Source organism: Oncorhynchus nerka, linkage group LG13 (genome assembly GCF_034236695.1).
Source record: "Oncorhynchus nerka isolate Pitt River linkage group LG13, Oner_Uvic_2.0, whole genome shotgun sequence".
Classification (NCBI taxonomy): Eukaryota; Metazoa; Chordata; class Actinopteri; order Salmoniformes; family Salmonidae; genus Oncorhynchus; species Oncorhynchus nerka.
Genome location: NC_088408.1, coordinates 82251708 through 82323796, shown reverse-complemented (window position 1 = coordinate 82323796; position 72089 = coordinate 82251708). Strand labels below are relative to the sequence as shown.

The following is a 72089-nucleotide window of genomic DNA, read 5'->3' as shown; positions in this document are numbered from 1 at the left end:
TATATTATATGGCTTTAAATGTTTATTAGCTGTTTAATATCCTGTTTAAAGTGTCTTTTATCAGTTTGCTGCATTTTAATCTCTTGTTTGAGTCACTTCTTCCCGTAATTACCAAAGCCTCCCCCTCCCTCTCTCTCCCCTCCTATTTGGACCTACTCAGATATCGCTGTGTTTAAACTGTGCCTCTTACTACAGACATTTTCAAAGATATGCAAAATACGTATCTCAACCGTAGTTTTGGTATAGCGTAATTTATTTATTTACATAGAATACTTATTCATTAACAGTCAGACATTCTACTGTTTTATCGAGGACATGGTTTTAGGGTTCAAAAGATAAAATAATGACTAAAAATGAATGTGTCCCCCCAAAAATTAAATCAATACCCTGACACCAATAGTGATTATGGTAGTATTTGTGATCCAAATATTAAAATGGAGGTATAACCCTAGCCTACATAATCACAAATGTTTATCATTCATTCTTGGAGCCAGGATGTGGGTTACCCTCATAGTAGGCATGTTTTGACTGGGATTGGGGAATCAGATTACCTCATATTTTGCTCAGCAGTCTGAGAGGCGTTAATCATCCCGTTAAATCGAGACAGTTTCATAGCCCCGTGTGTGAGTACCTGCCTATGACCCACATAACTCTACTGCTCCCTAAAATGTCTAATTTAACAAGCAGCAATCTCTTAAGTGGCACATTCCTAAACAGTATCACTGACCAAAACACTTGGACCACCAATACCACTTAAATCCTGTTTCTCCTTTTGTCTAGTAGTGGGTATAGCACAATTCAACTGGCATCCAAATATGTTAAAAGGCATCAATATCCGTCACAGTATGTTCCTGCTTTATGTAATCCTATATGATTGAACCTACACCATTTTATTTGCTATGCATGAGATTAAGGACATTTCATTAGGTTCAATCTTGCTAATACTTAGATATTGTAATAGTCAAATTGCTTTGTTTTTTAACTTAGCTCTTACATCGTCTTCAATTAAACTATCAAATGACTTTTTCTCAGTGCAAATTAGACTAATCAAAGCAAAGCCACAGTATTCACTCGATTTTGTCTCTTAAAAATGTTCATACATTTGTGGTTCATGAAGGGCTTGCTCATACCAAATGGGTTGGGGAAAGGATTGTGTTTATCCCTCCAAAACCACTTGAGATTTTCATTTATTTATTTAACATTTATTTAACTAGGCAAGTCAGTTAAAAACAAATTCTTATTTACAGTGACAGCCTAGGAACTGTGGGTTAACTGCCTTGTTCAGGGGCAGAACAACAGATTTTTACCTTGTCAGCTCAGGGATTTTATCTAGTGACCTTTCGCTTACTGGCCCAACACTCTAACCACTAGGCTACCTGCCACCCCATTACATGGTCCTAAATTGAAATCTCTCCTTTCCTCTGGCTACCTTTTCACATAACGCTGTTGGAACCATTGGAATGTTGTGCTTTCTGTGCTTAGAAGTATTCCATTCCATCTGATTTCACGCAATGATTACCAAACAATAAGAGGCCCAAGGAGCCAATGGTCAGACTAGTCCTGGGGCAGGGTCATCATCCGTGGCCTCAGCGGCAGGGCCCTGAGATATTTACAGCAGTTACAGTATGTTCGCTTTACATGTCAACATTTCCTCTGCTTTGTTTAACCTCCCTGAGGTTTTCTATTGTACTCTATTGTACCAAAAGGTGACGGGACCACCACTTTGAGACAATCATGAGACAATCAAGTCCAAAGGAACATGCTGACAGCAGTTCATGGTTGCTTAAATGGTACCCTATTCCCTATGTAGTGCATTACTTTTGACCATGGAACATTTTGGCTCTAGGAAATAAGGAATAGGGAATAGGGTGCCTTTTGGGACACATACCATATCATGCAGTAGTTCGTTGCAACATGAAGAGCAATTTCTCACTCAGGAATGTCATCACAGGGATGATTCCAGATTAGATTAAATTTTGTTTAATTGATACTGGCATTCCTCTAGTTCAGTGGTTCCCAAACTTTTTATAGTCCCGTACCCCTTCAAACATTCAACCTCCAGCTGCATACCCCATCTAGCACCAGGGTCAGCGCACTCTCAAATGTTGTTTTTTGCCATCGTTGTAAGCCTGTCACACACACACACTATACGATACATTTATTAAACATAAGAATGAGTGTGAGTTTTTGTCACAACCCGGCTAGTGGGAAGTGACAAAGAGCTCTCATAGCACCAGGGCACAAATAATAATATAATAATCAATGATTTTGCTCTTTATTTAACCATCTTACATATAAAACCATATTTGTTAATCGAAAATTGTGAATAACTCACCACAGGTTAATGAGAAGGGTATGCTTGAAAGGATGCACATAACTCTGCAATGTTGGGTTGGGTTGTATTGGAGAGTCTCAGTCTTAAATCATTTCCCACACACAGTCTGTGCCTGATTTTAGTTTTCATGCTAGTGAGGGCAGAGAATCCACTCTCACAGGTATGTGGTTGCAAAGGGCATCAGTGTCTTAATAGCACGATTTGCCAAGTCAGGATACGATGAGCGCTGCCCAATCCGGAAATCTGGCAGTGGCTTCTGATAAAAATTAAATTTTCACAGGACCGCTTGTTGCAATTTCGATGAGGCTCTCTTGTTCAGCTATCGGTAAGTGGACTGGAGGCAGGGCATGAAAGGGATAACGAATCCAGTTGTTTGTGTCATCCATTTCGGGAAAGTACCTGCGTAATTGCACATCCAACTCACTCAGGTTCTTCGCTATATCACATTTGACATTGTCCATAAGCTTGACTTCATTTGCACACAAAAAAATCATACAATGATGGAAAGACCTGTGTGTTGTCCTTGTTAATGCAGACAGAGAAGAGCTCCATCTTCTTAATCATAGCCTCAATATTGTCCCACACATTGAATATAGTTACAGAGAGTCCCTGTAATCCTAGATTCAGATCATTCAGGCAAGAAAAAATATCACCCAGATAGGCCAGTCATGTGAGAAACTCATCTTCATGCAAGCGGTCAGACAAGTGAAAATTATGGTCAGTAAAGAAAACTTTACGCTCGTCTTTCAATTAAAAAAAATGTGTCAATACTTTGCTCCTTGATAACAGAGCACTTCTGTATGTTGTAAAAGGGTTACATGGTCGCTTCCCATATCATTGCATAATACAGAAAATACACGAGAGTTCAGGAGCCTTGCTTGAACAAAGATAACCATTTTCACTGTAGTCTCCAAAACGTCTTTCAAGCTGGCAGGCATTCCCTTGGCAGCTAGAGCCTCTCGGGGGATGCTGCAGTGTACCCAAGTGGTATTGGGAGCAACTGCTTGCACACGCATTACCACTCCACTATGTCTCCCTGTCATGGCTTTTGTGCCATCAGTACAGATACCAACATGTCTTGACCACCAAAGTCCATTTGATGGCACAAAGCTGTCCAGTACTTTTAATATCTTCTGTTGTCTTGGTTTCCAGTGGTTTGCAGAAGAGGATGTCATCCTTAATTGACCCCACATAAACTTAACAGACATATACCTGGAGCTGTGCAAGGATCGCCAAGTCTGTTGACTCATCCAGCTGTAACGCATAGAATTTATTGGCTTGTATGCGAAGCAGCAATTGTTTCAAAACATCTCCTGCCATGTCACTGATGCGTCGTGAAACAGTGTTGTTTGATGAAGGCATTGTCTGTATATTGTTTTGGGCCTTTTCCCCCAGCATTGTCCCTGCCATATTTGCGGCAGCAGGAAGAATTAAGTCCTCCACAATAGTATGAGGCTTGCCTGTCCTAGACACTCAGTAGCTCACCATATAAGACGCTTCAAGCCCCTTCTTATTAATCGTACCTGTTGCTTTTATACATGACTTACTACTCGAAAGTTGTCTTAATTCTCGCTCAAAAAACTATTGTGGCTTATTTTTCAAATTGGCATGTTTGTTTCTAGATGCCTATGCAAGAGTGAAAGTTTCATTGAGTTGTGAGATAGTAATTTTGCACATATAACACACTGTGGCTGAGGAAAGGCACTACTCCCAATATAAATGAACCCCAAATTAATGTAGTTCTCATCATATTTGTGCCTACTCGATGGTCCAACATCCCTGTCTGTTGTTCGGAGCTTTCCCGGGTAAGGGGGCAGTAGCTCTTCGGCTGAATCAGATTCACAACTGTCAGGGTCCATTCTAGCTGGGCTAACAACAAATGTGGAATATCCGATGCTAGCATTTGATGTGCTTGTGGAAGCAGAACAACTTGTACGACCAGTAGAGCTGGTATGTGTCCCTATGGACGCGGGCCTTACTTTCTTTAACCATTTATCAATTTTCAAGCAAACGGAATGAGCAGCAGCTACGGTTGGCTACATACGGACCGTAAGTGGAATTCCCGCGAGAGTAACGGTTAATGTGATTGGATGTTAATTATTTGACTAGTCTACCTGTATTTGACATTGTGTTGTTATTTCGCTGAATACTAGATGGTTTAATTTTGTTTTTGGCAGTGAAATGAGGCTACTCAGGTGATACAAAAACTCATCCAAATGTATGGATGTTTTTTTTAAAAAAAAAAAATGTGAATCACATTTTTATTTGGCGAACCCACGACAGCATTGCTCGTACCCCTGGGGGTTTGTGAATATATGCTCTAGCTGATTGAGATTCTGTTACTGAGAATGAGAGTGTCCATTAAATAAATTATGTGAGTCTGATATTCACTGGTCGCTGTTTCAGGCATTCTGAGCTGGCTGCCAGCAATCTAGAGACTCATACTGTGGGTACTCTCTCATGGCCAAAAACCTCCTGGAAGACCACATGAAACATACATGGACAACATCTGCCGAGACCCTCGTCTCAGAACAGAGTACCTACCAGCTATCATGAACAACAGAGAGCTATGGCATGCCGTCATACGGCCATAAGCAAGTATGCAACGTCCTGCCAAATCACAGTTTTTAACTTTAGTGCCTGATAGGCAGCCCGTGTTGATACCCACAATTTTCAATTAGAAAATTCACAACTCACATATCTTTAACTATACTTGTCGGTGTGGGACTTTGGCTGTCAGAGGTTGAGGCTATATTATATATTACAGTATATTGGCTTATCTATACCAGAGTACAGCAAATAGTATGTCAAATAGTGAACCTGAGTGGAGGCCCATCCACCATGAGACATTTGTTGGAAAATGGAGACCAAAATGAATCAGCATGTGTGTCGTGTGTTCTGTCTATTGTACTGTATTGGATAGAGGAACTGCCAAATGGCTCTGTCTGTAAGGATTGTTTGCAGGGCTTAGATCTGTAAGAAGCCAGAGAACTTACCATGAATTCTGCATCAAAGACTTGACCTTGGATGGAGCCTGTCCATAAGCCGTATTATAGATGAACAGTACGAAGCCTGTGATCAAGCATTTGGAGATAGTAAGGCTTGGTATACTAAAACCGACCGTCATTTTTGTATTCCTTGTTCAACTCTAAAAAAGTCTGGGAGCAAAGGAGGAGGGAGTGTATAACCTCAGTTTGTTATTATGTTAGCTTCAGTTTTTGAGGTCAAACTTTTAGATGTATATTTTTTAATAGGCCTTCTATGCATGCTACCTATAGAACATCTATGCTGACTCATAGTTTGAAAGTGAGTTGGAAAGGAGAAGGACATCCTTGTTCGCACAGCTTACAATTGCATGCCACCCAATGAGTTACAGGCAAATCAAGAGAAAAGCCTAATTCATTTGTGTATGGTCATGGAAATCCCATGTACAATGACCCTGAGATTAGACTGTTTTAGGCTGTCTCCTAAACAAACCAAGGGAAAAGCCTGAATGTCTAGAGTTGGAGTGAAGGCATGGGTAGAAGAAGAGGGGGTGTATATTCAAGTGAAACCTGCCCACACAAAGACTCCCTGTTTCTGGGACCAGATATCCCCCACTTCTCCAAGCAAGATAAATAAATAAATACAAATGTAAAAAGAAACCACATACGCCCACTGAAAAGGTTCGCAAGAGAGAGAGTGACAGACAATTGAAAAGACAAATTGTTGCATTGTCTTTCATTGGGGGTTGCAGGAGAGTTGATGCGAAAAGGTAATTAAGAGGAGATGAGAACCAGGGGGGCTAAAGGTCAGACAATGTGTCTGACCCCAAGTTTTAGGCCATCCAGAGGAAAGACAGAGAGGGGCTGAATTGGACCAATGTCTGTCTTACCCCTTCACTATAGCTTAGCCTATACTGGTCGCCTGGTGACGCAAAATGTCTTAGTCTTTTTTTCCCTGAGGGCTCTCTTTCTCACTTTCAATACTCCTTTTTCTTTCAACACCCCTCCTTCAAAAACCCCACAGGCTTTTCTCTGACCGAGCTGAAAAACGCTGACGAGGTATTTGTCCTGCAGCCACTCACCCATGTTTGATTGAATTGCTTTTCCAGCCCTCGGTGCCATAGCACTCAGCAGCTGTGTCTTAAGGGACCGTGCTGCCTGCCTGAGGGAGAAGTACTGTTATTTTGACAGTCAGGCGAGGAGACAAGGTTGACCTGACCCATACTCAATTGGCTGGCTTTCCCATGGTGCTCAAAGGCTGGGAATGACTACCCTGGTCCTGTTGTCCCCATAGCTCAGCCAGTCAGTCAATGCTGCTTGCATGGTGGAAGCTTCTTGTGTTTGAGAGACACTGCAGAGTGAAATGGAACCAATGCTGTTCTTTAGTCATCTCGCTATAGCGCCCATGTTGAGCATTTTGACTGTGTGTGATCTTTTATGCGAGACATTACACAGATGCACACAAAGAACTTGTTGATAACATACAGTAGTTACAGGTACAATACGTATCAATGGATTCATCTTTGATCTAAGCAATTGACACAAAAACTTTAACTGTGAAGTTACAGTATATGAAATGTGATGGTTGCAATGAGCTGCAGTGGAACTTGCATGTCCAAGAAAGTGTTTCACACTTTCAACACTGTAACATGATTTCTATCAAGTATAGGGTGGGGAGTGGGGTAGGTAGAAACATCCAGTGGTGAGGATGACTAAACTCAAGCCAACATGCTTTCCTTGTTAACTGCAATGGGTTCCTAATGAAACCACATTGGGGTTGCTATGTAAGGGATTTTTCTTTTTTAAGTTGGAAGGATGAGACGTTCTCAATTTCCTTTGGTGTTACTTACCAGCGTGTGACAAAATGTCCAGTAAAAATCTGCTCTTGATTACTGTCTTAACTCTGCTCATATGTGATGTTGCTGTAGGACGATGAGGGGAATGATGCTGTTACCAAACTGGCCTATGACATCATTATTTGTTTCATGTCACCAATTACTGATCACAGTCTGCAGTCCTGATAGAGACACTCATTTTGAGAGGGGCCAATGTGCTATGTAGGGAATAGGGTGCCATTTGGGACGTACTCTTGAAGACATTGCTTTTTATAACACTGGAAATCAAATGTTTTCTAGAAAAAGCTACAGTACTATATATCACATATACTGTGTACAGTTTGGAGCGAATAGTACAACAATACTAACTCTACCCCCTACCAACAATGCAATCAGTACAGCCATTAATTAAAAGTCAGAAATCATTTGTAGTTTTCCATCAGTGAGAAAACATGATGAAACTCTTTCTCTCTTTGTGTGTGTGTGATTGTGCATGTGTGCGCGTTTGAGCATTAGCATATGCCCCAGCTGATCTTAAACAAACAGTGGAATCGGGGAAGATTAGCCAGATCGTGTTAGTAGGGTGCAGACGGCCTGGTCGACAGACCTGCAGGATTTAACTGCTGTTTTACTTTTCTCAAGTTGGCAGGGCAATTCACTGTGGCCAGTTTCCTCATCCTATGTGTAGGAAAACTAGTAAAGACACCATACAATCACTTAGTGGGGGAGGGGGGGGGTCAAATAGCCTGGGGCTGGGGGTGAGGGTTGGGGGTGGGCTGGGTTTGCTTATAATTTACAGGGCTGTAGTAGTATTAGCCTCATGGTGAAGGATGGGGTATAATCGATTGCATGAAAAATGACACTACATTTGTTTTAGGGGGAGAGTTGTGTTAGCCTTAAGCTGTCACAAAAGACCCATTCATGTGAATGTTTATGCATGTTAATGTTAACCAGAGTGCCCTGCAAGCACTGCTTTGTGTCAAACAGACAGGGTGCATGTGACAGAGAGGGGAGCCTAGAGACCAGAACTGTGGTCTAATGTCTTTGCAGAATGCACTGGGCCAAGGAGCCATGGCACATATCTCTCTGGCTCTGTCCACACTCACTCACATCATGATCATGCTCTGTGCATTTTACAAGTGTTCAGCTGCTTTCTATGAGCCTTTACACTCTTTGACAGTGAGTGAGCATTCCCTGAATTCTGATAAAACTACCTCAAACTCAAAACCTGTATATTTTTTATACTGAAGAAAATGTTGTAATCTGTATCATTAAAATAGTGAACTGATCCTGAATGCAACAAATTATTTACACTGAAATCAGTAGTAAGGAAAGGTACAGGAGCTAGGCAGTCACCCTCTAGTAAAAATGTCTCTCTTTTATTTATTGGCTGATTTCAACTTAAAGGAATGTAGCAAGATTCATATTAATAAAAAGGAAATAAATGACGCAAAGATAAATATCAGATGAAAATAAATACATCCAAATGTGACCATGAAGAGCAAAAGTAATTACGTATAGATGGATGTCAAAAGCTACAGTCACCCCCCAAACGACTACAACCACCACACTGTTCTCTGAAGCAGTTAATAAATCTGTAACTCATCACAACTAGCTGTCAGCCTGTAGAGAACTTGTAAAGAGACATTTCTCTGTCAGGAAATGTTAGTTGCTGTGTGTGAATGATAATATCCAGAACAGCATAATGTAGCCAGAGAAACAGTCTAATATTTTATGTCCGTGCTTTCTAAGTCAAGTCATTCATCATGCGATTTTGTATCATCGTTAATAGCATATTGATATTCAGCAGTTTGGTAGTCACCACATTTTGAGTCTGCTTACTGTTCGACAACAAACTTCATTTGTAATAAACACCCCACTGTTTAATATTATGTCTAACAAGAGAGCCATTTATTTCAAAAGTTTCAAGAAGGTACCTAAAACATCCAATGAAAAAGGTAGAAGAAGAATCCACTAAATGTTTGCCCAGCTAGCACATTTGGCTCTTTGGAAGTTGTGGGAAAGTATGTTTTTGTTTTCACATTGGTTGTGGGAACGAAGCCATGCATTTCCTGACCGGTAAAACCATTTTTTTAACATTCTGAGAACAGAAGTGAATATTTCGCCTGTTGTGTAAAATTGTATTTTTAGGTTGCAGGGAGGTTAAATGTTAAATGCTTAAATGTTTTCCTGGGAGGTTTAATTAACGCTCTGAGAACAGAAATTATAGGTTATGTGGAGGTTTTGGATAACTTCCTTTTCTTTAGCCGGAAGTTTCAGTAAGAGTTTTAATAACACTGCTAGCTTATTCTGCAAGCACAGATAAGACACATGGAAATGCATTTTCTTAGGTATTAATGATGCAAACACATCATTGGCATGGTCAAGACACCTGAACACACTTAACAAGATAGAGGATAGAGAGAGTTTTGTTATTGCTGACAACATAATGCATATGTTTTTAAATAACATTCTTATAACGTTTTATGAACGTTACTAACGTTTTCTTGTGGTTTTGAATGGAATGTTTTCTTCATGTTCTGAGAACAGAATTTAGAGCTTATTGATCTTAATGTGTACAATTATTTTTTTTACATTCCCAGAATATTGCCAAGAACTGACATAAAAGAGAACCTTACATTCTCTGAACATTCTGAGAACATTATATTAAAATATGACATTAAATAGAACCACATCTTGTGTGGAATGTTCTGTGAAAGTACTGGAATTCCCACAGACAAGTTGTTTCTTAATGTTCTCGGAACAATTTGAGATCATGACTTTACATAGAACTATAAAGAAACCGGTAAGAAACATCATGCTGAAGTACTGAAATTCTCACAATACAATGTTGTTTCTTAACGTTCTTGGAACAATTTGAAAACATTCCCAATGTCAAATCAGTTGGAAATTGTTCCTAGAAAATTACCAAAATGTTTATGAAATATAACCATGTTTGAACTTTTAGGAAACATTCTGTTAAAGTAATGAAATACCAAGAAAATCTAAATGTTTTATCAATTTCTTTAAATGGGTGAGAGTTTTACAAAGCCAAGCAACTATCCTGCACCATTTCTAGAAAGTTGTGGGAGGCTGTATGCAGTGGTGTAAAAACACTTTAATTAAAGTACTACTGTCACGACTTCTGCCGAAGTTGGTGCCTCTCCTTGTTCGGGTGGCATTCAGCGGTCGATGTCACCGGCTTTCTAGTCTCCACCGATCTACATTTATTTTTCCTTTTGTTTGGTCTTGATTGTACACACCTGGTTTCCATTACATTATAATTTATTCCCTATTTAACCCTCTGGTTCCATCATGGTTTTGTGCGTGTTTATTGTTGTCAAGTTGTCTCGTTTATGTGCTCTGGAATTTTGTTCTCCTTGATGGAAGCTTGTTTATTGAGTAAAGTTTCGATTATTACTCATCTCTGTGTCCTGCGCCTGACTCCGCCTTACCAACATCACCTGGACTATTGCCAGAAACACGCACCTCTAATGGAGTCAGCTGGTGCACACAGCCCTCCTCTACCTGTGGAGGAGCGCGTCCTGCAAACCATGGAACAATGGGAGAGAGGGGGTTTTACAGCAACCCCATCATCATCACCACAGCTCCCACAACAACCCACACCGCTGTCCACCCCTCCTTCACCTGGATCCAGTGGGATTCGGCTCGTGCTCCCAAGGGTATATGATGGAACGGCTGCCTGGTGCCAGGGGTTCCTACCCCAGCTGGAGCTCTACCTGGCAACCGTTCACCCGACTCCTTCGGGACGCGATAGTGTGAACACCCTCATCTCCTGTGTGACTGGTAAAGCACTTGAATAGGCCAATGCCATCTGGGGAAGGGAAGGACAGACGTTGGACAACTATGAGGATTTTACCCGCCGCTTCCGGGTGGTTTTCGATCATCCACCTCAAGGGAGAGTGGGGGAACGCTTGTATCATCTCAGACAGGGGATGAGGAGCGCACAAGAATTCACTCTGGACTTTCGAACTCTGGCCGCCGGTGTGGGATTGAATGAGCGGGCCCTGATTGACCACTACAGGTGTAGTCTACACGAGGACGTTCGTAGGGAGCTAGCCTGCAGGGACACCACCCTTACCTTTGACCAGCTGGTGGACCTCTCCATCCGGCTGGATAACACGTTGGCCTCCCGCGGACGTCCGGAACGGGGTCCGCCAGTTCCATCCCCCAGCACTTCTGATCCGATGCCAACGGAGCTAGGAGGGGCTGCTATGAGGGGGACCGGAGGGGCCATTCCCTGCATCACATGTGGCCGCAGAGGGCACACTGCTGGTCGGTGCTGGGGAGGTTCCACAGGGAGTCGAGGCAGCAGTCAGGGCACTGGTGGATCATCCCAGGTAAGTAGGCACCCGACTCACCCAGAGCTCCCTGTTGCGCACGTGTGTATGTATAACATTTCCGGAGTTTTCCCCGCATTCCCAGCATAAGGTGCTAGTAGATTCAGGCGCAGCTGGGAACTTTATTGACCGTTCATTTGCACTTAGATTAGGGATTCCTATTGTTCCTGTTGATGTGCCCTTCCCTGTACATGCCTTAGATAGTCGTCCTTTAGGGTCGGGGCTGATTAGGGAGATCACAGCTCCACTACGTATGATAACGCAGGAGGGTCATGAGGAGAGAATTAGTCTCTTTCTGATCGATTCTCCTGCTTTCCCTGTGATGCTGGGGCTTCCCTGGTTGGCCTATCATGACCCCACTATTTCGTGGGAACAGGGGGCTCTTAAAGGATGGTCACGTCAGTGCTCAGAGAGGTGTGTAGGTGTTTCCATAGGTGCAACCATGGTGGAGAGTCCAAACCAGGTCTCCACCATGCACATCTCCCCTGAATATGCCGATTTGGCTCTCGCCTTCTGTAAGAAGAAGGAGACTCAACTACCACCCCATCGACGGCCTTCCACTTCACCTGCCTCCTTGAGTTTCTTTTTTGTGAAGAAGAAGGATGGAGGTTTACGCCTGTGTATTGACTATCGAGGTATAAATCAGATCACGGTGAAGTACAGTTACCTCATAGCCAGTGTGACAGAGTCATTGCATGGGGTGCGCATCTTCACAAAATTGGATCTCAGGAGTGCTTACGGGTTGATGAATGCTCCATCAGTCTTCCAATCCTTTGTAGACGAGATCTTCAGGGACCTGCACGGGCTGGGTGTAGTGGTGTACAGTATATAGATGAGATTCTAATATACTCCGCTACACGCGCCCGAGCATGTGTCCCTGGTGCACAAGGTGCTTGGTCGACTGTTGGAGCATGACCTGTACATCAAGGCTGAGAAATGTCTGTTCTTCCAGGAGTCTGTCTCCTTCCTAGGGTACCGCCTGTCCGTGACAGGGGTGGAGATGGAAAATGACTGTATTTCAGCCGTGCATAATAGGACGACTCCAACTACGGTAAAGGAGGTGTAGCGGTTCTTAGGGTTTGCTAACTACTACCAGAGGTTTATCAGGGGCTTTGGTCAGGTAGAGGCTCCCATTACCTCCTTGCTAAAGGCGGGATCCTTGCTAAATGGGGGACCGGTGCGACTGCAGTGGTCAGCTGGGGCGGACAGGGCTTTTTGGCACCTGAAGGCTCTGTTTACCTCGGCTCCCGTGCTGGCTCATCCTGATCCCTCTTTGGCATTTATAGTAGAGGTGGACGTGTCCGAGGCTGGGATAGGAGCTGTGCTGTCTCAGCGCTCGGATACGCCACCAAAGCTCCGCCCTTGTGCTTTCTTTTCGAAGAAGCTCAGCCCGGCGGAGCGAAACTATGATGTGGGGGATCGGGAGCTGTTGGCTGTTGTCAAGGCTCTGAAGGCGTGGAGGCATCGGCTTGAGGGAGCTAAACACCCTTTCCTCATTTGGACTTACCACCGCAATCTGGAGTATATCCGGGCGGCGAGGAGACTGAACCCCACTCGCCAGGCAAGATGGGCCATGTTTTTCACCCATTTTGTTTTCACCCTTTCCTACAGACCGGGTTCCCAGAGCGCTAAGGCAGACGCACTATGGGAGGTGGACGCGGACATCGAGTGGGCGTTACGTACAGAGCCCACTCCCACCCAGTGTCTAGTGTCTAGTTGGGCGTCTGTACAATCCGTCTGATGTCCGTGATCGTTTGATCTCTTGGGCCCACAAGTCACCCACCTCTGGTAATCCTGGCATCGGTCGGACAGTGCGCTGTCTTAGTGGGAAGTACTGGTGGCCCAGTAGGGTTTATGTGAGGGTTTATGTTTCCTCCTGCTCGGTGTGCGCCCAGTGCAAGGCACCTAGACACCTGCCCAGAGGGAAATTACAACCCCTACCCATTCCACAACGGCTGTGGTCACACCTATCGGTGCATTTCGTGACGGATCATCCTCCGTCACAGGGAAACAACACCATCCTGGTCGTTGTGGATCGGTTTTCTAAGTCCTGCTGTCTCCTTCCTTTGCCCGGTCTCCCTACGGCTCTACATACTGCGGAGGCCCTGTTCACCCACGTCTTCCGGCACTACAGGGTGCCTGAGGATATAGTTTCTGATCGGGCCCCCAGTTCTTGTCTAGGGTCAGGAGGGCATTTATGGAACGCCTGGGGGTCTCGGTCAGCCTCACTTCAGGTTTTCACCCCGAGGGTAACGGGCAGGTGGATAGAGTTAACTAGGATGTGGGTAGGTTTCTGCTGTCCTATTGCCAGGACCGGCCGGGGAGTGGGCGGTTTTCATCCCCTGGGCAGAGATGGCCCAAAACTCCCTCCGCCACTCCTCCACTAACCTCCTTTTCAGTGTGAACTGGGTTATCAGCCTGTTCTGGCACCGTGGCATCAGAGCCAGATCGAAGCACCTGCAGTGGACGAATGGTTTTGGCGCTCAGAGTAAACATGGGAAGCTGCCCATGTGTGCGTGCAACGGGCCATCAGGTGGCAGAAGGCGAGCGCCGACCGCCACCGCAGTGAGGCCCCGGTGTAATGGCTCTCGACCCTAAACCTACCCCTTCGCCTGCCCTGCCGGAAGCTGGGTGCGCGGTTTGTGTGGCCATTTAAAGTCTTGAGGAGACTGAACGAGGTTTGTTATAGGTTACAGCTCCCCCTGATACCGTATTAACCCCTCGTTCCATGTGTCTCTTCTCAGCCCGGTTGTGGCTGGTCCGCTCCAGCAGTCTGAGGTGCGGGAGGTTCCTCCGCCCCCTCTGGACATAGAAGGGGCCCCGGCGTATACTGTGCGAGCCATCATGGACCAAATATTTTAAAACTTTAACTCAAGTAGTATTTTACTGGGTGACTTTCACTTTTACTTGAGTCATTTTCTATTAAGGTATCTTTACTTTTACTCAAGTATGAGAATTGAATACTTTTTCCACCAGTGACTGTATGCAAATAACCATAGGACAATCACGTTCTCACCAAGCTCTAAGAAACATATGGTTCTCAGAATGTTATGTGCTAGCTGGGATGTACCTTCATTGAAAGTCCAGGCTTGGGCAGTGTCCCAGAGACTTGCTCAGGGCCCTTCCACCTTGAGCGGCTAGCTGGGTGAAAGATTATGTTTTCTCACTTGAGTGGTATCTCAGGACAGCCAATGCTAACAGATTATACCAGTGTATAAGAAATAAAAGCAAAGACTTGTTGTTTTTTTCCTCTACACAAATCAATCTGTCATTTCTGTCTGAGGGATAATTAAAAAATTACACTTCATGTGGAGAGGGTTAGATAAGTAGTGTCTGGTATTGGCAACCCCTGATAGTATGCCGTGCATTGTGCTCAACTTAAATATATATCATATAAAATGCATGGTCTCAGTGATTTCACCATGAATCAGGATATTGTCACAAATAGCTCACATTTAGGCAAATCAAAAAGGTTCTTTATTATAAACCAAAACTATTAACTTTAAACAAAGAAAAAGGAATGAGGTGTGAAAGTATCATAATATAAGGTGTATGTAAAGTGCAAGGATGTGTGAATCTGTGTGTGTGAATGACTGAGTGAAAACTATGCAAAACTACAAAGGAACAAACAAAACAGGATCATACCTGGAGGAGCAGAGAGAGAGAGAGAGAGCAGAGTGATTAGTGAAGCCGTTTAAATACCCTGAGCCCAGGTGACTCCAATCACTAACGACCCTCCTCTGCCTGCAGGAGGAACCGCCCCTGCACTGCAGAGGAGGGGCCGTGATGATACAGTATATATACACCTGTTCTGAAAGGCCCCAGAGTCTGCAACACCACTAAGCAAGCGGCACCACCAAGCAAGCGGCACCATGAAGACCAAGGAACTCTCCAAACAGGTCAGGGACAAAGTTGTGGAGAAGTACAGATCAGGGTTGGGTTATAAAAAAAATATCAGAAACTTTGAACATCCCATGGAGCACCATTAAATCCATTCTAACAAAACTGAACGAATATGGAACCACAACAAACCTGGCAAGAGAGGGCCGCCCACCAAAACTCACAGACCAGGCAAGGAGGGCGTTATAATCAGAGAGGGAACAAAGAGACCAAAGATAACCCCTAAGGAGCTGCAAAGCTCCACAGCAGAGTATCTGTCCATAGGACCACTATAAGCTGCACACTCCGCAGAGCTGGACTTTACGGAAGAGTGGCAAGAAAAAAGCCATTGCTTAAATAAAAAAATAAGCAAGCACATTTGGTGTTCACCAAAAGGCATGTGGGAGACTCCCCATAAATATGGAAGAAGGTATTCTGGTCAGAAGAAACTAAAATTGAGCTTTTTGGCCATCTAGGAAAATGCTATGTCTGGCGCAAACCCAACACCTCTCATCACCCCGAGAACACCATGCCCACAGTGAAGCATGGTGGTGGCAGCATCATGCTGTGGGGATGTTTTTCATCGGCAGGGACTGGGAAACTGGTCAGAATTGAAGGAATGATGGATGGCACTAAATACGGGGCAATTCTTGAGGGAAACCTGTTTTAGTCTTCCAGAGATTTGAGACTGTATACATGAAGGTATACATGAAAATTATCAGCTTGAAAAACTCTGGAATGTCCAAGGGGGAGCGGAAAAGGAAAATGTTTTGAAACAGTAACCACAAGTGCTTTTTGTCAGGTAGCACCTAAAGGAAAACTCCACCCAAAACCAAATGCTAAAATGTGTCATAGAAAATTGATTATACCGGCTGTATTTTGAAAGATCTAGATTTTGAAAACTTGATTGCTGACATGCAAAATATTATAGGACTGTATCAACAATGGACTAATAAAACAAATACCAAAACCTAGTTTTGGGGTGGAATTTTCCCTTAACGCTGGGAGAGTGTAGCCCTCGCTCATGTCTTACTTTAGAGAGCCAAGTGTTGTCTCTGTCACAGTTGACAACCTTTGTGGGTTGTGCTCATGGGCATTGAGTAGAGTCTGAGATAGTTAAGCTAACGTTACTGCATAATACCTGCATTGTGGTTATTTGACTTATCATAAGACGGAGAACAACCTCTTGATAAGACTCTTTGCATGACATTAGAATAAACAAAGCTTAACAGCTGGAGGTCCATGCTGATGGTCCATTAATGTTAAAGTAAGGCTATTGTAGGAGTAATGATGAAGATCCTTATCAAATTATGCATATCTTCTTGCTAAGAAATAAAAACAATTTATTCTTACCGCAAACAGGATTGACACATAGGAAGCTGGCCCATTGTGAAAGGTCAATTAGGGGGTAAAATGCAGATTGGATCCCTATCTTTACAATGATAAACTGTAAAGATAAATAGAACCTTTACCTTGGTAGAAGTGAATGGAACTGAAACAGATCACAATCCTATCAAAATATGCATTTACATTTTTTTAAATGTCTGTTTGTGCAGAAGTAGAGGAATACTGAAAACCCCACGTTGCCATTGTATTTCCATTCTGCTGCTACTTAAAGGGTTTTGATCGCCAAATCAAAGCACATGTTTCTGTTATACCTTGAGGGAATTTCACAAGACAGTAAGGTAGCATGGCAGCGTGGCCTGTGATGGCTTGTCTGGATGCACTGCCCTGTCCATGACTAATGCAGGTGATTTGAGATTTTTGATTGGATACAAAAAAAGGCTGCTCCGGTTACTCAAGGTTACAGAAGCTTCTGTTCTCCTGAAGATTGGGGCCAAAATACCTCTCACATAACTCCAGGATTACTGCTCAGCAGGGGAGAGCACACTGCTTATCTGGCCCACATTGTGTAGAGAGTGCCTGGCCACAACATACAGTATCAGGGCTATCCCAGCTAGCACATTTGGTTCCTTGGAGGTTGTGGGAATGTACATATTTGGTTTCCCATTGGTTCTGGGAACGAAGCCATAAGTTTCCTGACCGCAAAAACTTTTCTTTACATTCTGAGAACATTTTGCGTGCTCAGGGAACTTAATTTTTTGGGGTTCTGAGAACATTTTACTATGGTTTCCCTGAAAGTTTACCTGGGAGGTTTTGATTATGTTCTCAGATTTTTTTTTTATCTAGACAAGTCAGTTAAGAACAAACTCTTGTTTACAATGACAGTGGGTTAACTGCCTTGTTCAGGGGCAGAACAACAGACTTTTACCTTGTCATTTCAGGGATTCAATATAGCAACCTTTCGGTTACTGGCCCAACACTCTAACCACGAGGCTACCTGCCACCCATGAAATGCAATGGTAAAAGGTCATTGGTTGCACCAAATCTTATTTAGGGGCTTCATAGCAAAGGGGGTGAATACATACGCACACACCACTTTTCTGTTTTTTTATTTAATCATTTTTTAAAACAAGTTATTTTTTTCATTTCACTTCACCAATTTGGACTATTTTGTGTATGTCCATTACATGATATCCAAATAAAAATCCATTTAAATTACAGGTCGTGATGCCACAAAATAGGAAAATCGCCAAGGGGGATGAATACTTTTGCATGGCACTGTACAGATTTCACATGACTGGGAATACAGATATGCATCTGTTGGTCATAGATACCTAGGGGTGTGGATCAGAAACCCAGTCAGTATCTGAAGTGACCACCATTTGCCTCATGCAGCGCATCAGGCTGTTGATTGTGGACTGTGGAATGCTGTCCCACTCCTTTTCGATAGCTGTGTGAAGTTGCTTGGTATTGGCGGGAACTGGAAATCGCTGTTGTACACATTGATTGGTGACATGTCTGGTGAGTATGCAGGCCATGGAAGAAATGGGACATTTTCAGCTTTAAAGAATTGTGTACAGATCTTTGCGACATGGGTGTGTGCATTATAATGCTGAAACATAAGGTGATGAAGGCAGATGAATGGCAAGACAATGGGCCTCGGGATCTCGTCACGTTATCTCTGTGCATTCAAATTGCCATCGATAAAATGTAATTGTGTTCATTGTCCATAGCTTATACCATAACACCACCACCAAGGGGCACTCTGTTCACAACGTTGACATCAGCAAACCGCTCGGCCCCCACAATAACATACACGTGGTCTGCGCTTGTGAGGTCGGTTGGATGTACTGCCAAATTCTCTAAAACAACGTTGGAAGTGGCTTATCGTAGAAAGTTAGCATTAAATTATTTGGCCACAGATATTGTGGACATTCCTGCAGTCAGCATGCCAATTGCAAGCTCCCTCAAACTTGAGACATCTGTGGCATTGTGTTTTGTAATGAAACTGCACATTTAGATTGCCCTTTTATTGTCCACAGCACAAGGTGCACCTGTGTAATGATCCTGCTGTTTAATCAGCTTCTTGATATGCACACCTGTCAAGTAGATGGATTATCTTGGCAAAGGAGAAATGATCCCTAACAGGGATGTAAACAAATTTGTGCTCAATATTTTAGAGAAATAATATTTTTGTGCGTATTAAACATTTCTGGTATCTTTTATTTCAGCTCAATAAACATATATTTTTGTTCAGTGTACAAACAACTTGTCACACTTACTAAGACGTTATGGCCTAGAGGAGATCTGGTGTTTAGCTAACACTAATGACTGATGTTTAGTAACATATATGTTAGCTCTGCTCTACCAAAATGGGGATACTATACATGAACATGTACTGTATGTGAGATTATGTAGTTAAACACTGTTGAATTGAGATGGATGATTGTTAAAGATATAATGGCAAACAAGTTTTTCTTGGGCCCTGAACGTTAATATTTAGTCTCTCTATTGTTAAAACATATGCAACCCCAATCTAAGTGCTCCTTTTGAAGTTCATACAACATGAATATGAATCAGTCTAGCTTTCTAGCTTAACAATGTGTTGCTAACAATGACTTCCACTGGAGAACTAGGACTATAGTATGTTGAATATCCTTTTCTTCTCTGCAAATGACTGTTGTGGTGTGCCGTAAGATTTTTTTCTCTCACAAACCTTGCAAGCCACTTCACAGATGTAATGTCTATTTCTATAATAAAAAAATATACATACAGTACCAGTCAAACGTTTGCACACACCTCCTCATTCTTTATTTGCACTAATTTCTAAAATGTAGAATAATAGGGATGATATTTAAACTATGAAATAACACATATGGAATCATGCAGTAACCAAAAACCAATTAAAATATATTTTATATTTGGCACGCTTTTCCTTGATGACAGCTTTGCACACTCTCAACCAGCTTCATGGGGTAGGAATGCATTTCACCTGGAATGCATTTCAAATAACAGGTGTGTCTTGTTAAAAGTTAATTTGTGGAATTTATTTCCTTCTTAAAGCGTTTGAGCCAATCAGTTGTGTTGTGACAAGGTAGGGGTGGTATACAGAAGATAGCCCTATTTGGTAAAAGACCAAGTCCACATTATGGAAATAATAGCTCAAATAAGCAAAGAGAAACAACAGTCCATCATTACTTTCAGACATGAAGGTCAGTCAATGTGAAAAATATCAAGAAGTTTCTTCAAGTGCAGTCGCAAAAACCATCAAGCGCTATGATGAAACTGGCTCACATGAGGACCGCCTCAGGAAAGGAAGACCCAGAGTTACCTCTGCTGCAAAGGATAAGTTGATTAGAGTTACCAGCCTCAGAAATTGCAGCCAAAATAAATGCTTCACAGATTTCAAGTAACAGACACATCTTAACATCAACTGTTTAGAGGAAACTGCGTGAATCAGGCCTTCATGGACGCATTGCAGCAAAGAAACCACTACTAAAGGACACCAATAAGAAGAAGAGACTTGGATGGGCCTAGAAACACAAGCAATGGACATTAAACTGGTGGAAATCTGTCCTTTGGTCTGATGAGTCCAAATATGAGATGTTTGGTTCCAACTGCCATGTCTTTGTGAGACGCATAGTAAGTGAATGGATGATCTCCGGATGTGTGGTTCCCACCGTGAAGCATGGGGGAGGAGGTGTGATGGTGTGGGGGTGCTTTTCTGGTGTTACTGTCAGTGATTTATTTAGAATTCAAGGCACACTTAACCAGAATGACTAACACAGCATTCTGCAGCGATACGCCATCCCATCTGGTTTGCGCATAGTGGGAATTTCATTTGTTTTTCAACGGGAAAATGACCCAACACACCTCCAGGCTGTGTAAGGGCTATTTGACCAAGAAGGAGAGTGATGGAGCACTGCATCAGATGTCCACAACCCAATTGAGATGGTTTGGGATGAGTTGGACCGCAGAGTGAAGGAAAAGCAGCCAACAAGTGCTCAGCATATGTGGGAACTCCTTCAAGACTGTTGGAAAAGCATTCCAGGTGAAGCTAGTTGAGAGAATGCCAAGAGTGTGCAACGTTGTCATCAAGGCAAAGGGTGGCTACGGTTACTACATGATTCTATATCTGTATTTCACAGTTGTGATGTCTTCCACAATGTAGAAAATAGTAAAAATAAAGAAAAACCCTTGCATGAGAAGGTGTGCCCAAACATTTGACTGGTACTGTGTGTTTAGACTCAACATGGTATCATTAGAAATTGTCCAGCCTCTGACATCCAATGTCACACAAGCTGATATATTGGTCTATAGTCATTTTTGCGTGTTTATTCTTGGCTGTACTCTGAACTGGTTTTTGGTTGCTGCTACCTAGCTCCATGTATGTGGAACATCCCAGTCACAGACTGTTTTCAGCTGCTGTCTTCACAGTTAGGCACATTATTCCTGACAGACATGGTAGGAATCCCAAATGGCACCCTATTCCCTACATATTCCACTACCTTAAACCAGAGATTTACAGGCCCTGGTTAAAAGTAGTATACTATTTATAGGGAATAGGGTGCCATTTGCGATTGCAGCCAAGGAATTCAGTTTTCTCATTCATCTGAGTGAAGCCAGGTCTGGAGAGGAGAGAAGAAAATAAATTGAAAAGACTCCCCTCACCTCCACCCCAGTCTTAAATACTTGGAGTTTGCTTTAGCAATCCCTACTGTGTGCAAACTGTAGTTGGGTGCCTAAACCTCATTAAGCTGTCTATGTAGCAGCACTGCTAAACAGACATAATGTCAGCATAACCCTTATCCCAGTTTATTGGCAGTTCTATGATGATCCTGTCGATTGGAATTGCATTATAAATGAAAAAGTACGTGCCACCTAAACTAACCACATGTGGCTATAGTGGAAGACCATGGCCTCTGTGATGTCAAATCTAGATGCATTTGTATTTGACTTTAAAGATTTTAAAGCTCACAGTATTTCTGCTAAATGGAAAGACCATTCCGATTTAATGTTTAGGCTATAGGGACCACCTTTGTCTGCTTTGTTTTCTAATGTGGAGTGTTTCATTGGGTATCGTCATTAACAAGACAATGGCATGGAAATGAATGCACATTTAAATTGGTAGATTCCCCATCTTTTGTCTTAGTCCTGTCTAATCTGGGAAAGCTATTAATACTTGTAGTGACATGCAGATGGCCACTTTTACTTGAACAAAATCGAATTACATCTAAGTAGCCTAGACTGAAATAAAAATGTATATTTAATTTAACAGTATTATCTGTTCTTCACGTCAGGACAATATGACTGTCATTTACATTTAGAATGTGTGACGTTAAGTATCCTTAAACACTATTGGTCTGAACTCATTTTCTTTTCAGATATATTTAACATAGTTTACTTTGACTTAAAACTTTTGAATGTTTTTCGCGTAGTTCCTTATATTTGTTGAGCATACTGTATTTCTGCATATTGACGTTGGAACTAAATACTGTTCCTTGTGAAATATAATTCTCCAAATAACTGTCCAAAATCGTTTAAAAAAAATGTAGGCTACTGTGCGTAATGGCTGTCAATTGATTGCGCGCGTCCGTTTGACCCACTATTAAATATTTTTTTGGTTTGGTGTCAAGAAAAGGTCTTTGTTTTGACAAAGGAAGAGAAAGGCTAAATGAAGGGGGTAGGGAAAGTTGAGCCGTGTTCTACGCAGTGGGTAATTGAGCACTTTGATTGACATGTGAGTGCCAAAAGGCGCAGACGCTTTCGGATTGGCCGAAGCACACTTCACAATTTCCTCTTGTTTCCAAGCTGCCATACTCCAGGCAGTTATCTTTACAGGCGGTTGTGTGAGTCAGTCCCTGCAGAAGGGAACAGAACAGCGGGGGTGCAACAAGAGGAGGCAGGAGTGGAGTTATACTGAAACCTGAAACTTTCTACTCAGAGAACATTTATCCACTGGACTCTTGGAGCGTTTCTACATTTATTTTTTCTCTTGAAGCAGGTCTGTTCTGTTCTATACTGAAAGCTCCAGTGAGTTGCATTTTACTTTTATCCTGTAGACTCTCCTCTGTTGTGAACAATGAGGTCCATTGAACCTTTGTGCCGTTGGAGAATCATCCCCCTGGCTTTGACCATGGCAGTGGTATCTACGAGCAGAGCCTCTGAGTATGAATACCTGAGCTGGAAATCGGACTTGTACAATGGTGGCCGCAGCTATGGCAAGCCTCCTCAATGTGTGGATATCCCAGAGGACCTGAGGCTGTGCCACAATGTGGGCTACAACCAGATGCTGCTGCCTAACCTACTGGAGCATGAGACTATGGCTGAGGTGAAGCAGCAGGCGGGCAGCTGGGTGCCCCTGGTGCATAAGAGCTGCCATCCGGGTACCCAGGTGTTCCTCTGCTCCCTGTTTGCCCCAGTGTGCCTGGAGCGTCCCATATACCCCTGCCGCTGGCTGTGTGAGGCTGTACGAGACGGCTGCACCCCTATCATGGAGTCCTTCGGCTTCCCCTGGCCTGAGATGCTCACCTGTGACAAGTTTCCCCAGGATGACGTGTGCATTGCCATGACTGCACCCAATGCCACTGAAGCTACCAAGCCCACAGGTAAGGCTATACCTACTTACCTACCTACCTACCAGCAGACATCATGCCTGTCATCATGTCTATATATATATAATTACATATAAAATCCCTATGTGATTTATAAGATCTCTCAGCCTGGTACCAGATCTGAAACTGTGCCATTGCTTGGCATAATGCTTAAATAACTGAGGAGTTGGCTAGGAGTTTGTAAACTGTATTGTTCAACTGACATTACATTCTTCACTTGGGAAGCAGTTTTATTATGATTTATTTTCAATTGTATAAACATTTTTGAATCAATTTTGTGAATAAAACATGATAATCTGTAATAATCATTATCAAATATCTGGATTGGGGAACACAAACTAATGTGAACACCATATAGCTGCAGTACTTGACTGAGAACACTCAGTCACTGCTTTGACAAAGTGTGAGAATCAACACCCATGCAGTTCTACAGGCAGCAGAATGTTGTTTCAGGGGTTAAAATCTGTTTGTTGATCTCATGCTAATGACCATTCCCAACCTTTTGGGATCATTTTTCCCATGACTGCTTAGATTATTTCTCGATTAGATTATCTCAAAGAATATAAGAGTGAGATAGTAAAGCATTTACTTTGTTAGTTCAGAGCAATATACGCTTCTGTCTTTACCAAGAGATAACCTCTCTTTCGAGCAAATGTTAAGTTGCTCGTTATTGACAAACAAGTTATTTTGTAAAACTCCTTAACAGATGGTAGCAATGAATTTCAAGGTGTTTGTTGAATACTGGGAGTCCAGCCAAATAACTAATACATCTATTTAATAACCACCTCTCAATTTACTGACCTCTTCCTTTAGAACTCCCAAGAAAGGTGCATAGGGCAATTCCACGGTAACAGAGTGAGTGATGCTGAGACTCCAATTTTTCACTTTATAATGTATGTTAAACAAAAACCAATGATTGCAAAGTTAAACAATACTAGGGACTACTTTTAACAATTTCAACAGAACATTTTACAAAAACACATTTATGGCCTAAACTCACCAAAGGTGAGTGTGTCATTTATTTTAGAATGCATTGTTTTGAATTGTAATGACCCAGTTGGGCAGGCAGGCGATTGGTTGTCTTTACCATACTGTACATGCTACAGTGCCTTGCAAAAGTATTCATCCCCCTTGGCGTTTTTCCTATTTTGTTGTATTACAACCTGTACTTTAAATGGTCTTTTTATTTGGATTGCATGTAACAGACATACACAAAATAGTCCAAATTGGTGACGTGAAATGAAAAAAAGAACTTGTTTCAAATTCAAAAAAATAAAAAGCAGAAAAGTGGTGTGTGCGTATGTATTCACCCCTTTGCTATGAAGCCCCTAAATAAGATCTGGTGCACCCAATTACCTTCAGAAGTCACATAATTGCACACAGGTGGATTTAAGTGTCACATGATCTGTCACATGATCTCAGTGTATATATAGACCTGTTCTGAAAGGCCCCAGAGTCTGCAACACCAGTAAGCAAGGGGCACCACCAAGCAAGCGGCACCATGAAGACCAAGGAGCTCTCCAAACAGGTCAGGGACAAAGTTGTGGAGAAGTACATATCAGGGTTGGATTATGCAAAAATACCGAACTTTGAACATCCCACAGCGTACTATTAAATCCATTCTAAAACAAATTGAAAGAATATGGCACCACAACAAACCTGCCAAGAGAGGGCCACAAACCAAAACTCATAGACCAGGCAAGGAGGGCATTAATCAGAGAGGCAACAAAGAGACCAAAGATAACCCAGAAGGAGCTGCAAAGCTCCACAGTGGAGATTGGAGTATCTGTCCATATGACCAGTTTAAACCGTACACTCCACAGAGCTGGGCTTTACAGAAGAGTGTCCAGAAAAAAACCATGGCTTAAAGAAGAAAAATAAGCAAATGCATTTGGTGTTCACCAAAAGGCATGTGGGAGACTCCCCAAACATATGGAAGAAGGTACTCTGGTCAGATGAGACACACATTTTGCTTTTTGGCTAACAAGGAAAACGCTATGTCTGGCGTAAACTCAACACCTCATAACCCTGAGAACACCATGCCCACAGTGAAGCATGGTGGTGGCAGCATCATGCTGTGGTGATGTTTTTCATCAACAGGGACTGGGAAACTGGTCAGAATTGAAGGAATGATAGATGGCGCTAAATACGGGGAAATTCTTGAGGGAAACCTGTTTCAGTCTTCCAGAGATTTGAGACTGGAACGGAGGTTCACCTTCCAGCAGGACAATGACTCTAAACATACTGCTAAAGCAACACTCAAGTGGTTTAAGGGGAAACATTTACATTTCTTGGAATGGCCTAGTTAAAGTCCAGACCTCAATCGAGAATTGAGAATCTGATTGAGAATCTGTGGTATGACTTAAAGATTGCTCTACACCAGCGTAACCCATCCAACTTGAAGGAGCTGGAGCAGTTTTGCCTTGAAGAATGGGCAAAAATCCCAGTGGCTAGATGTGCCAAGCTTTTAGAGACATACCCCAAGAGACTTGCAGCTGTAATTGCTGCAAAAGGTGGCTCTACAAAGTATTAACTTTGGGGGGGTGTATAGTTATGCACGCTCAAGTTTTCTAGTTTTTTGTCTTATTTCTTGTTTGTTTCACAACAAAACATATTTTGCATCTTCAAAGTGTTAGGCATGTTGTGTTTTAAATTAAAAACAATACAACCCCCTCAAAAATCAATTTTAAGTCCAGGTTGTAAGGCAACAAAATAGGAAAAATGCCAAGGGTTACTTACTTTCGCAAGCCACTGTAAATTAGACCAATTCATTCACTTATGGAAACACAACATCACTATAAAGAAAGATGATTGGAGATATGGACTATCCATACAGTCACTGCTCTGCCTGTCCCGTCCTTTTCACCGCCTCGCTCAGTTTGCTCTGCCCGCCTGCTTCTGGTGAAGAGCAGTGCAGATGCAAAGCTTGGTAACAGAACGACAGTTTGTGCTGTTTGTGCTGTCCTTCTGTTACCAAGTAAATGTGCTTTTGTCAAATAGTCAGTAGAAATTATTAAAAGTAGTCCTTGTGCAAATAGTTGTATGGTTTGTTTAACTTTGCAATCATTGGTTTTTGTTTGACATACATTTTAACGTGAAGAATCTGAGTCTCGGCATCACGTTTTTAATGTGGAATTACGCTATAGCTTAATTTGAAGAGCAGATACAGTGGTATTTCTAAGAGTGAAAACCAGAGGGACAACGATGAGAGATAAAAAAAAAAAGAAAAACAGGCCATGTCAATTTCGCTAATGTAATAAATGGTGTTTCAAGGCTACAGTGAACTCCAAAAGACCTCAGACCCATGCTGCCTTTCTGTCTAGGGCTCTGGTCAAAAGTAGTGCACTATAAAGGGAAATGAGTGCCATTTGGGATGCAACTTCAGTGGTCAAAATGACAATTGAGCTTGGTAGTGACAATGGTTTAGATATGTTTTGTAAACAAACAAAACAAAAATCACGAAATTACAACAGAAATCAATGCTACAGAAGGCCTTTCACAATGAAAGGACAAATTGTGTCTACAATTCTTGTTCCTGCCATGGGTTGTAGTATTTTATTGCCATACCAGTGTCCCTGGCAGGAATCTGGATGAGTTGGAAATTCTGCTCTGCTCTTTAACTAGAGGTGTCCCAGAGAAGGGGAAGTACAACCACCTCATCCAGATTTGCTCATAAATTAAAAGGGACTTTCCATCATCAACCTCCTTACGTTTTGATCTACATTGTATAACATATGCATGCTGCAAAACAGTGTTAGCTCAGTGTTCAAACATTTCCTCCATTCTGAACATGAATGACTCGTCTTACAGCAGGATTACATTGATATGGTGACTGGTGACTTAACAGTCCAGCACCCGATGAAGAGGTCTTTCTCACTCCATGGTGCTGCTGTTACACAGCACTTACTGTATATCTGAGGTAGTCCCTCTGTTACTCGGACGTGTTGGGTTGAGGGGGGGCCAACATGGTGGTGTTTGTGGAGCCAACATGGTGGTGTGTGTGCTGTTTGGGCCGTAGCCCAGCAGCCTGAGAAAGGTCTCCTGTTGGAGCTTTGGGACCACACAGAGCTCCACAATGTGTGTCACAAAGACTCTCGTCAAGAGTCATATGGAACAAGGTGCCATTTGGAACGCATGCTCTTACGTTGACGACTTTTTTTTGTTTTCCACGTTTATTCAACGTCATCATTGAGTTTTTTTGTCTTGAAATGATGTGGAAACAACATTGATTCAACCAGGTTTTGCCCAGTGGGTCATGTATTTTATTTAAAGAGCCTCTCCACTGCTGCTGAACATGTATGAAGCAAGCAGTAATTGATTTAGAGTAGAAACAAGATGAAATAGAAAATAGTGACTCTCTGACTCTGTAAACAGTGCCTGTTCTCGCAAGCTCTTTCCACCTGGGTGTAACTTTCACAAGGTTTTGTCAAACACACATCATGGACAACTAGCAATCACAACAAAACAGAATACGTGCGTGTTAATATGTATTGATTTATATTTCACCATCTGTTCATTTGTTTAGAGTTTAGATGTTAAACCTTGCAGCCTTCCAAATGTTGTTTGAGAAAGAACAGAACAGTTATTATCAGAAAATTCATGAACATCACTTGACAAAGACACTATCCATAGTTGTTACACTATATAGTCACAATCGTTCATTGTTTTAAATCATAATGTCAAAATATTCTAAACATTTCATGTGTAACTTGGCTCCTGTAACTGAAAATAAATATCGAACCCTGAGTGGAAGATTTTCCAGCTTCATTCAGTCAAATTCTCCATCTGCACAGTCAGTGCATACAGTGGCAAGAAGGACTATGTGAACCCTTTGGAAATACCTGGATTTCTGCATAAACTGGTTATAAAATTCGATCTGATCTTCACGTAGGTCACAACAATAGACAAACACAGTCTACTTAAACTAATAACACACAAACAATGATATGTTTTCATGTCTTTATTGAACATACCATGTAAACATTCACAGTGCAGGGTCGAAAAAGTATGTGAACCCTTGGATTTAATAACTGCTTGACCCTACTTTGGCAGCAATAACCTCAACCAAACGTTTTCTGTAGTTGCAGATCAGGCGTTCACAATGGTCAGGAGGAATTTTGGACCATTCCTCTTTACGAAACTGTTTCAGGTCAGCAATATTCTTAGAATGTCTAGTGTGAACTGCTCTCTTGAGGTCATGCCACAGCATCTCAATTGGGTTGAGGTCAGGACTGGGCCACTCGAGAAGGCATATTTTCTTCTGTTGAAGCCATTCTGTTGTTGATTTACTTCTGTGTTTTGGGTCGTTGTCCTGTTGCATCACCCAACTTCTGATAAGCTTCAATTGGCGGACAGATAGCCTTACATTCTCCTGAAAAATGTCTTGATAAACTTGGGAATTCCTTTGTCCGTCAGAGGTTGGCAAGCTGTCCAGGCCCCGAGGAAGCAAAGCAGCCCCAAACCATGATGCTCCCTCCACCATACTTTACAGTTGGGATGAGGTTTTGATGGTGGTGTGCTGTCCTTTTTGTTCCTTCCAAACAACTCAACTGTAGTTTCATCTGTCCACAGAATATTTTGACAGTAGCGCTGTGGAACATCTAGGTGCACCTTTGCAAACTTCAGATGTGCAGCAATGTTTTTGTTTCATGGGAGGGTCCCATGAACACCATTCTTGTTTAGTGTTTTACGTATCATTGACTCGTCAACAGAGATGTTAGGATGTTCAATAAATATCTGTAAGTCTTTAGCAGACACTCTAGGATTTTTCTTAGCCTCATTGAGAATTCTGCACTGTGCTCTCGCAGATCGTTGCAGGACGACCACTCCTAGGGACAATAGCAACAGTGCTGAGCTTTCTCCATTTATAAAACATTTATCTTACCGTGGACTGATGAACATCAAGGCTTTTAGAGATACTTTTGTAACCCTTTCCAGTTTTATGCAGGTCAACAATGCTTAATCTTAGGTCTTCTGAGATTTATTTTGTTCGAGGCATGGTTCACATCAGGCAATGCTTCAAGTGAACAGCAAACTCAAATTTTGTGATTTTGTTTTATAGGGAAAGGCAGCTCTAACCAAAATCTCCAATCTAGTCTCATTGATTGGACTCCAGATTAGCAGGCTCCTGACCCCAATTAGCTGTTGCAAAAGTCATTAGATTAGGGGTTCACATACTTTTTCCAACCTACACTGTTGAATGTTTAAATTATGTATTCAATATAGACAAGAAAAATACAATAATTTGTGTGTTATTAGTTTAAGCACACTATGTTGGTCTATTACCGTGACTGAGATTCAGATCAGATAAAATTTGATGACCAATTTATAGAGAAATCCGGGTAATTCCAAAGGATTCACATACCTTTTCTTCAAAATCTGTTCTGACAGTGATTAATAAGGCCGAATCTTCCTTAAAAGTCTCAAGTAACAGGGCATGTGTATGTACAGTTGAAGTCAGAAGTTAACATACACCTTAGCCAAATACATTTAAACTCAGTTTTTCACAATTCCTGACATTTAATCCTAGTAAAAATTCCATGTCTTAGATCAGTTAGGATCACCATTTTATTTTAAGAATGTGAAATGTCAGAATAATAGAAGAGAGTGATTTATTTCAGCTTTAATTTCTTTCATCACATTCCCAGTGGGTCAGCAGTTTACATACACTCAATTTGTATTTGGTAGCATTGCATTTAAATTGTTTAACTTGGGTCAAATGTTTTGGGTAGCCTTCCACAAGCTTCCCACAATAAGTTGGGTGAATTTTGTCCCACTCCTCCTGACAGAGCTGCTGTAACTGAGTCAGGTTTGTAGGCCTCCTTGCTCGCAAACGCTTTTTCAGTTCTGCCCACACATTTTCTATCGGATTGAGGTCAGGGCTTTGCGATGGCCACTCCAATACTTTGACTTTGTTGTCCTGAAATGATTTTGCCACAACTTTGGAAGTATGTTTGGGGTCATTGTCCATTTGGAAGACCCATTTGCGACCAAGCTTTAACTTCCTGACTGATGTCTTGAGATGTTGCTTCATTATATCCACATAATTTTCCTTTCTCTTGATGCCATCTATTTTGTGAAGTGCACCAGTCCCTCCTGCAGCAAAGCACCGCCAAAACATGATGCTGCCACCACCGTGCTTCACGGTTGGGATGGTGTTCTTCGGCTTGCAAGCTTCCCCCTTTTTCCTTCAAACATAAAAATGGTTATTATGGCCAAACAGTTCTATTTTTGTTTCATCAAACCAGAGGACATTTCTCCAGAAAGTACAATGTTTGTCCCCATGTGCAGTTGCAAACCGTAGTCTGGCTTTTTTATGGCGGTTTTGGAGCAGTGGTTTCTTCCTTGATGAGCGGCCTTTCAGGTTATGTCGATATAGGACTCGTTTTACTGTGGATATATATATACTTTTGTACCTGTTTCCTCCAGCATCTTCACAAGGTCCTTTGCTGTTGTTCTGGAATTGATTTGCACTTTTCGCACCAAAGTATGTTCATCTCTAGGAGACAGAACGAGTCTCCTTCCTCAGTGGTATGACGGCTGTGTGGTCCCATGGTGTTTATACTTGCGTACTATTGTTTGTACAGATGAACATGGTACCTTCAGGCGTTTGGAAATTGTTCCCAAGGATTAAAGAGACTTGTGAGGTCTACAAATTTTTTGCTGTGGTCTTGGCTGATTTCTTTTGATTTTCCCATGATGTCATGCAGAGGCACTGAGTTTGAAGGTATGCCTTGAAATACATCCACAGGTACATCTCCAATAAGCTAATTGACATCATTTGAGTCAATCAGAAGCTTCTAAAACCATGACATAATTTTGTGGAATTTTCCAAGCTGTTTAAAGGCACAGTCAATTTAGTGAATGTTAACTTCTGTCCCGCTGGAATTGTGATATAGTGAATTATAATTGAAATAATCTGTCTGTAAACATTTTTTCTTTTTTTTTTTACTTGTGTCACGCACAAAGTAGATGTCCTAACCGACTTGCCAAAACTATAGTTTGTTAACAAGAAATTTGTGGAGTGGTTGAAAAATACATTTGAATGATTCTAACCTAAGTGTATGTAAACTTCCAACTTCAACTGTATGTGTATCTGCGTGTGTGCGTGGCTGTGTGTGCGTTAGGGCTGTGACAGTCATGGAATTTTGGATGATGATAATTGGCCACCCAAATGATCACATTTTCTCCTCTCCTCTGCATGTGCTGCCATAGAAATATAATTAATATAAAGGGGTGTCCCCATTCAAGTCAATGGTGGCATAATGGTTGGACTGGTGGCCACTGCAAGTGTGCCCGTAGGAGCAAAGCAGGAAGTAAAAGCAGGAAGTGTACCCATGAATACAGTATGTGCTGTGATTTGTTGATTCAACTCAACTGACATTACAAACATACATTCCATTGCATGAGCCACATCAGTTAGCATCATTTGAATGAACATTCTAAATTATCATGTAAATTATTGCAAACCACAATACCAGTCTTCAGTCTTCTGTTTTTCCAAAAAAAGAAAGACTATTGATGACGGTTATTTTTTTTTCATGATGGAGGTCTTCATCCATAACCGTAAGTTACACGCTTATATAGTAACTGTGCCGGCCCTAGTGTGCGTGCGTGTGTGCTTTCGTGTCACGACTTCCGCCGAAGTTGGTGCCTTTCCTTGTTTGGGCGGCGTTCGGCGGTCGTCATCACCAACTTTCTAGCTGCCACCGATCCACGTTTCTTTTTCCATTTGTTATGTCTTGTACACACCTGGTTACCATTACGTTATTATTATTTCCCTATTTAACCCTCTGGTTCCCATTATGTTTTGTGCGTGATTGTTCCTGGTTTTGTGTTAGTCTTTTGTGTTGGGGTTTGATATCCCTGCGTGGATTTATTGGCTGTTTATTTTTCTGAGTAAAGTACGTTATTTTAGGCCAGTTTTATTCCTTCTTTAATCAGGACAACAGTTTTCAGCTGTGCTAACATAATTGCAAAAGGGTTTTCTAATGATCAATTAGCCTTTTAAAATAATAAACTTGGATTAGCTAACACAACGTGCCATTGGAACACAGGAGTGATGGTTGCTGATAATGGGCCTCTGTTTGCCTATGCAGATATTCCATTACAAATCAGCCGTTTCCAGGTGCAATAGTCATTTACAACATTAACAATGTCTACACTGTATTTCTGATCAATTTGATGTTATTTTAATGGACAAAAAAAAGTGGTTTTCTTTTAAAACAAGAACATTTCTAAGTGACCCCAAACATTTGAACTGTACTGTAGGTGTTTACATAAGATTTTGTCTGCAAGACTGATGTGAAGCACAGGCAGGGACATATGTGGTAAAACAGTGTTACTACCATGGGAAATGAGCTGATGTTGAAGTAAATAGAGGTGTGAACAATGCTTGGGTCTGTTAGGGATTCAGTTGTATTGCCTGACAGCTGTTTGAATTGGTAGGTATTCTAGAAATCCTGTTTTGAGGATACTGGATTTCCTGCTGATCCTTTCAGTCTTGTTCCATTTTTTTCAGAGCTATGTTAACTGGTAGATTACTGTGTCAGTGCTACATGTCTTACCCTCTAAATAGACTGTCTCTCCTCCCTCCTTTTCACAGGTTATTCCCCCATATGTCCCCCATGTGACAATGAAATGAAAACAGACATCATTCTAGAGCACATGTGTGCCAGCGAGTTTGGTAAGCTTCTCCTAACCCTAACACTACCATTTACATACCGATGATACACATGCACACACACGTTTTGCCATGACATGTTTTCCTATGGGCTACCATACCTGTAGATCATGTTTGCCAACACCACAGGATAGTAGCCTATACACCTGGAACCACATACAGTAGGCTACAGCAGTATGTTTATCCTTACAGCTCTGGAATATATGCCTCAGACAGACCTAATGATCCCTTCCTCCCACCCACCTTATGTCGACAAAGTACATAGTAAGATATTTACATATCAAGCTTAGAGAAGTTAAAGTGACACTCTTGGCACTAGGTTTTCTTACTTACATGCATTCCCGACTCTTGCCTTTTGCTTTATCTCTTGCTTTATCTCAGCTATAGATGATGGCCCATAGCACTGCACAGGCATCTCTTGGTATGATCTTAAAAGCGAGGTCTTTAGTGGGGTCAACCAGTCTATTGGAAACAGAAGGGTTCTGAAAAGAAAAGCCAGTTAATGTAGATTAACTGTAAGAAAAACAGAAAAAGGGATCAGTTCGACATTGTCTCATAGAGGCTCATGGATTTAGTTCCAACTGACTGTAGATTTACAAGGTGAAGAAAATACAAACCCACCTTCTTCTACTACTCTATAGCATAAACATGCTTTACTAGCCTAGCGATGAACGAGCATAAACATGCTTTACTAGCCTAGCGATGAATGAGCATAAACTTGCTTTACTAGCATAGTGATGAATGAGCATAAACACGCTTTACTAGCATAGTGATGAATGAGCATAAACACGCTTTACTAGCATAGTGATGAATGAGCATAAACACGCTTTACTAGCATAGTGATGAATGAGCATAAACACGCTTTACTAGCATAGTGATGAATGAGCATAAACACGCTTTACTAGCATAGTGATGAATGAGCATAAACTTGCTTTACCAGAATAGTGATGAATAAGCATAAACTTGCTTTACTAGCATAGTGATGAATGAGCATAAACATGCTTTACATTTCAAAGGTCCAAGCATATTTTCAGCAAAGAATAGTTTCATTTTCAAGAAGATTTGCTCAATTTCATGCTTGTTGGATGGATGGGACATTATTGTTTTAAAAAAACGTTCATTATCGGAGAAATTATGTGGCTTTGACCAACATTTCACAGAGCCTACTCTCAGACAGTGCTCAGGGTAGTTGTTCTGTCTGAGTATTTTATTTATTTCACCGTTATTTAACCAGGTAGGCCAGTTGAGAACAAAATTCTCATTTACAACTGCGACCTGGCCAAGATAAAGCAAAGCAGTGCGACACAAACAACAACACAGTATTACCCGTGGATATAAACAAACGTACAGTCAATAACACAATAGAAAAGTCTATATACAGTGTGTGCAAATGAGGTAAGATTAGGGAGGTAAGGAAATAAATAGGCCATAGTGGCGAAATAATTACAATTTAGCAATTCAACACGGGAGTGATAGATGTGCAGATGATGAGGTGCAAGTAGAGATACTGGGGTGCAAAGGAGCAACAAAATAAATAACAATATGGGGATGAGGTAGTTGGGCTATGTACAGGTGCAATGATCTGTAAACTGCTCTGACAGCTGATGCTTAAAGTTAGTGAGGGAGATATGAGTAACCAGCATCAGTGATTTTTGTAATTCGTTCCAGTCATTGGCAGCAGAGAACTGGAAGGAAAGGCAGCCAAAGGAGGAATTGGCTTTGGGGGGGTGACCAGTGATATATACCTACTGGAGCACATGCTACCGGTGGGTACTGCTATGGTGACCAGTGAGCTGAGATAAGGCAGGCTTTTCTTGAGAAAGTACAGTTAAACTTGTTTTCTTGCTCATACAACTGATGCTTAATTCTCATAGCTTTACATATGTATTACCACAGTTATGACTTGCCTAGTTAAATAAAAATAAATAAAAACATTTAAAGGCTAATATTCTGTAACTATCGAATTGTGGCCCTAAAGTCTTTATTTGGCAGGTATTTAAAGCTGTCAATCGGTATGTTTGTTTTGCTGTCTGGTATTCTGGAGGTGTCCTTTAAAGTTTAATTCCTATTGGTCCATATCACAGACTGTCTGATGTCACATGGGACTGATGTCACATGTATGGACATGTCTTTATGCCATTCTATCCACAGGGTGTCAATGCAGAGAAGCAACAGCTGTTGGAATGTTTTGTTTTTGAATGCAATTAAAATGCATTGATAGGTTCTCGCATGCAGGGACACTGTAAATTCAACCCACCTTGAGACACTGATTGTGTGCAGTGAGAATGGGCACAAGTTTACAGGATGCTGTGCCTTATTTTTTATTGCTTGTAGCTGGCCTCTCACATTTTTGGTGGTTTCCAAATCAATTCCAAGCAGCAGACGTTGGGAAGACAGACTTTGTGCATTAAAAACAAGTTTTCTTTCAGAGTGCTTCTCAGGAACAGCTAATACAAAGTTAGGTCTATTAAATGAAGTGTCCCATTGTTACACTGTAATGATGGGCCTCACTTTTCTGTCCTCAGAAACCCTCCCTGGTTTGCCAAGAGTGAGTGGCACATTATTGGTCTGTTTCATCTATGATTAAGATAGATTTTGTTTTGATTTCTTGTCATAATCTTTTTAACGCTTGATGCCTGAGTTTATCCAGGCAGACTGAGCATGGCCGCTGACAATGGCGGTTAAATGAGACTGTTATTGCATCCATGAGACGTAATCACAGCAGGAGTGGCCCACAAAGGGAGAGTCCCAACTCCCATGAGAAAAAACAGGGCTTATGTCCCAAATGGCTCACTATGCCCTATAAAGTGCACTACTTTTGACCAGGGCCCAAAAGGCTCTGTTAAAATGTAGTGCACTATGTAGGTAATAGGGTGACATTTGGGTCACTGTCAGGAGCTGATGAGCTGATCTTCTTGCAGTGTGGCAATGCCATGGGCTATATGGTGGTTAGTTTACTTTGCTTTGCTCTACCGGTTGGGCAACATGTAAACAAGCAATGTTTATGCTCCCTAGAGATCTTCTAATTGACTAAAGAAATGAGAAAGCAGGGTAGCCTAGTGGTTAGAGCGTTGGACTAGTAACCGGAAGGCTGCAAGTTCAAACCCCTGAGCTGACAACGTACAAATCTGTCGTTCTGCCCCTGAACAGGCAATTAACCTACTGTTCCTAGGCCATCATTGAAAATAAGAATTTGTTCTTAACTGACTTGCCTGGTTAAATAAAGGTAAAATAAATTAAAAAAATAAGATGGCTGCCACAGGTTAATCAATGATGTTAGCAGTAACCTACGGTTTTAGCTTGATTAAACTTCTGGAGGGACAAACATTAGGTCATGTTTTTTTTAAAGCATTAACATTGTGCAAATTTAGATGATTTTCATTATAATTTGTCTGACGTGATGTTCCTTCGAACTGGCTTGAGCCCTTCTTATTTTGCCCTAAAACTGATGCAAGGTTGGGCTTGACTCGAAAACAACTATTATATGGTGTGAAAGATCTGTCATACATTTTTGTCAGAGGAGGGAGATATGAGTAAAATGTGAAAGCAATTAGGACATGATTTGATCTGTTTTGACCTCAACAAAGCATCTGGTCATGTCAGTCGTGACTTGTGAGCCAATCTATTATTACGCTTTCATCAAGCCACTTTTGGTCAGACCAAAATGGATAAGAGGGAGGAATAGCTTATAATAGACACCGATTGATAAGTTAATTGCACTACTCTAGGCTTTCACTATGAAATATCCTGCCTGCCTGGCAAGCAAGGGATGCTGAATGTATCACTTTTTATCACTACTATTCACATAAAGGGTACATGTATATACCCATATATTTACATGTACTGTAGAGACCACAGCATAACCTTAGGCCTGGTATAGGTACATTTTGACTAACTTCAGACTGTGTAGTTGATAGGTTACCTCAGTCAGGGCAGCAAGCTGGAGGAATCTGAGACTTACATCGAGGTCAGTTTTATTAATCTGCATGGACTAATCATGTCAAAAAAATGCCTCTGCTGGCACAGAATGAGCATTTTTGCTCACTGAAACACTCAGTTCCTGGAAACATCTCACTGCGAAAGGTCTGTTCTCATTTAACATGAAAGTTAAGTGTGAACGAGAGGCTTATTAATATTGTGTGCCATTGTTTGAAGTCATGAATAATTGCCTCCTTCCAATCTCACAATCAGTTTTGACATTCTCAGGAGAATTTATCTTGATGAAGTTGGAGTATTTTGAGATGAGGCAAGAGTTGTTTTATGCTTTGTGGTTGGATACAAGACAATCTGGCAGAGGAAGAATACATGTGTTTGAAAAAGTCATGGAGGAATAGATCAATTAAATTTAAAAAATGTAAGTAGAAGGGGATGTTTCTTGAAGGTCTGTGTGACCATGCTGTATGTACTATAATATATGCCATTTAGCAGTGACTTGAGTAGGGGCCGCAGTTTGTCTGAGTAACTGAACTGCATTTTCAGCTCCAATTGAAGAGTGAAGATGCAAAGACAAACAAAAAAAATCAACAGTTCAGTGAACCAAATGTTACGTGTTGGTGACCATGATCAACCATGAGGAAAATAACAATCTAGCTAGTTTAAACCCCTCCCAGTCCCTGGTCCCTCAGAGATCATGATTCATTTGTTTATTTTTATTGTATGTATGTGTGTATATATATTTTCCTTTATTATTTTCCCCTAACCCTAACACGTCTTCCCTAATTAGAGTAAACTAATGGACGACAAAAACACTTAGGCTTCTACTTCCAGCTTATACATACTATATACATTTTACAGACACAGTATATTTTACAATAGTTATATTGTTTGTTTGTTTTTAGTCCCATCCTTCAGCTACCTTCAACCCCTCCGATCTATCTCTGAATAACATCCAGTTTTGATTTCTATTTGACATATATTTTTCCACTGTGCTGTTTCACAAAAGTCATGAACCTACAGTGCATTCGGAAAGCATTCAGACCCCTTGACTTTTTCCACATTTTGCTAGGTTACAGCCTCATTCTGAAATGGATTAAAGTGTTTTCCCCCTCATCAATGTACACACAATACCCCATAATGACAAAGCGAAAACTGTATGTATAAAAAACTGTAAAAGCACATTTTACATAAGTACTCAGACCCTTCACTTTATTAGTACTTTATTAAAGCACCTTTGGCAGCGATTACAACCTCAAGTCTTCTTGGGAATGACGCTACAAGCTTGCCACACCTGTATTTGGGGAGTTTCTCCCATTCTTCTCCGCAGATCCTCTCAAGCTCTGTCAGGTTGGATGGGGAGCGTCGCTGCACAGCTATTTTCAGGTCTCTCCAGAGATATTTGATCGGGTTCAAGTCCGGGTTCTGGCTGGGCCACTCAAGGACATTCAGAGACTTGTCCCGATGCCACTCTTGCATTGTCTTGGCTGTGTGCTAAGGGTCGTTGTCCTGTTGGAAGGTGAACCTTTGCCCCCAGTCTGAGGTCCTGAGCTCTCTGGAGCAGGTTTTCATCAAGGATCTCTCTGTACTTTGCTCCGTTCATCTTTCCCTTGATCGTGACTAGTCTCCCAGTCCCTGACACCGAAAAACATTCCCACGGCATGATGTTGCCACCACCATGCTTCACCGTAGGGATGGTGCCAGGTTTCGTGACGCTTGGTGACGCTTGGCATTCAGGCCATAGAGTTCAATCTTGGTTTCATCGGACCAGAGAATAATGCTTCTCATGGTCTGAGAGTCCTTTAGCAGGCTGTCGTGCCTTTTTACTGAGGAGTGGCTTCCGTCTGGCCACTCTACCGTGGAGAGCTGCAGAGATGGTTGTCCTTCTGGAAGTGAGTGACCCTCAGAGTGACCCTCATGGAGGTGTCTTTGTCACCTCCATGACCAAGGCCCGTCTCCCTTGATTGATCAGTTTGGCCGAGCTGCCAACTCTAGAAAGAGTCTCGGTGGTTACAAACTTTTTCAATTTAAGAATGATGGAGGCCACTGTGTTCTTGGGGACCTTCAATACTGCAGACATTTCTTGGTTCCCTTCCCCAGATCAGTGTCTCGACACAACCCTGTCTCGGCACTGTAGGGACAATTCCTTCAACCTCATGGCTTGGTTTTTGCTCTGACATGCACTGTCAACTGTAGCACCTTATATAGACAGGAGTGTGCCTTTCCAAATTATGTCCAATCAGTTGAATTTACCACAGGTGGACTCCAATCAAGTTGTAAAAACATCTCAATGATGATCAATGAAAACAGCATGCACCTGAGCTCAATTTAGAGTCTCATAGCAAAGGTTCTGAATACTCATCTAAATAAGTTATTTCAGTTTCAATTGTTTTTAATAAATTTGAAAACATTTATAAAAAAACGATTTTACATTGTCATTATGGGGTATTGTGTGTAGATTGATAATACTTTTTTTCATCAATTTTAGAATAAGGCTGTAACTTAAGAAAATGCACTGTATATACATTTTACGGAAACAGTATATTTTACATTAGTTATCTTGTCATTTTTAGTCCCACCATTCAACCCCACTTAACCCCTCTCATCTACATGTATCTCTGAACACCAACCAGTTTTGATTTCATGAATCTGTTTCTTAACAGAGTAATTGGTGCTCTCTGACCTGCTGATGGTTTTATGGTACATCCAACTCAACACTTTTTCCCCACTGTGATTTATCTCCATAGTTAATCTGTTATTACTGCAGCTCTTTGTTACAGTGTCAGAACACTTCAATTCAAACCCACCCTGCTCTACTTCAGACAGATACTTTCTCTCTAGTGGTATAGGCAATTGCACCATCCATCCCTCCCCATTCTAACGCGTTAAATAAAAGTGCAGCAGCCCTGGCCCTGCTATAAACTGATTACATAGGTTGCTTCCCAAATGGCACCCTGTTCCCTATATAGTACACTACTTTTGACCAGGGAACATAGTGCACTACTTTTGACCAGGCTTCTATTATGTAGGGAATAGGTTGCCATTTGGGATGCATACATTGGGTCATGGGGGCAGACAGGTTCCATGGTTGTGAATGTGCCAGAGCTGTGTTATTCCATGGTTGTTTTCCTGCTGGGTTTATGACACCATCTGAGCTGGCTGAAAGCCTGTCTTGCTTTCTAAACCGGGAGAGGAAATCAGGTTGAGTTTCGGAGACAAAGGTTGCAGCCTAGATGTCCACAAAATGTACAGCATTGCCTGATTGATGGAGAGAGTTTGATTGCTCTGAATTTGTCCATACCTGTGACCTCTGACAGATGGAGATGATGTTGAATATAGAATGACAGTTGAAGCTGGGTGTTTTTGCATTATTTCCTATTTTCGCCCTGGTAACATTGAAAGGAAAATTGTGAAATGATTATAACTCGTGTCAGATGATAGTTTGGGGAGAATAGTTTTCCAAAACACATGCCCAGAATGTGTTAGATTAACTTCTAGTTTAACTGCCCTGAAGGCACAACTTATCAATGGCTGACGAAACATAATACAAAACAAGAAACACGAACAACGCACAGACATGAAACTGAAACAGAAACCATAACGCCTGGGGAAGGAACCAAAGGGAGCGACATAAATAGGGCAGGTAATCAAGGAGGTGATGGAGTCCAGGTGAGTGTCATGAGGCATGTGACGATGGTGACATGTGTGCGCAATAATCAGCAGCCTGGTGACCTAGAGGCCAAAGAGGGAGCACACGTGACAGTACCCCCTCCCTGACGCGCGGCTCCAGCCACAGGACGCCAACCAAAATGACAATGGGGATGATGGAGATCAGGAGTGGACGGGTCACCTCTGCTGAGGCGCGGGAAACTGTCGATCCAGCGGAGGTGCTGGAGCATGGCGACCTAGAGCTTCAGAGAGAGAGAGCATACGTGACTTTACCCCCTTTCCGGCACGCGGCTCCAGCCGCAGGACGCCAACCAAAGGGATGATCCCGGGGATCAGGAGGGGACCGGTCGCCTCCACTGAGGCACAGAAATCTGACAAACCGGCTGAGGCTTGAGAGCCTGATAAGCCGGCTGAAAACTCCCCGGTTGCTTCGACCGAGGAACGGGAACCAGCTCACCCAGCAGAGGCACGGGAGCCTGTCGAGCCCGCTGAGGCATGGGAGCCTGTCGAGCCTGCTGAGGCCTCCGTGGTAGCTCTGGTACTGATAGACGGACCCGACATCACCTCCAAACAAAAAACACTCCCTGATGCTTCCCTTTGGTGAGGCGTTATTCTGTAACGTTGTGCAAATTAATTACTTAAAAATCATACAATGTGATTTTCTGGATTTTTGTTTTAAATTCCGTCTCTCACAGTTGAAGTGTACCTATGATAAAAATGACAGACCTCTACATGCTTTGTAAGTAGGAAAACCTGCAGAATAGGCAGTGTATCAAATACTTGTTGTCCCCACTGTATATATCCAAATGTCCATTTATTTGACGCGTTTGATCCAGAAGAAAACAGCTTCAAAAAACACAACTTCACTACAAAATATTTCAAAAGTTGCCTATAAACTTTGACAAAATATTTCAAACTACTTTTGTAATCCAACTTTAGGTATTTTTAAACGTTAATAATCAATCAAATTGTAGACGGGTCTATCTGTGTTCAATACAAGAAGACAACAAACCATGCTACTTTTCACGTCTTGCGCACTCTCAACAGTGTTACCCAGTTCCTAGATGGCCTACTTCTTCATTGCACAAATGAATAACCTCAACCAAATTCCAAAGGCTGGTGACATCCAGTGGGAGCGGTAGGAACTGAAAACAGGTTCCTAAGAAATATGATTTGTATATCTTATATTCTTGGCATGAGTTGCAGGAAGTTGAAATTTATCCAAAAGTGAAAATGCTGCCCCCTATACCTTAATGCAGTTTGTGAATATGTTATGCCTGTGCAGGTTAAAATAGTTTTTTTTATGAGGCTCTATGCTCAGATAATCGCATTGTATTCTTTCACAGTAAATCCTCTTTTAAATCTGACAACGCAGTTGGATTAGCAAGATTCTAGGCTTTCGATACATGTGAGACTTGTATTTTCATTAATGTTTAAAATGACTATTTATGTAGCGATCACCGTATGTTGTGCAATTTCAGCCCGCTAGTGGGTTCCGTGCGCAGAGAGGTTAAGCAAAACTGTTACAGCGGATAAGATTGGAAATAGCTGTGTTGAAAACATCTTAACTCACTGCTTCCATGTTTACTGCTTCGCACGTGTCCACAAGGATCATAAACACGGGTGAAAATAGCAGAAGGGACGAATTTGGCCGAGAGTTTCTTTTTGCGAGGGAGGAGACTTCACTTCCTTCCTTCACACAACAGAAATCACAATTGTGAGTGTCATTCCCCCCAGAAGTTAAATGCAAAGTGACAACTTTTGCAAAAATGTTACTTCTGGGAAACCAAGATTACCACTACTATAAGGTTTTTCAAATCCATAAATCATTGAAAACTGCTTTGATTTAAATGGTAAAGTAAACCTTTTTAAACTTTTACTACTTCCACAAAAATACTTTTAAAGAGTTAAAGAAAGTCCCATCAATTGTATTTCATTTACAATTATAATTTAGTCATTATTATTATTCTTGAGCATGCTACTCCTCTTCTTACACTGTTTAAGATAGAAACACTGTTCAAACTTTCAAACGTGTTGACTGGTCTCACTTGAGTTGCTTGTATACAACTTCTGATATATTTCATGCTTTTTTTATTACTTTCTATTTTTACTTTAGTTTATTTAGTAAATATTTTCATAACTCTTTCTTGAACTGCATTGTTGGTTAACGGCTTGTAGGTAAGCATTTCACAGTAAGGTCTACTGTTGCATTCGGAGCATGTGACAAATACAAATTGATTTGAAATGACACCCTATTCCCTATATTGTAAACTACTTTTGACTTGGGCCCTGGTCAAGAGTAATATGTAGGGAATAGGGTGTCATTTGGGACTCATCCATGGAGGCTGAGATTTGGACCACCATGGGGTTGACTCGTGTACCATTTCAAGAGGTGAGGTGGAGGAACCAAGAAGATTAGGAGGTTAAATTAAGTTTAGTGAAAGAGCAGACTGATTTAAGACAATTCAGAGGTAAGATTTGGAGAGATATAAGTGAATAAAAACAGATTATGATTATTCAGACATTTGGTGGGTTTAAAATTGTGGCAATACTTGGCCTTATATCAAGGGACAATGAGAGTCAGGGTTATAATGTACTGTAGCATCAAAGGTTCCACTTTCGTTCAGTAACCAATCAGTGGTGGTATTGAAGTGGGAGTAGTAGTAGTGGTATAGACGGGTGGCAGTGGAGGCTGCTGAGGGGAGGACAGCTCATAATAATGGCTGGAATGAAGTGTAATGGCTGGAATTGAGTGAATGGTATCAATCAACCATTATGAGCCATCCTCCCCTCAGCAGCCTCCACTGACGGGTGGGTTGTTTGCCAATTAGCGAATTTTAGCCATATTGTGACCGTTCAGAATCCTAACAACACATAGCCTTCAGCCTCCAAGATGTGTGCGCATAATTTTTGCTAAGTTGTCATCCCTCCCATCCATTGAACTTAAAGGTATGGTATGGTTGCAAAATGGTAACTTTCCCAACATGTCCAGGTCTTCCAGAAAGCCTGGTTGGAAGATTCCCGGAACCAGAAGAGATAAGCAGGACATTCGGAATCGTTCAACCAGGATTTGTGGAAAACACTAGGAATTTGGGGGAAGTTACGAGAATTTTCCAACTCTAGGTGGTGCATTTCACAAATAGATCATTAATCTCACTCAATATATTTGAAGTCTAGCTCACTGAGGTACAGGGCCACTTCCCTAAAAGCCTATGAGACAGAGAGAGGAGGTACTCAAGGGGGAAAAAAACAAGTCCTGTTACAGCTGGAGGGGCACAGAGCAGACAGGCAGTAATTTGAACATTCCTGTCCATGGAAAAGGACAGCAAATGTAAACTGATCAGTTTCCCATAGAGATTAATACGTCTGGATGCTGTCTCTTAGTCATGAAACACATAAATACTTTTCCTATCATAACTACCCCCAAGACCTTGCAGGGTGAGGTTGATATAGAATAGCCATACCTCTGGCAATGTCACCCTATTTCCTTTATAGTGCACTACTTTTGACCAGGACCTATAAGGCTTAGATTAAAAGTAGTGCCATATATAGGGAATAGGGTTCCATTTGAGATGCAGATTCAGTCACTGTGTAATCACTCTTATCTTTCCTTAATGGTCCTGGGCATCTGGGGCCTAGCTATCTAACCACTGATACCCTCTGCTCCGCAACCCAACCCTTCTGCCTGACATCTTTCCTCAGAGCCCCAGGCTCTGGTACAATGCATACACAATGTTTATATGACTGTCATTCTGTTCTGACATTAAATATTAACACAGTTAAAAGGAAAAGTGGCTAACCACAGTCTTCAGGCTAACCATAGTCCTCAGTAGGGGTGTGCCGACATGGCCATACTCATATTCTTAATCGTATCTTTAAATTGACAGTCGGATCGGTTGATACTCGTGATCAGAAAAAAAAACGGAAGTGTTTTAATATGACTAAATAGATTTTGGCAAAATACTACCCTGGATGTTCTCACTGCAAAAAATCAACAGATTTTTCACACACACACCCTTCCCCACAGAGCAGTGTGTGTATTTATGCATGTCTGTGTCCTCAACTTGCAGACCTACAGCCACATTTCCTGGAACTAAGTCAGATTGCACATCAGCATTTCATCTGTTTTCCCTGCCCTTGCCCCACTAGTTAGATATTATGCACATTGATCGCTTAATAACAATTGTCCTTCCATGTGATTCATATAGTAGCAGGCAGCAGCAATCTAAATGATCAGACCGAAAACATGCAGGAAAAAGTGATTGTGTCAAATTATGAAGCGAGTGGATGGAGAAATACAGCATCACTCTATCCAATCAGAGCAGCGTACAGTCCACCCTTCTCTTTACAGACAGGCAAACTAGACATTTTTTCCCCGATCAAGGATAATAAAAAAATACTCGGATCATAATCGCATCCCGAATATTGCCCAAATTCGTTACGATACTTGTATACTCCGCACACTCCTCTTCCTCAGGCTAACCATAGACATGATACAACATGCTGAACTTGCCCACGAGCTACATATTTACCGCAACACACAGTGCCTTCATAAAGTATTCATACCCCTTGACTTATTCCATTTTTTGTAGTGTTAAAGCCTGATTTCAAAATGGATGACATTTATATGTTTTTCTCACCCATTTACAGTACACACAATACCCCATGATGACAAAGTTCATTAATGGGTGTTTCTCAATATGCATACTACCGTGCTCTACAATCTCATGTTCCCCCTATTGTATTACCTCACGCTTCACCTCCCCATTCACTGAACCTTCTTCCAACATATACACAAAGCAAACCTTTTACTTCATAATTATCAGCTAGATATGTGAATTATAATAATCTAGCTAGTTAAACAGGCAAAGATGACCTAAAACCAATGTTATCCAAGGTAGATGTCATTTATTTTGTGGCTATTCTTTGTGGCTAGATAGCTAGCCGGTTAGCCCTATTGACTTACTATGGACTTCACTGAACCATCTTCCAGCCAGAACAACAATGGCAGTAGAAATGAAACAAGATATACACAAAGCAACCATTTTACTTCATAACTATCAGATAGCTATATGTGAATCATAATAATCTAGCTCACCAGATAATTAACAGGCAAACATGACCTAATAATAATATATCTCTACAGCACTTCACCAATCTGGGCTTTATGGTAGAGTGGCCAGATGGAAGCAACTCCTGAGAAAAAGGCACATGACTCTGAGATTGTAAGGCAAAATATTATGTTGCCAGAGATAAAAATGTAACTCTTCTCTATGTCTGGAGAAAACCAGGCACAGCTCATCATCCTTTTAACACCATCCCAATGGTGGTGGCAGCATGCTATGGGGATGATTTTCAGCGGCAGGGACTGGGAAACTGGTAAGGATAGAGGGAACAATGAATGGAGCAAAATACAAGCAAAGTCTTGACGAGAACCTGCTTCATAGTGTAAATGACCTCCAACAGGACAATGACCCCGAGCATAGAGCCAATGCAACACTGAAATGGCTTCAGATCAAGAATGTGAAAGTCCTTGAGTGGCCCAGCCATAGCTCAGACTTGAATCCCATTGAAAATCTATGGAAAGACTTGAAGACTGCTGTTGACCGCCGCTCCCCATCTAACTTAACAGAGCTTGAGAAAATCTACAAGGAAGAATGGGAGAAAATCACCAAATCCAGATGTGCAAAGCTGATACAGATGACTCAAAGCAGTAATCAAAGCTATAGGTGCTTCTACAAAGTATTGACTCAGGGGTGTGAATACTTATGTAAATTAGATATTTCTGTATTTCATTTTCAATACATTTGCTAAAATGTCTAAAAACACGATTTCATTTTGTCATGATGGGTTATTGTGTTTAGATGGGTGAGAAAATATACTTAATAAATGTTGAATTTAGGCTTTAACACAAGAAAATGTGAAATAAGTCAAGGGGTATGAATACTTTCTAAAGGCACATCCCACTAGGCAAGAACTGGTTGAATCAGCATTGTCATTTCAATAACCAAAAAATCTATGTGATAATGTTGAATTGGATTTGGATTTGTAAAAAGTCATCAACGTAAGGGAATATTGTCTTTCACGCAACTTTTAACCTAAATCCAATGTCATGGTGATCTTTTTTGTTGAATTCACGTTACTTGACAACTCAACCAAATGTAAATAAAAAATAGACATTGAACTGATGTCCGTGACCATATATTATTGTTTTTAACAACCACCTTTTTCTTTTGATGTCTCTTTTGATCTTAGCTATCAGGACCAAGATCAAGGAGGTGAGACGGGAAGGCATGGACCGCAAGGTAATTCTGCAGAAGAGGAAGAAGCCATTGAAACTGGGAAACCTAAAGAAGAATGACCTAAAAAAGCTGGTTCTGTACCTGAAGAATGGAGCCGACTGCCCTTGCCAGCAGTTGGATAACTTGGGCAACACTTACCTGATCATGGGACGCAAGGTGGACACGCAGTTCCTCCTGACGGGCATCCACAAGTGGGACAAGTCCAGCAAAGAGTTCAAAAAGGCCATCAAGAAACTCAAGACCCACAAGTGTCCAGCTTTCGAGAATGTCTTTAAATAATCAGACCCAACTTTTTTACAAGCATCTCATCATCAAGATACACAAGAACTTGCACAACCAAAATCCACATTTTGTTTTTGTTCATATATCTATATAAACTGTATATCTTTCTATATTTACAGTCCGGCTTTACATTTTTCCACCATCCATTTTGCAGTGGAGCGTTGTGATCATTGAGACCTCCTGCTATAGTGGTTTCCAGTTATCTGACAAAGTTAATGACACTGCACCCTCTTCCTCCTCTATTGAAACCATTTCCACTTCGTGTATGTAGATACTTGTGTTACACACAAGTGCAGTAAAAATACAACAATTCAGTGAGTTCTGCTGAAGTGGATGGACTTGCTTCTCTTGCTCTGAACATGGATAAGTAGATCATAGAATCATCAATTAGATCACATTGAATAGATTAGACAGAATCAATAATAACGTGTATTTTAGCTTTAAAAGCCACATCATAGAGGAGGCATGGATAGGGTCATTGAATAACTTATTGACCATATTATGATAGCGTGCCTTCACCTGATTGTCTCATCAAAATAATGACTGCACTACAGTTGAAATTAAGAATGTCGTCCTCTTTTCAGTTGCCTCATTTGTTTGACATTTTCTTTGACTTTAACAAATATATAGAAATGTCCATCCAATCAATTCCAGTACATCAACTGCATCACCTGAGTGAAAAGACCTTTTGCCTAATGGTACAGTATATGAATTGTACTGTGTGCTAAACTCTGTATGTTATAATGCATGCATTGTTCGGTGTTTCAATTCTCTTGAGTGGCCACTCTGGTATAGAATAATTAAATAAATCCCTTGTATTTGTATATGATGTCAGATAATATTTGACCAAAAGTTTTCTTATTGTTTTTTGTTAATGCAGTCTTCAATTGCTGTCCCTCCAGATTGATGTTTATTAAGTTTGTGACAACTTTGAAAGTGCATATAGTTGCTTGACAAATCTGTATTTTTAATTGTTTTGTTCAGTATTGATGGTACATCTTAGCACTATCACATTAAATTACAGATTTTTTTATGGCTGCAGTGCATTGCTGCCCGTTATGTACATACACATTTGACATAAATATAGAAAACAATGACATGTTGTCTGGAATGCTCTTTCCATTTCAGATTGTGTGACCTAAACCATTTTTGTGGAGATATTACTCCCAGTACTGCTTGTTCTCAAGCAGTTAAAGCTGGAATGAAGTATCAAGTGTGGCTTGTGTTTCAATGATACCCACAGCTTATACTCATACAACACAGTAATAAAATGGGAAAGCACTGTAACGGCTGTTGGAAGGAGTGGAGGACCAAGGTGCGGCGTGGTACGTGTTCATCTTTATTATCTGAACTGAACACTGATTAACAAAAAAAACTATGACGAGAACGAAGAAGACCGAAATAGTTCTGTCTGGTGCAGAAAGACACAAAACAGAAAACAACTATCCACACCAAACAGGTGGGAAAAGGCTACCTAAGTATGGTTCTCAATCAGAGATAACGATAGACAGCTGCCTCTGATTGAGAACCACACCTGGCCAAACACACAGAAATAGAAAACATAGAACCCACAACATAGAATGCCCACCCCAACTCACGCCCTGACCAAACCAAAATAGAGACATAAAAGGATCTCTAAGGTCAGGGCGTGACAACCACATACATGGCACAGCATACAGTTACATTTTTGGAATATCAGCTTCCTGCGTGTAATGTCTATAATGATTTTCAAACCTCCAAACTATTTGCACATGATGAGAATTCTTGGCTATGCTTGTACAGCTTGAGATTTTTTCAGTTCTAAGATTTATTAAGCATACAGTGGATATCACCCATCTTGAATTTTTTTCATATTGTTGCGTTACAAAGTGGGATTGAAATAGATTTAATTGTGATTTATTTTGTCATTGATCTACACAAAATACTCCATAATGTCAAATTGAAAAGAAAATTCAAAGAAAATGTACAAAACAAATTATAAAAAAGTATAGTCTTTGCATAAATATTCACCCCCTTTGCTTAGGCAAGACTAAATTAGTTCAGGAGTAACTTTCAGATCTCCCCAAGGAGATGTGGGTGTGGAGTCAGGCGCAGGAGAAACAAGTTCCGAAGAAAAGGGCGTTTTATTCAACCAGCTCAAAAATAACAGGACACCGGACTACAGCAGTAGCCACGAAACCCCACTCAGACACACTCCAGGGAAAAACCACCTGCTAAACATGAACTAATGAAAACGAAACCCAAACTCACTGACAGTTTAACGAAAAATAATCCCGCACAAAACCCCAAAGGAAATGTCGAGATAAATACCCCCCCTAATTAACCAAAATGAAACAAGGTGAAACACAAAACAGACATAACCAAAAGAAAAGGAAAAAGGATCGGTGGCAGCTAGTAGACCGGCGACGACGACCGCCGAGCGCCGCCGCCCGCACAGGGTGAGGAACATTTGACTTAACAAATCACATAATTTACATGGACTCACTGTGTAAAATAATAGGGGTTGGCATGATTTTTGAATGACTACCCCTTCCTCTGTCCCCCATACATACAGCATATATATATATAAGGTCCTTCATTCAATTATTGCATTTCAAGCAAAGATTCAACTACAAAGACCAGGGCAGTGATTGGTAGATGGGCAACAAATAACAAATCAGACATTGAATATCTCTTTAGCATGTTCAAGTTAAGAATTATGCTGTGGGTGATGTATTAAACCACCCAGACACATCAAAGGTACAGTCAATCTTCTGAACTGAGCTGCAGGACAGGAATGAAACTGCTCAGGGATGTCACCACGAGCCCATTGGTGATTTTAGAATGGCTACATAGTTCAATGGCTGGGAGAGGAATTCACATTTCAGCAGGACAATAACGTATAACACAAGGCCAAATCTACATTGGTTGCTTACCAAGAAGACAGTGAACGTTCCAGTGAGTGGCCAAGTTACAATTTGGACTTAAATGTGCTTTAAAATCTATGGCAATACTTGGAAATTGCTATCTTGCCATGATCCCCAACACCTTGACAGAATTTTGAAAAACAATAAAGGGCTAACATTGCACAGTCCAGGTGTGCAAAGCTCTTAGAGACTTACCTAATAAGACATGCAGCTGTAATTGCTGCTAAAGGTGTTTCTAACATGTATTGACTCTAACATGTATTGGTGAATTCTTATCTAATGAAGGTACTGTATATTAGCGTTTTATTTGTCATTAATCTTGTAAAAAAAAATCTTTCACTTTGACATTACAGAGTGTTTTGTGTAGTGTTGACAAATGGCAATTAAATACATTTTCATCCCACTTTGTAACACAATAAAATGTGAAGAAATCCAAGTGGGGTGAATACTTCTGATAGGTACTGTATATGTAGAACATGGTACAATCTAGACCTTCCAAAGGGCTCTGCTCCGTGGCGACCTGAGGCTTGTGTGTTTGCCGTTTTGTTAAAGTATTCACAGAGCCATAAACAACATTTCCCCACGGGATGGTAAAAGTCATTATCTCATCTCAAAGAACTGACACGCTGACACAAACCTGAGCCCTCACACATACTGTATGCACCAGGTACGCAATGGGTTAACATACTGAGCTTTAGTTTTAATGCTAATGCTGACCTAATTGTCAGGGATTTGCAGTTTCCGTATAATTAGTTCCACTTCATGAGGAGGACCTCAGTTATCGCTGGCAGCGATGTATGAAGAGACTTTTAGCATTGACACTGCTCTTAAGAGTGGCCTAGCAGTCTATCTTAAAATAAGTGTGAAGTCTTAACGTTCAGTCAACTTTAATATGATGTGATGCACGTTATCTGATGCTGTAAAGACAGAAACAGGAGATCCTATGCCAGACAGAATAACTTGTGGGAGTTCAAAGTCAGTCTTCATCATGGCATGCAGGACTCTCTTGGCTGTCAAACAGATTGGAGTTGTTCTTGGTGGAGCCAATTTTACATCTCCATATTTATAGAAAGAATTGATCTCTCATGCGTGCTGTTTTGATTTCTTTTCGTGAGACCTTGTTTTTCAAAGTATACAGATTCTTGTCTCTTCCACTAACATTCAGTGTGGTTTCACAGGCTGTTGGTTGCCTGGTATGTTGTGTATATTATACAAAATCAATTGAGATATACATCATTAACAACTCATGTTGACGGTGAAATGCTGAGGGAATAAAGCAACACTGTCTAATCAATTGTCAAAATGAAATGATTTGTTTGCAGAAGATTTGGCATGTTTCCCGTGGTGCACAAGGTTTTAAAATGGGCGAGATCATTCCACTCCACACTGGAACAATAACATAACGGCTTTACACATACGCACTACACTGTCAATATAAAAACAAGAAAATAAAAGTATGGAAATGCATGCGCTCTATTGTAAGTCGCTCTGGATAAGGGCGTCTGCTAAATGACTAAAATGTCAACGTTATCGTCACGCTAAGATGAGTCTTACAGATACGTCCGCTGTGAAATAAATAAACGGCTGGGGAAGAATGTATTTTTCATGGTATGGAATTGTTCCGTTTAGAGAGGTGCCCAGGCTGCACATTTGGGAGACAATCTGCCCTCCTCGCCACATCTGTACCCTTATGGTAATTACTATCTGTTGTTGTCAGGATGCAACTCCACGCCCTTTTACATTAACTGGAGGAAACTGTAAAGTGTTATTTAGACTTTTCTTGGCAGCAAATGGGTCGTTGTAACCGAAGAGTGTTTTCTCTTTTCTTTACCATGGCTGAGCCTGCAGGTTTTTAAAAGTAAGGCAGTTAGTTCTCTGTTCTTAATCCACGTAAGGGCCTTCAAAGACATCAAAACCATTCCTCGAACTCCAGTAAAAAACATTCTTTGTGTTTAATAGTATAGCTGTATTCTCTTGTTTTATGGAGCCCCATCAGTAACCAACAACATAAAAGGGTCATTTTAGGTGTTTGGAGTAGGCACCCATCCATGATATAAGCAGCCGTAAAATAACCTACACCAAGACATGTGAGACAAGAGAGGGAATCATGCTGAACGTTAAATCATGCACATGACTTCCACAGTACTTACATTTCAAATAAATGTTGGTTATTAATTTGGTACTCATATATTTAGTTTTTTCACAAATGTTCAAGTGTGTATTAAAACACATACAGTTGAAGCCGGAAGTTTACATACACCTTAGCCAAATACATTTAAACTCAGTTTTTCACAATCCCTGACATTTAGTCCTAGTAAAAATTCCCTGTTAGGTCAGTTAGGATCACCACCTTATTTTTAGAATGTGAAATGTCAGAATAAATAGTAGAGAGAATTATTTAATTCAGCTTTTATTTTTTTTCATCACATTCCTAGTGGGTCAGAAGTTTACATACACTCAATCCCATAGAAATGTTGTGGGCAGAACTGAAAAAGTGTGTGCTAGCAAGGAGGCCTACAGACCTGACTCAGTTACACCAGCTCTGTCAGGAGGAATGGGCCAAGATTCTCCCTCACAACTTATTGTGGGAAGTTTGTGGAAGGCTACCTGAAACGTTTGACCCAAGTTGAAAAATGTAAAGGCAATGCGACCAAATACTAATTGAGGTCAGGGCTTTGTGATGGCCACTCCAATACCTTGACTTTGTTGTCATTTCACCATTTTGCCACAACTTTGGAAGGTATGCTTGGGGTCATTGTCCATTTGGAAGACCCATTTGCAACCAAGCTTTAACTTCCTGACTGATGTCTTGAGATGTTGCTTCAATATATCCACATAATTTTCCTACCTCATGATGCTATCTATTTTGTGAAGTGCACCAGTCCCTCCTGCAGCAAAGCACCCCCACAACATGATGCTGCCATCACCGTGCTTCACGTTTGGGATGGTGTTCTTCAGGTTGCAAGCCTCCCCCTTTCTCCTCCAAACATAACAATGGTGATTATGGCCAAACAGTTCTTTTTTTGTTTCATCAGACCAGAGGACATTTCTCCAATTTTTTAAATCTTTGTCCCCATGTTTAGTTGCAAACCGTAGTCTGACTTTTTTTTATGGTGGTTTTGGAGCAGTGACTTCTTCCTTGCTGAGAGGCCTTTCAGGTTATGTCGATATTTTACGACTCATTTTACTGTGGATATAGGTACTTTTGTACCTGTTTCCTCCAGCATCTTCACAATGTCCTTTGTTGTTGTTCTGTGATTGATTTGCACCTTTTCCACCAAAGTACGTTCATCTCTAGGAGACAGAACACGTCCCCTTCCTGAGCGATATGACGGCTGCGTGGTCCCATGGTGTTTATAATATTGTTTGTACAGATGAACGTGGTACCTTCAGGCGTTTGGAAATTGCTCCCAAGGATGAACCAGACTTGTGGAGGTCTACAAATTGTTTTCTGAGGTCTTGGCTGATTTCTTTTGATTTTCCCAAGATCTCAAGCAAAGAGGCACTGTTTGAAGGTAGGCTTTGAAATACATCCACAGGTACACAACCAATTGACTCAAATTATGTCAATTAGCGTATCAGAAGCTTCTAAAGCCATGACATAATTTTCTATAATTTTCCAAGCTGTTTAAAGGCACGGTCAACTTAGTGTATGTAAACTTCTGACCCATTGGAATTGTGATACAGTGAATTATAAGTTAAATAATCTGTCTGTAAACAATTGTAGATGTAGGAAAGTAGATGTCCTAACCGACTTGCCAAAACTATTATTTGTTGACAAGAAATGTGTGGAGTGGTTGAAAAACGGGTTTTAATGACTCCAACCTAAGGGTATGTAATCTTCCGACTTCAACTGTATGTGAATTGAGTTTGTTTGTATATCCCAACTCTTCCTGAGACACCCTCAGAGAGTGGGGTCACAGCCAGCCATTTTAAATGGCAACCTTGAAGCAATTAGGATTAAGTGCCTTGCTCTAAGGGAAAATAGACACATTTTTCACCTTGTCAACTCTAGGATTCGAACTAGCGGCCTTTGGGTTACTGGCCCAGTCTACCTGCAGCCCAGTAAGCTTTTGGTGTTCTTTTCTTGCAGTTGAACAACCCCTTTTTACAGCCATGAACCGACCCTATACAATATACATGTTCCAATGAACAATGAAGCTTCAACAGAGGTGGTCTGCTCTCCGCTGTGTACTCTGCTTTGTCCATCTGGCATGCAAACCTCTCACCAGAACCATGTTGCACAATCCAAAACATTGTCATACAAACACAATGTAATAGATAGGTAACAGGTAGTATCTGTATCCTAGTTTCAAACAGCTATTCTGATGTTGTTTTCCTGGGATTGTCTACAGCATTCTAACATGGGAGGAATAGGTTAATACAGGCTGCATTTGGATCCAGGCGTAGAATTTTTGGAATGGAGTAAATTTGGCAGATCATTCATATTAATTTCACTACTTTTGACCAACTCAGGCCTCCAAGGCACTTTCTTTTCTGGACTTGTAATAGTTTTAAATGTTTCCTTGTTGTTCTCAGAAGCATCTAATCGTGCCTTTAAACTTCTGCATTTGCTCAAGCAGACAGCAACGAATGACCCTCTGTTAAAACACGGGAGGTGTTTCTCTCAAACATGAGGCTAGCATTTGAGATGGTTCACAGTCGAGAAGGGGGATGTTGAAGCAAACTCACTGCACCAACTGCCATGTGTTTTTGAGTAATAGCCGTTCAGTTTAAGAGAATGATGTCATGGTAGGTTTGCTGTTCCAATAACTATATTCCTTCATTCCATTCTGTTTCTGCTCTCTCACATGATAGGATTCCCGACATACATGAAAGATTGTTACATTGCCATGTCATTTACAGGGAAGAAAATATTAGCAGTAAAAATATAAAACATTAGGTCAGTGTAAGCTACACACTCCACCCCTCCAGTTGAAGTTAAAATGGTTGGCTCTGAAGAATCTGTATCCATGTGACATTAGCACCTCATTTTGACACTGTGAAGTTTGAACTCCTATTTGTCAGCTTTCAACATGAAGTTACCTGTAACAATCTCTCAGTGATTATTTTCCTCACTGTCACCGAGCACTGGGCAAGGCAAATGCAAATAAGCACCTCTGAGTAAAGTGCGGTGATGCCAATGTCAACCCAGTCATTTTATTTTTGGAAGCTCTTCTATATTTGTCACCAGTGTGACCAACCACCCCCAAAATTCCAGACGGACTTGTTCAAATATTTGGGTAAAAATACGAGACTGAATAATTTGTCAGTGAAAAGTGCATCAAACCTGTCTAAACTACAGCAATGAAAATCGGAATAATTCCTTTGCAGCTGCAGTGTCAGATGGTATGATGTTGATGGGAGATTCTATTTATGTAATTGTGTGCAAATGTAATAGCCTGGTCCCAGATCTGTTTACGCAATTTTTTTATTCCTCTGGATGCCAGTCTATTTCTTCTCCATTGTCACTCCTTGTCACTCATTGTCACTCCTTGTCATGTGTTTGGCATGACAATTCCATTAGGTGTTTGCAAGAGAGCAGAAACAGACTGGTATCCAGGCTTCAAATGTAAACATTGCTGCAGCCAACGTGACTCTAGACCTAGACTTGAGTCTAGCACACCTGAGTGTGTGTTGTCTTCAATGACCACTGATCTGAAAAGGACTGGGTATGTTGAGGCAATGTAGGCAAAACTCAATTCTGATAGCTGTAGCATATTACATAGCAGGTGATAGAATTCAAGGATCACTTTTGTATTGTGGAATCTGAAATCTTTTATTTTTCAAAAAGTAATGTATTCCAAGTAGGCATGTTCATTTTACACACTAGATAAAATAATTTCTTCACATTTTGCAATATGACTTTTTGTGTTCAGGGACACAGCAAACACTTTGACCACACCACGCCTTACATACAGCCAGTTATTTGAGATGATATTAGACCATGCAGCCCACATGAAGTTGATGAATGCAGCTAGATGTAGAAGACATGTTTCTAATCTCCTATAAGTCTTCTATGTTTAGTCCAGAGAGCACAGTAGCCACATGAGGAAATTCATTACTTTCAAGCAGCCTTCCCCATGTTGACATCATAAAGTTCAGTTATTGCTCTAATGTGTTCCGCAGCTTTGCATGTCAACAATTTTAAGGGAATTTCCTAAACAATCTTTCAACAGAGAAACCACCAACAGCTGTTGCATAATGGGGTGAGCAGAGCCATCTTACATCTTTATTGATACTAAACGTAATACTCATACTAAAAGTGAAGATAAAAAAGGGCATTTTTATGGGAGTAGTTCGATGTGCAGTCTCATTCATCCGTAACATACTTTGCATATATTTCCTGTTTCCATAAATTAGTGCTGATTTAGATCCATGTATGTGTCTCAAATTGCACCCTATTACATATTTAGTGCACTACTTTTAACCAGGGAGGCTGTGTACTAAATAGAGAATAGGATGCAATTTGGGACGCATACCATTTTTTCTCTTGTTTCAGTTTTCTATCCCTGAGAGGTAGCTACACTGAGAGGTCTACTTCTCCTCACATCACATCTGCAGGGCTGCTCTGTTCTGCACAGTGATTAGTCTCCATGTCTCCTCTACCTTCGCCTTCCAAAACAGCTTTGAACTCCAGCCGCCTGGTTGCTTTGTTATCTTGATATATTTATGAAAAAAAAGACAGCTTTATAGTTTTTTCCATCTGAAATGAACATTCAGCACATTACATATGTACTTTTCCATATTGGCTGCATCTCTTTGGAACAGGACAAAGTTATAGGTGGTCTTTAAAAACATTAACATAATCAGTAGCTGTAATCATGAAAGGGCATGATGTAGAATTGCCATAGGCAGCAGTGAAGAGTGCCAATGACACAGAGATGATTCGCAGGTACCACAAATGAAAAATGACCTTACTGTATGTAGGCTATACCATAGACCAGTCATGAACTATATGTAGGCTATACCATAGCCAAGTAATGAACTATATGTAGGCTATACAATAGACCAGTCATGAACTATATGTAGGCTATACCATAGACCAGTCATGAACTATATGTAGGCTATACAATAGACCAGTCATGAACTATATGTAGGCTATACCATAGACCAGTCATGAACTATATGTAGGCTATACAATAGACCAGTCATGAACTATATGTAGGCTATACCATAGACCAGTCATGAACTATATGTAGGCTATACAATAGACCAGTCATGAACTATATGTAGGCTATACAATAGACCAGTAATGAACTATATGTAGGCTATACAATAGACCAGTCATGAACTATATGTAGGCTATACAATAGACCAGTCATGAACTATATGTAGGCTATACAATAGACCAGTCATGAACTATATGTAGGCTATACAATAGACCAGTCATGAACTATATGTAGGCTATACCATAGCCAAGTAATGAACTATATGTAGGCTATACCATAGCCAAGTAATGAACTATATGTAGGCTATACAATAGACCAGTAATGAACTATATGTAGGCTATACAATAGACCAGTCATGAACTATATGTAGGCTATACAATAGACCAGTCATGAACTATATGTAGGCTATACAATAGACCAGTCATGAACTATATGTAGGCTATACAATAGACCAGTCATGAACTATATGTAGGCTATACAATAGACCAGTCATGAACTATATGTAGGCCATATCATAGACCAGTCATGAACTATATGTAGGCCATATCATAGACCACTCATGAAATTAAGTTTAAATTCAAAACAGTTCACCATTTCATCACAAATGTATACTTCAACTTTAAATGTTGCCCTGTACATTACTGTAGCGTAGTTTATGGTCAAATTGATCATTGACTTCATCTTATTTGGATTATTTCCTGTTATATGTCAATTCTGATTATACATTATTTCAGAAAGTTAACATTCACTAGTATGTCTTTGTGTGTTATTATCAGTGTTGGGGAGTAGTGAACTAGATGTAGTTCTACTAGTAGTTTAACTACATTCTACAGTAGCTTGGTGGTAGTTGAGCAACATTCATATCTAGGTAGTGTTTTCGCTAGATAATTACCCGTTTAGCAATGTAGTGGTCTAGCTAACTACTGGAACTACAAGCTGCTTTTATGGCAAAATAACATTTGGTTGAAGAAGGCATCAGACCTGTCTAATTCTCACTTGATACATGTGTTTAATAGGCTATATTATACATTCTGTTAACATATGACACCAAAGTGATTTGTTCTAACCATTTGTAATCTGTTGGCAGATTCGCACGGGACAAAAATGATGTACACTACAGTTCAAACATTTGGAATCACTTAGAAATGTCCTTGTTTTTGAAAGAAAAGCACATTTTCTGTTCATTAAAATAACATCAAATTGATCAGAAATACAGTGTAGACATTGTTAATGTTGTAAATGACTATTGTAGCTGGAAACAGCTGATTTTTTATGGAATATCTACATAGGCGTTGCGGTATCCCAGGAGATCTACCCCGGGGGATGGTAATAGAGGGGAGGTACGTGAGGCAACGTTGGCTCCCTCTGCTGGGAATACGGGAGCTGGGCACACCAACATTGACAGCTCTAAGTGGAGGTAATTAGAGGAAAGTGCCAACCAGACGTGGAGGCCAAAAGAAAGGAGCACGGGGGCACACCGCAAGGGAGAACGGGGAGAGACCGACACCAAGCGAAAGGAGAGAAGAAGGACCGAGCCAAACCTCAGTGATTTTTCTTAGTAAAGTTGTTTTTGCGGACTAAAGCCTCCCTAGCTCTGTGTCAAACTCTGTACGCTCAACCCAACACCCCACGATTTACCACAGCGTACAGAGGCCCGTTTTCACCAACCATCGCTCCTGTGTTTCAATGGCACGTTGTATTAGCTAATCCAAGTTTATAATTTTAAAAGGCTTATTGATCATTAGAAAACCCTTTTGCATTTATGTTAGCACAGCTGAAAACTGTTGTCCTGATTAAAGAAGCAATACAACTGCCCTTCTTTAGACTAGTTGAGTATCTGGAGCATCAGCATTTGTGGGAAGCAAATACAGGCTCAAAATGGCCAGAAACAAAGAACTTTCTTCTGAAACTTGTCAGTCTATTCTTGTTCTGAGAAATGAAAGCTATTCAATGCGAGAAATTGCCAAGAAACTGAAGATCTCATACAACGCTGTGTTCTACTCCCTTCACAGAACAGCGCAAACTGTCTCTAACCAGAATAGAAAGAGGAGTGGGAGGCCCCGGTGCACCACTGTGCAAGAGGACAAGTACATTAGAGTGTCTGGTTTGAGAAACAGATGCCTCACAAGTCCTCAACTGACAGCTTCATTAAATAGTACCCACAAAACACCAGTCTCAACTTCAACAGTGAAGAGGTGATTCTGGGATGCTGGCCTTCTAGGCAGAGTTCCTCTGTCCAGTGTTTGTGTTCTTTTGCCCATCTTAATCTTGTTTTTTTATTGTCCAGTCTGAGATATGGCCTTTTCCCTGTAGATGTTGAGACTGGTGTTTTGCGGGAACTATTTAATGAAGCTGACAGTTGAGGACTCATTTATGACATCAACAATGTCTACACTGTATTTCTGATCAATTTGATAAATTTTGACATTTCTAAGTGACTCCAAACTTTTGAACGGTAGTGTATGTGATGTTTTGTGCCTGTGCTCGTGCTCATAATTACATTTCAGATTTATGTATGATAGTTTTTCACAAAGTAGTTTGGATGTAGTGAACTACTTTTTCAAAATAACTTTAGTTAACCTATATTTTTTCTTAAGGATAGCTTTAGTGTAACTTTTCTTCCAGTGTGAAGTAATTGGTAGCTTGGTGAACTATCATTTCAGAGTAGCTTCCCCAACACTGGTTATTATACCATCTAGTTCAATTTATGAGTAAATAATACAAAGTACATTTTCTCTCTAAATTCTATTCTCAGCCTGGAGGGTGGTGGGCTCCACAAGAGGAACATGCACGTTTTGATCATTTACAACATGACACTTTTCCCCATGCCAGATGGAGCAGGGAAGTGAAACAGTTAGCTTTCTAAAAATACACCATAAACATTACATATGGTAATGGGTTGTTTAATGTGTGAGAGGAAATTAGAATGGTAGCTTAGCCCTTACGTAAACAATTATTTTAGCTGGCTCTAACATATATTGACTGTCTGCGTGGCTTGGTTGGTTGAATAACCTAGCATGTTGGAGAAATTGGTGTCATAGTTTGAGTGAATGTCTGTGTAATCAAAAAGAATGGGCTAACGTGTAGTTTGAGGTATGAGCATCTATCAACAGATATCACTGTAATAAATTGTTCTGTTGTTTAACCTTTTGTGCTTTGCTTAATAGTTTAATCTAGAATCATGGCTCAGGCAAAGCTGATATAACAATTGCCTCCCAGAATGCTATCTGCGATGGGAATATCGAGCCTGAGCACAGCTCTCCGATATCCAGATGCTTTGTTAGCAATATGTCAGTTGATTCTACACTTCTTGGTTCTTCTGATTTAAGAAAACAAGAAATCACGAAAAAATTACCAAAACGCACATAAATTAAATGTCAGAATGATATTTAATTGGGAGAATATTCCAACACACTTAAAATAAAAATCCCTTGAGGCCTCTTTCCCTCTCTCTCTCTCTCTCACACACACACACACACGCACACACACACACACACACACACACACACACACACACACACACACACACACACACACACACACACACACACACACACACACACACACACACACACACACACACACACACACACACACACACACACACACACACACACACACACACACACACACACACACACACACACAGACTCTCTCTCTCTCTCTCTCTCTCTCTCTCACAGTTAGAGTTATTTAGAACTGTTTAACATTCATCTGCTTTTATAGTAGGGGCAGCAGGTAGCCTAGTAGTTAGAGCGTTGGGCCAGTAACTGAAAGGTTGGTGGATTGAATCCCTGAGCTGCCATGGTCAAAATCTGTCATTCTGTCCAATGAACAAGGTAGTTAACCCCCTGTTACTAGGTCGTTATTGCAAATAATAATTGCCTAGTTAAATAAAGATGAAATAAATAAATCAAAATAGTGGTCCTGCTTTATGAATATGGCTGTGAAGTGGCAGATCAGTCCCATGGTCATAACAATATGTTTTACAGTGTGTGTGTGTTCTCTACGTACAGTTACTATGTATAGGTCTATGAAGGGATGTTGCTAAGCACAAGGGATGTGTCCAAAATATAGGGTGCGATTTGGGACACAGTCAAAGTCTCCGTCAGCCATTGGTGTAGCACCTGGATGTGACTCGTAATGATTTACAATGTGCTGAAGCTCTGCCCGGAGCTCTCACTTACAAAGCAATTAGACTCACCAGTCCACTACTTTTGACTTTTGACCATAGGGCTTTGGTCAAAAGTAGTGCACTATATAGGGAATAGGGTGCGATTTGGGACACATAAAAGTCTCCGTCAGCCATTGGTGTAGCACCTGGCTGTGACTCATAGTGATTTACAATGTGCTGAAGATCTGCCAAGAGCTCTCATATACAAAGCAATTAGATTATATTGCTTGTTATTCTGAATCCATTTAGTTAGCTTAGTTCAAACAAGTTCAGAAAAAAAGAGTCCCAGACCCCCTCGTTCATTCATCAGTAGGCTAGTTTGTGTCAAATTATCTATAAAATAGATAGTGTCCAAGGATCTTTTAATGTCATGCTTCTCTGACTGACAAGAAATGTTCCGATGTAATACATGCCCAGTACTGTAGACCTAATCATTTACATGTTCATTACCATATGTTTTAGTATGCTCCCTTTTAAATGGGGTTGAATATCAGCAGGAACCCTTGAGGAACATAAATAGCCCTCTTTTGCTACAAATATATCCTGTCCCATGATGTAAACCCCATTATGATCTCAGTTACAATAAAAATAGAGGAATGTCTGCCTGAACCTTTGTAGGTACCCCACTCCCAGGGGGTCGCTGTAGACTGGGGGACAATCCCAAGTGTGTCTACAAAAAAGCCTGCTCATATTTCAGCCTGCTGAATGGAAGATTGAACTCTTATTTGTCCAAGCCTGCAGGCTGCATAATGAACTACATCATGTTTCTGTTAGAACACCAGTGCCAGGTAATAGATCAGCTGCGTCAGCAAAACATTGAAGACATTTGGAGGGTAGAGTAGGAGTCAGAACAGTACTGCTGTGATCCTAACACATACGCGTATGGATCTTGTGTCCCCTCGGAGCAGAGTACTAAACCTCTCTGTAACAGAAAGCCACAGGAGGAATATTCAGCCTGACAGTTGAGGAATAACTTGCCGCCTTCAGGTAATCTTGAGTTCCCTCCCACAAATTAATGGACGGGACAATTCTGACAAATAATCACTAGTAATTCCTGTCTTTCATCCCTCTCTTTCTCTCTCTCTGCCCCCCCTCTCTCTCTCTTTCTCAGGGATAATTCCTCATTGTAATGGTCAGTAGAAGAATTAGGAAACACTATCTTGCAGAAACTTGAGGCCTGTGTTTATGGAATGGAAACTCAGTGCCAGTAAAAGAATGTTAAACTGTATAAATAAAATGAGGGACACTGAACTGATGGTCATTCAGTTATCGTTGCCCAAGCAGTCAACAGGATCCAGTTAGTTCTTAAGCCCTTATATGGAGCTAATGTGTGGCTTCAGATCTCCCTCTGTTGGTAGCTATAGGCCATTATTACTGGGAGAGTTTAATTATTTTACTGTATAAAGGGAAAGGGGGATACCTAGTCAGTTGTACAACTGAATGTATTCAACTGAAATGTGAATCAGAGAATCAGAGGGGTGTGGGGGCTGCCTTAATCTGAAATGTGAATCAGAGAATCAGAGAGGTGTGGGGGGCTGCCTTAATCTGAAATGTGAATCAAAAAATCAGAGAGGTGTGGAGGGCTGCCTTAATCTGAAATGTGAATCAGAGAATCAGAGAGGTGTGGAGGGCTGCCTTAATCTGAAATGTGAATCAGAGAATTAGAGAGGTGTGGGGGCTGCCTTAATCTGAAATGTGAATCAGAGAATCAGAGAGGTGTGGGGAGCTGCCTTAATCTGAAATGTGAATCAAAGAATCGGAGAGGTGTGGAGGGCTGCCTTAATCTGAAATGTGAATCAGAGAATCAGAGAGGTGTGGAGGGCTGCCTTAATCTGAAATGTGAATCAGAGAATCAGAGAGGTGTGGAGTGCTGCCTTAATCTGAAATGTGAATCAGAGAATCAGAGAGGTGTGGGGGGCTGCCTTAATCTGAAATGTGAATCAGAGAATCAGAGAGGTGTGGGGGGCTGCCTTAATCTGAAATGTGAATCAGAGAATCAGAGAGGTGTGGGGGGCTGCCTTAATCTGAAATGTGAATCAGAGAATCAGAGAGGTGTGGGGGCTGCCTTAATCTGAAATGTGAATCAGAGAATCAGAGAGGTGTGGGGGGCTGCCTTAATCTGAAATGTGAATCAGAGAATCAGAGAGGTGTGGGGGGCTGCCTTAATCTGAAATGTGAATCAGAGAATCAGAGAGGTGTGGGGGGCTGCCTTAATCTGAAATGTGAATCAGAGAATCAGAGAGGTGTGGGGGGCTGCCTTAATCTGAAATGTGAATCAGAGAATCAGAGAGGTGTGGGGGGCTGCCTTAATCTGAAATGTGAATCAGAGAATCAGAGAGGTGTGGAGTGCTGCCTTAATCTGAAATGTGAATCAGAGAATCAGAGAGGTGTGGGGGGCTGCCTTAATCTGAAATGTGAATCAGAGAATCAGAGAGGTGTGGGGGCTGCCTTAATCTGAAATGTGAATCAAAGTCAAAGAGGTGTGGGGGCTGCCTTAATCTGAAATGTGAATCAGAGAGTCAAAGAGGTGCGGGGGGACTGCCTTAATCTAAAATGTGAATCAGAGAGGGGTGGGGGGCTGCCTTAATCTGAAATGTGAATCAGAGAATCAGAGAGGTGTGGGGGGCTGCCTTAATCTGAAATGTGAATCAGAGAATCAGAGAGGTGTGGGGGGCTGCCTTAATCTGAAATGTGAATCAAAAAATCAGAGAGGTGTGGAGGGCTGCCTTAATCTGAAATGTGAATCAGAGAATCAGAGAGGTGTGGAGGGCTGCCTTAATCTGAAATGTGAATCAGAGAATCAGAGAGGTGTGGGGGCTGCCTTAATCTGAAATGTGAATCAGAGAATCAGAGAGGTGTGGGAATCAAAGCTGCCTTAATCTGAAATGTGAATCAGAGAATCAGAGAGGTGTGGAGGGCTGCCTTAATCTGAAATGTGAATCAGAGAATCAGAGAGGTGTGGAGGGCTGCCTTAATCTGAAATGTGAATCAGAGAATCAGAGAGGTGTGGGGGCTGCCTTAATCTGAAATGTGAATCAGAGAATCAGAGAGGTGTGGGGCTGCCTTAATCTGAAATGTGAATCAGAGAATCAGAGAGGTGTGGGGGGCTGCCTTAATCTGAAATGTGAATCAGAGAATCAGAGAGGTGTGGGGCTGCCTTAATCTGAAATGTGAATCAGAGAATCAGAGAGGTGTGGGGGCTGAAATCTGAAATGTGAATCAGAGAATCAGAGAGGTGTGGGGGCTGCCTTAATCTGAAATGTGAATCAGAGAATCAGAGAGGTGTGGGGCTGCCTTAATCTGAAATGTGAATCAGAGAGGTGTGGGGGCTGCCTGAAATGTGAATCAAAGAGGTGTCAAAGGGGGCTGCCTTAATCTGAAATGTGAATCAGAGAATCAGAGAGGTGGGGGGCTGCCTTAATCTGAAATGTGAATCAGAGAATCAGAGAGGTGTGGGGGCTGCCTTAATCTGAAATGTGAATCAGAGAATCAGAGAGGTGTGGGGGGCTGCCTTAATCTGAAATGTGAATCAGAGAATCAGAGAGGTGTGGGGGCTGCCTTAATCTGAAATGTGAATCAGAGAATCAGAGAGGTGTGGGGGCTGCCTTAATCTGAAATGTGAATCAGAGAATCAGAGAGGTGTGGGGGCTGCCTTAATCTGAAATGTGAATCAGAGAATCAGAGAGGTGTGGGGGCTGCCTTAATCTGAAATGTGAATCAGAGAATCAGAGAGGTGTGGGGGCTGCTTTAATCTGAAATGTGAATCAGAGAATCAGAGAGGTGTGGGGGCTGCCTTAATCTGAAATGTGAATCAGAGAATCAGAGAGGTGTGGGGGCTGCCTTAATCTGAAATGTGAATCAGAGAATCAGAGAGGTGCGGGGGCTGCCTTAATCTAAAATGTGAATCAGAAATGGGGGTGAATCAGAGAATCAGAGAGGTGTGGGGGCTGCCTTAATCTGAAATGTGAATCAGAGAATCAGAGAGGTGTGGGGCTGCCTTAATCTGAAATGTGAATCAGAGAATCAGAGAGGTGTGGGGGCTGCCTTAATCTGAAATGTGAATCAGAGAATCAGAGAGGTGTGGGGGGCTGCCTTAATCTGAAATGTGAATCAAAGAATCAGAGAGGTGTGGGGGCTGCCTTAATCTGAAATGTGAATCAGAGAATCAGAGAGGTGTGGGGGGCTGCCTTAATCTGAAATGTGAATCAGAGAATCAGAGAGGTGGGGGGCTGCCTTAATCTGAAATGTGAATCAGAGAATCAGAGAGGTGTGGGGGCTGCCTTAATCTGAAATGTGAATCAAAGAATCAGAGAGGTGTGGGGGCTGCCTTAATCTGAAATGTGAATCAGAGAATCAGAGAGGTGTGGAGGGCTGCCTTAATCTGAAATGTGAATCAGAGAATCAGAGAGAATCAGTGTGGGGGCTGCCTTAATCTGAAATGTGAATCAGAGAATCAGAGAGGTGTGGAAATGGAATCAGCTGCCTTAATCTGAAATGTGAATCAGAGAATCAGAGAGGTGTGGGGGCTGCCTTAATCTGAAATGTGAATCAGAGAATCAGAGAGGTGTGGGGGCTGCCTTAATCTGAAATGTGAATCAGAGAATCAGAGAGGTGTGGGGGCTGCCTTAATCTGAAATGTGAATCAGAGAATCAGAGAGGTGTGGGGGCTGCCTTAATCTGAAATGTGAATCAGAGAATCAGAGAGGTGTGGGGGCTGCCTTAATCTGAAATGTGAATCAGAGAATCAGAGAGGTGTGGGGTGCTGCCTTAATCTGAAATGTGAATCAGAGAATCAGAGAGGTGTGGGGGCTGCCTTAATCTGAAATGTGAATCAGAGAATCAGAGAGGTGTGGGGGCTGCCTTAATCTGAAATGTGAATCAGAGAATCAGAGAGGTGTGGGGGCTGCCTTAATCTGAAATGTGAATCAGAGAATCAGAGAGGTGTGGGGGCTGCCTTAATCTGAAATGTGAATCAGAGAATCAGAGAGGTGAATCAGGGGAGGGTGTGGGGCTGCCTTAATCTGAAATGTGAATCAGAGAATCAGAGAGGTGTGGGGGCTGCCTTAATCTGAAATGTGAATCAGAGAATCAGAGAGGTGTGGGGGCTGCCTTAATCTGAAATGTGAATCAGAGAATCAGAGAGGTGTGGGGGCTGCCTTAATCTGAAATGTGAATCAGAGAATCAGAGAGGTGTGGGGGCTGCCTTAATCTGAAATGTGAATCAGAGAATCAGAGAGGTGGGGGGGCTGCCTTAATCTGAAATGTGAATCAGAGAATCAGAGAGGTGTGGGGGGACTGCCTTAATCTGAAATGTGAATCAGAGAGGTGTGGGGGGCTGCCTTAATCTGAAATGTGAATCAGAGAATCAGAGAGGTGGGGGGCTGCCTTAATCTGAAATGTGAATCAGAGAATCAGAGAGGTGTGGGGGGGACCTTAATCTGAAATGTGAATCAGAGAGTCAAAGAGGTGTGGGGGCTGCCTTAATCTGAAAATGAATCAGAATCAGAGAGGGGTGGGGGCTGCCTTAATCTGAAATGTGAATCAGAGAATCAGAGAGGTGTGGGGGCTGCCTTAATCTGAAATGTGAATCAGAGAATCAGAGAGGTGTGGGGGCTGCCTTAATCTGAAATGTGAATCAGAGAATCAGAGAGGTGTGGGGGCTGCCTTAATCTGAAATGTGAATCAGAGAATCAGAGAGGTGTGGGGGCTGCCTTAATCTGAAATGTGAATCAGAGAATCAGAGAGGTGTGGGGGCTGCCTTAATCTGAAATGTGAATCAGAGAATCAGAGAGGTGTGGGGGGCTGCCTTAATCTGAAATGTGAATCAGAGAATCAGAGAGGTGTGGGGGCTGCCTTAATCTGAAATGTGAATCAGAGAATCAGAGAGGTGTGGGGGCTGCCTTAATCTGGAGAGGTGTGGGGGCTGCCTTAATCTGCAGAGAATCAGAGAGGTGCTGCTTTAATCTGAAATGTGAATCAGAGAATCAGAGAGGTGTGGGGGCTGCCTTAATCTGAAATGTGAATCAGAGAATCAGAGAGGTGTGGGGGCTGCCTTAATCTGAAATGTGAATCAGAGAGTCAAAGAGGTGCGGGGGGGCTGCCTTAATCTAAAATGTGAATCAGAGAGGGGTGGGGGCTGCCTTAATCTGAAATGTGAATCAGAGAATCAGAGAGGTGTGGGGGGCTGCCTTAATCTGAAATGTGAATCAGAGAATCAGAGAGGTGTGGGGGGCTGCCTTAATCTGAAATGTGAATCAGAGAATCAGAGAGGTGCGGGGGGCTGCTTTAATCTGAAATGTGAATCAGAGAATCAGAGAGGTGTGGGGGCTGCCTTAATCTGAAATGTGAATCAGAGAATCAGAGAGGTGTGGGGGCTGCCTTAATCTGAAATGTGAATCAAAGAGTCAAAGAGGTGCGGGGGGACTGCCTTAATCTAAAATGCGAATCAGAGAGGGGTGGGGGCTGCCTTAATCTGAAATGTGAATCAGAGAATCAGAGAGGTGTGGGGGCTGCCTTAATCTGAAATGTGAATCAGAGAAGTGTGGGGGGCTGCCTTAATCTGAAATGTGAATCAGAGAATCAGAGAGGTGTGGGGGCTGCCTTAATCTGAAATGTGAATCAGAGAATCAGAGAGGTGTGGGGGCTGCCTTAATCTGAAATGTGAATCAGAGAATCAGAGAGGTGTGGGGGCTGCCTTAATCTGAAATGTGAATCAGAGAATCAGAGAGGTGCGGGGGCTGCTTTAATCTGAAATGTGAATCAGAGAATCAGAGAGGTGTGGGGGCTGCCTTAATCTGAAATGTGAATCAGAGAATCAGAGAGGTGTGGGGGCTGCCTTAATCTGAAATGTGAATCAGAGAATCAGAGAGGTGTGGGGGCTGCCTTAATCTGAAATGTGAATCAGAGAATCAGAGAGGTGTGGGGGGCTGCCTTAATCTGAAATGTGAATCAGAGAATCAGAGAGGTGTGGGGGCTGCCTTAATCTGAAATGTGAATCAGAGAGTCAAAGAGGTGCGGGGGGGGACTGCCTTAATCTGAAATGTGAATCAGAGAGGTGTGGGGGGCTGCCTTAACCTGAAATGTGAATCAGAGAATCAGAGAGGTGTGGGGGCCTATTTATTGGCCTATTTATTGCCTTGCCTCCCTATTCTTACTACATTTGCACACACTGTACATAGACTTTTCTATTGTGTTATTGACTGTACGTTTGTTTATCCGATGTGTAACTGTTGTTTGTGTCGCACTGCTTTGCTCTATCTTGGCCAGGTCACAGTTGTAAATGAGAACTTGTTCTCAACTCGCCTACATGGTTAAATAAAAATCGCCTACATGAAAAGTCAACATGCCACCTCATCAGCGCCCAGAGAACAGTGGGTTAACATACTGTAGGATATGCTGCTTAGCATATGTTTTTACCCACAGCGACATACAGTACAGTGAGTGAAGAAATTGTAGTAGTTTTGGCATGTGATCCCTACATGAATTGGAATCACAACCTTCCGAAGCTATACAATTTAGCTTAGCTCTTAACCAACTGAGCCACACAGGATCACTACATCATGGACAAAGTGTTGGGCAACCTTTTCTAGGGCTGAGAAGGTGACATCCACAGAGAATGAAACCCAAAGATACAATCTGCCAAATGTAATAGGCCTCAATGTTTTATGAATCGGAACACTACTGCCTGCAGGGGTTGAATGGTAATTAAAACTTTCCAAAAATCCATTCTATTGTGGGGAGGGACAGAGCAGAATCAGACAATTATGCCTCCCAAATAGTATTCTATTCCCTATATAGTGCACTACTTTTGACCAGGGCCCATAGGGAACGAAGCCAGTCATCTCTCAGGCCATTGCACCTTCATCCAGGTCAGGACAGGAATCAAGAGACGTGAGATGTTGTCGGACATTTACACATTTGACAGACCACACATTTGACCCTCCGGTTGGAAGCAGATTGAGGGGATTCTCATCTTCTTTAGAGCTCCAGAGTGAGTGTGGTATTCCAAGGCAAACAGGCTGCTGCTGCTATGGCTCCCCTCCATCCCTGTGGGCAAGCCTGGCGCTGGTCTCAAACTACTCTGCCCACACTCATCCTCCTGCTCCAGCCTTCTCTCTCTCTCTTAGGTGAGAGCCATGCGCATTCACTGAAATCTTCATTTTGTATTTTAGCCAAGATTTTTCTGAAAACCCCCCATGCTCAAATAGAAACAGCCCTCCTGAGTTGAGTGGGGTTTTGGAGGGTTGGCTCGGCTGTGGTCAGAATTGAAATGCTATCAAATGAGGTGTGGAGGGGTGACCCTGATATATATTCCCCTTAAGTACTTTCTTCCTCATAGATTTCAACCACTTTGAGAATTGCTTTACAGTGACATTTTTCTACAGCGCTGTAAGGTGTTGCAGTGGGTCTGTATCTGTAGCATATAAGAACTACCTTCTTTTTCAATTAACTGCCATGTGTGTTAGTGTTACACTAGACAGATGCTATTAACTCACTTTCATTCCATTGTTTCATTTTGATGATTGACACATTTACAGATTAAAAGTTTATACAATGTAGAAAGCCTACAGCAAGTATTTGCTTTGCACAGTAAGGAAATAAAAAATGAAATATGGTAGATGATGTAATAAATAATTAATAATTTCTGTCTCTGTTTATTGCTAATATGGCAGGTAGCCTAGTGGTTAGAGCGATGGACTAGTAACCAGGTTGCAAAATCAAATTCCCGAGATGACAAGGTAAAAATCTGTCATTCTGCCCCGAACAAGGCAGTAACCTACTGTTCCTAGGCTGTCATTGAAAATAAGAATCTGTTCTTAACTGACTTGCCTAGTTAAACAAAATACAGGGGAATTTATGTGACAACTACAGTAGTACTAGTCAAAAACATTGCTTCTGTCCCTTTATAAAAGGGATGTGCTCAATGAAGCAAATGGCAAGCACTCTCCACAAGAGGGAGCCATCTTACAATCTTCCAAAGATTAAAATGCAACCTTTTGCACAATACTGTAATGCACTTATCAAATCACATACACATATTTAGCAGATGTTATTGTGGGTGTAGCGAAAAGCTTGTGTCCCTAGCTCCAACAGTGTAGTAGTATCTAACAATTTACAACAATACAGAAATCTTAAATCAAAAGAATGGAATTAAGAAATATATAAATATTAGGACAAGCAATGTCAGTGGCATTAACTAAAATACAGTATAATAGAATACAGTATATACAGTGCATTCGGAAAGTAGTCAGACCCATTGACATTTTGTTACATTACAGCCATCAATCTACACACAAAAACTCCATAATGACAAAGCAAAACAGTTTTTTAGACATTTTTGCAAAGTTATTAAGAATAAAAAAACTGAAATAACCATTTACATAAGTATTCAGACCCTTTACTCAGTACTTTGTTGAAACACATTTGGCAGCGATTAAGGCCTTGAGTCTACTTGGGTATGAAGCTACAACCTAGGCACAGCTGATTTGGGGTGTTTCTTCCATTCTTCTCTGTAGATCCTCTCAAGCTCTGTCAGGTTGGAAGGGGAGCGTTGCTGCACAGCAATTTTCAGGTCTCTCCAGAGATGTTTGATTGGGTATTAATCTGGGCTCTGGCTGGGCCACTCAAGGACATTCAGAGACTTGTCCCGAAGCCATTCCTGCATTGTTTTCAATGTGTGCTTTGGGTCGTTGAAGCTTCGCCCCAGACTGAGGTCCTGAACTAGTCTCATCAAGGATCTCTCTGTACATTGCTCTGTTCATCTTTCCCTCAATCCTGACTAGTCTCCCAGTCCCTGCCTCTGAAAACATCCCCACAGCATGATGCTGCCACCACCATGCTTCACTGTAGGGATGGTGCCAGGTTTCCTCCAGACGTGACGCTTGGTATTCAGGCCAAAGAGTTTAATCTTGGTTTCATCAGACCAGAGAATCTTGTTTCTCATGGTCTGAGAGTCTTTAGCTGCCTTTTGGCAAATACAAAGCGCACTGTCATGTGCCTTTTACTGAAGAGTGACTTCCGTCTGGCCACTCTACCGTCAAGACCTGATTGGTGGAGTGCTGCAGAGATGGTTGTCCTTCTGGAAGGTTCTCCCATCTCCACAGAGGAACTCTGGAGCTCTGTCAGAGTGACCATCAGGTTCTTGGTCACCTCCCTGACCAAGGCCCTTCTCCCCTGATTGCTCAGTTTGGCCGAGCTGCCAACTCCAGAAAGAGTCTTGGTGATTGCAAACTTCTTCCATTTAAGAATGCTGGCAGACACTATGTTCTTGGGGACCTTCAATGCAGCAATTTTTTGGAACCTTTCCCCAGATCTGTGCCTCGACAGAATCCTTTCTCTGAGCTCTACAGAGAATTCCTTCAACCTCATGGCTTGGTTTTTTCTCTGACATGCACAGTCAACTGTGGGACCTTAAATAGACAGGTATGTGCCTTTCCAAATTATGTCCAATCAATTGAATTTACCACAAATGGACTCCAATCAAGTTTTAGAAACATCTCAAGAATGATCAATGGAAACCTTAGCTCAATTTCGAGCCTCATAGCAAAGGGTCTGAATACTTATGTAAATAAGGCATTTCTGTTTTTATTTTTAATAAATGTGTTTGTGTAAACCTGT

General features: G+C 41.5%; 1 protein-coding gene across 1 annotated transcript; it reads left to right on the top strand.

Moving 5' to 3' along the window:
* Window positions 1-22551: 22551 nt before the first annotated feature.
* LOC115140262 (secreted frizzled-related protein 1-like) lies at window positions 22552-48317 on the top strand. The gene is made up of 3 exons (XM_029678517.2): window positions 22552-23346; window positions 32957-33037; window positions 46892-48317. The coding sequence occupies exons 1-3, from the start codon at window positions 22821-22823 to the stop codon at window positions 47215-47217; spliced, it is 933 nt and encodes a 310-aa protein (XP_029534377.1). The 5' UTR covers window positions 22552-22820; the 3' UTR covers window positions 47218-48317.
* Window positions 48318-72089: the final 23772 nt, after the last annotated feature.

Bases quoted from the DNA above. Each gene is read 5' to 3' on its own strand.
- LOC115140262 (XM_029678517.2), top strand. From the start codon at position 22,821: ATGAGGTCCATTGAACCTTTGTGCCGTTGGAGAATCATCCCCCTGGCT. The intron at 23,347-32,956 runs GTAAGGCTATAC...TCCTTTTCACAG, and splicing joins TGAAGCTACCAAGCCCACAG to GTTATTCCCCCATATGTCCC. The intron at 33,038-46,891 runs GTAAGCTTCTCC...TTTTGATCTTAG, and splicing joins CATGTGTGCCAGCGAGTTTG to CTATCAGGACCAAGATCAAG.